We start from the raw sequence: 72,089 nt of genomic DNA, 5'->3' as shown, positions 1-72,089 counted from the left end.
GTTGTTGCAAACTTTTAGGAGGGCAGTTGTAGTGGAGTGATTTGGGTGAAAAACTTATTGATCAGGGGTCAGATAGTTAGATTGTTGGTAGTACTCACATAATTGCGTATGGACGCATTTTTCTAAGATTTTTGACAATACTGGGAGCAAAGATATAGGGCGATAATTAGAAACCAAGGTTAACTCCCGACTTTTATGGATAGGCACTACTCTTGCAGTTTTACAAAGTTTGGGTATGTATCCAGACACCAAGGATTCATTAATTAGGGTTGTGACCAGTTTAGAAATGGCCAGTGCACTGAGTTTCAACAGCATTGCTGGGATTTGATCAGGTCCAGACTGGTTTTTCATTTTTAGATTATTAAGGTGTTTCTTAACGACATTGATGGGTACAGGTCTAAAATTGAACTTCTCTATATTGGGTCTTTGGTGATTTAGTGGGGCTTGATCCACATTTGTAGTTTCAGGATGCGTGTCATTTATTAGTTTGTCAATCAGGGTGGTGGAGCATCTGACAAAATAACTATTAAAGGCATTTGCTACTTCTAGGGGAAGTTGCAGGGTATGGTTGTCCACATTGACAGTGGGGGTTGGGAGTGGATTGGAGGATGTTGTAAGTTATTTATGAGTTTCCAAAACTTTCTAGGGTTTGATATGTTATTGTTCAGATTTTCACAGAAATATTGGGCCTTGGCCAATTTTGTTTGTTTAGTGCATATATTTTGCCATTGTCTATATACACAGTGATCGTTCATAGAGCCTGTATGCTTGAACTTTGACCACAATGAATCCCAAAACTGGTACATTTGAATGAGGTCAGCTGTGATCCAATTGAAGTGTGCCCCTTTTACTTTCACCTTACGCAGCGGGGCATGTAAATTCCAGACTTGAAGGAGTTCAGACTGAAAGAATTCAACTGCAGAGTCTAGATCAGGGATTAAGTTTAATCTGTGCCAGGGCAGGTTCTGGATGTTAATTAGAAAAGATTGAAGATTCAATTTTTTGAAGGATCTGGAGATTTTAACCTTGGGAGAGGATTTAGTTGCCTTTATTTTGCGCACGCAGTACACTAAGCAGTGGTCACTGAAATTGTTAGGGAGAACACCTGCCTCCTGGATTCGGTCGGGAGAAGTGGAGAGAATCCAGTTGAGCAGGATGTGATTTTGGCTTTTGATGTTTATTCTAGTTGGGAAGGAGATTAATTGCGTTAGCTGCAAAGATTTAAACAGTGAGCGTCAACTATTATTTTTTGGATTCAGCCAATCAACATTAAAATCTCCATAAACCAAAATTTCACTTTTTAGGTTTTGAGCTATGGTTTCACTAAGGAGATGTGCTATGTCAGAAATTTAATGCACAGGGGAGCTAGGTGGGCGGTAGATTCCTGCAACAATGATTGATTTACTGCACGGGATCTCAATTTTGCCAGAAAAGAAATCAAAGGTGGCAGGAGAGCTATATTTTTGTAAGGGAGTGTACTTTGTGAAATGTCAGCATAAATTACAATGCCGTCTCCTCTCTTTGCTCTATCATTTCTATGGCATGACTATCCATGTATTGCAGTGGCAGAGTCAGGTATTTTTGCAGTTAGCCATGATTCAGAGATCACAATGATTGTGGCCTTGTAATGTGAACACCAAGCTTGCAGTTCATCGATTTTTGGTAGTAAGCTGCGGATATTACAGTGCACAAAGGAAAGGCCTTTTTTAGCTGGAAGGCTAGGAATGGGATTTGTTGCTGGACCAGGGTTTGTTGCTGCAAGGGCAAGTAACATAAGGAATAGGAATTTGGAAATCATTTTTGTTTGGCCATATAGTGAATATGATACTTTATAATTTTGTGAGGTGGGGGTAGGAGGGTTATTTTTAATAACCCTCCACCAGCACTCAGCAGATAAGTTACAGCAACAGAGCAGGCCATGGTGTATGATAATGTGTTTTCTAGCTTGAGGTGTGTGTTTATGGTGGTAATGATAGGAACAAAATTGGAGTCAGAAAAGAGTTATAATGAATAACAGTATGGTCATATTTGGATTCATGTTAGTGGTATGAGGTGTGTAGATGGGAATTAAAAATAATAATAAAAAAGTAAATACTATTGTTGTGTGATATGTAGCTATTTGTAGGAAGAGAGGGTATGTATTCTGTAGGGTTAAGTAAAAGTAAAGATGAGTTGATCAGTGTTTGCACCTGTCATTTAAGGAGAATGAAAGTAGTGTGGGAGACTATCTATAAATGAAGAAATGAGCCTGGGGTGGGTGGGTTGAGGGGCAGGGTGGGAGGAAATCTATCTTACATAGGCTACCTGTTGTTTGCATAGCAGTGGAACAGCTGAGATGAATGTCTATTTTCTTTTAAAACTGTGGTAGATATGCTTTAAAATCAGGCTGAAGGAGAGAGATATAGTAGTGTCAGATTGGCCTGCAAAAGTTTTAAAGGAATGGGGAAGGTATGTCTATGGACATTTGAGCTAAGGTTAATTTAAGCAAACACAGGGAAAGTTGAAAATCACAGAGATAAGACAGAGGTATTCATGTGGGGGAACAAACCATTAAACAAAGTACAAAAAAGATATATGGGCCTTAACTGGCTAAACTAACTTGTTTTAACTATATTGTTGTACTTGTTTTTCTTTTCCTTATGTTCTCAAGATTACTGTTTATCCACCTTGTTTTATTACCTAATGTATTGAAGGATGTGTGTTATATATCACTCTTATTACACTTATCTTTATGATAGGGATGGGAGAATGTGCTAACAGTGTAATTTGTTTGGTAGAACGAATAGTCCTGTGGATATTCGTTTTGGACAATCGAATGTTGATAAGAATGAAAATCCATTAAAATTCAGTAATCAAATGTTATTTCTGTTTTTCAAATGTTATTTTTATTTTTGAATGTTCATAATTAGATCAAATATCCCCATTTGAAATTTCAAATGTAACATTTGATTTAACAAATATGATTGAGAAGTTCAATAGTTCATGTGGTAGTGAATTTAGTACATAATAGATATAAATGTATGAAATGAAATGTTTCTATTTTGGATGTTGCATAATTTGAATATTACATTTAAAAAGAGCATTAGAAATACTATCACAAATATATAGATTCTAATTTTTCAAATTTAATTATATTGCATAATTGGAATTGGATTATTAGAAACATTTTACATTTTTATAAATGATTATACATACTGTAAAAAAAATAATTGTAAGTTACGCAAATGTTACTTTCCTATGTTCTTCACATAGAAAATAATGTACATTTCATTAATAAATATATATTTCTATATATATCTGATACTGTTCAAGTACAATACATATCTATACCTGTATATTTATTGGTCTGTAGAAGGGACATTTTGGCTCCGAAAACGTCACAGCATTAAATATCACAATTAACACAAGTCCAGTGAGTGCGGATCTTTACTATATTGGATACAATTTGTTTTTCCTGACAACCTTGCAGTTGGTATTTCTTATGAGGTGTGAGTGCAAATCCACTCTGACTGTTCCTTATACCATATATATATATATATATATATATATATATATATATATATATATACAGTCATAGATAGGATTGCACAATCTTACCACTTCCAAATATGCCACGGTGCACTGCTAACAAATGTCTATTTCCTCCAAAAAGCAGGCACTCACTGGGCTTTGTAAAAAATATGTTTTATTAGTCCATATTAAAAGACAAACTTTTCGGCACCAATTTGTGATTTTGGGTGCTTAGTTGCACCTTTTTTGCTGATCTTTGTGACATTGACAAAGGCACAAATTTGTGCCGAAACGTTTGTCTTTTAATATGGACTAATAAAATATTTTTTTTACAAAGACCAGTGAAAAAAATATAAAATGAAAGAAAGTGGTAAGGTGAAAATATCTTTGAAACACATCAGGATACACCTATTAATACTGCTAACACTTTTTAGAGACTAGGAGTTTCCTTGGCTTTTATAGTAGGAAGTTTTATGGAGTTTATGTGCACTTTTTAATACCTCATATATTGTTGAGGTTAATGAATGTGAGTACCTTTTTGAGGGGGAAATAAAGTGTGTGTTTGTTATACATATACAGTTTTGCACTATTGGTGTTTTTATTTTCCTTGCATGTTACACATCCGGGAATGGATCTCCAAGTCTGTGTGACTCACAACCATTGTTTGGTGCAAAGCTTCCTTGTGTCTAAAATTGATACACAACACGCGGCCCTTACCTCATACTGAATGAGGTTGTGGAGTGTAAATTGATACCCTATAGGGTCCAGGACCATTGCATTATTCTGATTTTTAATATATATATTTTATCTGTTGTGATACAAACTTTACCTATTTTCTAGAATTTTTCTACTTTTTATTAATCTATGAAGTACATTTTTGCTGCATGACTGTCCCACAGTATGATTTAGGACTTACATCTGTGATATTATTTTATGAATATTTTTTCATGAATATTATGAACTGTATGCTTTATATATCTATCTGATCTTTTGCATATATCAGTTGCTATAGTGAGACGCATTGTGTGCAAAAAGTAAAAAAAATACAATATTGCTTATGTGCATCATTTACTGCACCAGTCGTAATCTAGCCCATTATGTAGAAACAGACTAGATTCCACATGATAGCCTGATTCAAAGGCATTCCTTACATTTTTGCTTACAATTTCATAGGTACTTCTGAGTCATTAAAGGGAAATCTTGTACCTTGTCCTTGTGGGAAAAGAGGCGGAGGGTAGCAGACCACTCTTTTCTCACTACCAGTGTTTGTTGAACTGTCTGGTCCTAAAAAAGAACCATAATGTGCGAGTGTGGGAGAGTGATCTGAGTAAGGAAATTGCCATCAAAATTTGTCCATAACCACTAGATCTTCTATACACTGTGTAACGCTCTATGAACTATATTTTTAGATCCTAGTTCACTGGCATCTTTTTCCTTTTAGGGTACAACAAAAGTTCCCTCACAATCCCCTTGTGTTAGCTTTGGTACACTCCCTCTTAGGTCTGCCGGACAGGCCCAAAGATCTGACTGTTACATTTAGAGAGTGCATCATGCTAGTATATATATATATATATATATATATATATATATATATATATATATATATATATATATATATATACATAAAGTCAATGTAAGGATTGCACAATCATACTGTTAATCAGAGCCACGGTGCACTGCAAATATTTCTCCAAAATGTATCCAAACAGCAGGCACTCACTGGACTTTATAATAAAATGTAAATAATTTTATTGCATCAGGTTAAAAAGGACAAACGTTTCGGGACTGCATTGTGCCTTTGTCAATGTCAAAAATACAAAATAACACACAACCAGAGTGCAGCTCCACACCCCAGAAAAAATCAATATATACATGTTTAAAAACATCCTATTATATACTTATCCAAACTCTCTCTATTTTGCCGCCAAACCTCCGTATCACCCTCCTGGAGGTCCACTACTAACGTCACACTGACACGCTAATCATGCCTAGCGTGATGATGCATGGCACGGCGTTGCCATAGCAACGTATAAGCGTCCGACGGCAAAGGAATACATATATATATATATATATGTGCGTGTGTAAATAGCTGTGAAGCTCTCAATCGCTAAAAGCTTGAACAATGAGCAGCTCCAACATGAAGAAAAGTAATATACATTATTGATTGTATATAAACTATGGAGGTGCATATTTAATAATTTATCAAATGCGTTGACTTTCTGTCCTACACTGCTAGATTTGGGAACCATGATGCACAATAGATTATAAAACCAAAAATAATCCAAAGCAATCTAGTCAGTTATTGGTGGCTTTGCCAAGGTAGTATAGCTGGGCAGTCCTTTTTGTTGATTGGGGGTCCGTTGAGGATGTTTATTTTCCAAACTTACACAACTACTTTATACCACAGCTATCATATCATCTCCATTAGCTAGATATATTTCATTGTTAGTTCAGTAGGTTTGCCAAATAATTTATATATACTGCCTATAACTTCAAAAGTCACATTGATATTTACCATGTAAAGAAAAAAAGAGCAGTGCTAGCAATAAATGTACTGAATACTGAGATAAAAAAATGTTTCTAATACACTTAAAGTGATAAATATCACACAACTAATTGAATCTTACACTTGAACAGTGTCCTTTTGGTGAGATGACTCATGTTAGGGTTGCCACCTCAGCCATGTTTTCCTGGACACTTATGAGTTACACATGCAGCAGGGTGTGCAGGGAGGAATATGAACAGAGCTGTCCAGAAACACAATACATGTTCCTTCCTGCAAACCCTGCAGCATGTTAGTCATAAGTGTCCAGGAAAACATGGCTGAAGTGTAAACCCTAACTAATGTCCTCTTTGGCTCTTGCTCAGCTTGCTGTTAATAAATACAAGTATCACAGTTCATTGTGGTAGCTGAGGCTTGGAATAAGTGTAAACTTTCTCTTTTGATGTTAATGTAATACATTTCTGGCAATTTGCCTCTGGTGAACTGAAGGTGCAACTGTGTCTGTGGATTTTCTTGGACTCCAACAAATGTTAGATTGAAGATAAAACATGTTAGTTAGACCTGTCCATTTCCCGGTGTGTCACCAATAAAGGCTTCCAAGTTCCTGGTCACCGACTGTTGCAGTTCCGGGAATTCACAGCATGAACGCCTATCTCAGTCAATGGGAAGCGGAGTGTAGACACGTCTGGGAAATCGTATTTATCATACAGATATACTGATATCTTATATCATTTGTTGAATTGCAACTCAATCTGTACTAAACAGCATTCTGTTTTTGTTATGTATTTAAATAAAAATAAAATGTATGTATATCAGTTCTCACTTGTAAAACAAATTTACAACTTATTTCATATCACTTTCAAAGAGTTTAAACTGTGACAAATTAAAAAAATTATATAGTGTGGAATTTGCAAAATGTGACTTTTGTTAGTGTAGGTGGTTTATATTTCCCCCTCAAATTAATAGCAGCTTGTTTGTGCTGTTTTTAGATTAGATTCAATTTAACAAAAATGAAAAACAAATGAATACCTACATAATCATCTTTTAAAGGCAAAGTGGTATAAATATTTTCCATGCATTAATATTAGATTACCTTTTTTATGTAGCACAATCAAAACTTATTTTCTTTTGTTAGCATTTATTTATTCTTTAATAACTTGTAAAATAAAGTTACTTTCACAAATATACTAAAAGTATGTAATTCATTAATGTACTTTTAGACAAATTATTAGCTTGGATATATTTAAAACTAGATGTCTGACATATTTTTAGAAAGCAATTATCATTATAAAATGTAACAGTGCATAAAAGAAAAAAAAAATTCAAGGTGACACAGAAATGTTGCCAGAAGCATTTCCCTCCCCAAAAATTAATGAAAACCTCAGTCTTTGAGGCATTGCAAGTCAAAATGTTGACCTGAAGAGATAGGTACAATAGAGATCTGTAGCACAAAATAGTGTGACTGTGTGCTGATCACAATACATAAGACTTAACAACGACCTTGTATAGCTTTCAAATGAAAATATCCATTGTGTAACAGCTGGGGTAGATTGAATGAATATAGTTGCAATAACTTTTGTTCATGGATAATTCAGAATAATGGAGTTCTTCAGCACACATGATTCAGATTTCTCTTATTGTTTCCTCTAATTATATGTATACAAGCCTTAAAAGAAAAGTCTTGATTTGTCTTTCTCTAAGATATATTTTACCCATGTCATAATGTTGCCAGCTTTGTGTACATTTACCTAGACATTTATAGAGAGAACAGTTAAAGAAGTTCCTAATATTAGAGTTTAGGAAGCCGCAGTCTTACAGCAGAACCTAGACAATTCAATTTTATGGTTATTTTAAATATTTATTAAATGAATACAATTTTATAAATGTTTTTATTAAAAAACAGATATATTATATGTTATAAGAAGAAACATTTATGGTTATGTATGCATGCTCAAATAAACTTGAGCAAGACAAATATGAGCAAGACAACATATGTTATTTACATAAATGACAATTTTAGGCTTACTTTTCGGAGCCACTCCAATTGCTGTTGTTTTTATTGGAAAATTGAGAACATTTTCTTTTTGAGTAACTAATATTTACTTACAATCAGATAAACACAGGGATATGTGCGCATTAAAGGGGACGTCACTGTATTTATGTTGACCATCATGGCATTTTACTGATTTTTTGCAGGAAGACTTTATAACCAACCAATAGCCATTTTTCCCTATTTCTAAATATTGAAAATTATTAGCTTAACCTACAGGCAAAACTGTTGCACCTATTTTTATGAAATTTGGCACACAGATAAATGTTATTTTCTACTTTTATTTATATCCATTTCTACCTGGCTGTTAGTCCCAGTAGTGATACTACTCTTGGTTGTATGAGAAACACAAATTCAGTGGCACAAAACACATATGTTAATGTAAGAGTTTATGTGTGCATGAGGTGCAGGTGTAGTGTGTCCATAAAAAAATCAGGCCATTTGAAAAAGAGAGATCTTACTTAAAGTGGTAACTACCAAACAGCTGGATTATGAGTTTTGAGCGCTATAGGGATTTTAACGTCTGCCACAAAAGCGGCGTTATTTTACCTCCCTATAGCGCTGCTATTTCAGGTTTAAAAAAAGTAGGCTTGTGCGGGTGATATGGTGGAGTTGAGCTCCATAGCGCACCGAAATCAAGCGCTGCTATTACGTGCTCATGCACAATTTCCCCATAGACATCAATGGAAAGAGCCGGCAAAAAAAAAGCCTAACACCTGCAATCACGGAAGGAAAAGCTCTGTAACACAGCCCCATTGATGGCTGAAATTGATGGGGAAATAAAAAGTTACGTTTAAACCTAACACCCTAACATAAACCCCCAGTCTAAACACCTCTAATCTGCTGCCCCTGACATCGCTGCCACCTTCATACAGTTATTAACCCCTAATCTGCCACCCCCGATATCGCCGCCACCTACATACAAATATTAACCCCTAATCTGCACCTCCAACATCGCTGCCACCTACATAAAACTATTAACCCCTAATCTGCCACTCCAGATATCGCCGCCACTATACAAAAGTTATTAAGCCCTAAACCTCTGGCCTTCCACATCACTACCACTAAATAAATCCATTGACCCCCTGACCCTCAAACTAAACCTAATGTAACCCTAACCCTAACACCCCCTAACTTTAACATAATTAAAATAGAGCTAAACTAAAGTTACAATTAGTGATGTCCCGAACTGTTCGCCCGCGAACGGTTCACAGCGAACATAGCTTGTTCGCATTCGCATTTGTGAGCGAACACATGGCGATGTTCGATCCGCCCCTATGTGTCATCATTGTGGAAACTTTGACCCTTTATGTCACAGCCGCCTGACACATTAGAGCCAATCAACATCAGACACTCCCTCACAGACACTCCCAGCTACTCGAAATCTGCCATTTTAGACTCATAACGACCTTGCTTTTTTAATGAGAGGACGTGTTGTGTTTTTGCTCCTGACATTAATAGGAAAAACATAGCTAGGCTAGTGTATTTACAGTCCAGAAGGACTCCACTCATCTCTGCTGCAAGCACAGCACCCCAAAAATCCCTTTTTATGGCTATATTTTGTGCCGTTTTTTTTTTTTTTTTCCCGTTTTTTTTTATTAGCATTTGCCTGGCTTTCAGCTGTGTGTTTAAGGCTCACAGCATATGCTGTTGCTGTGACTACTGCCACCACTGATATCTCCCTAACAACATTAGTTTAAATTTAACTAACCCAAAAATATAATTATTTTTCTAGTGTAATTTTTTTTCATTTTCTATTAGGCCAGTGTCACACAGCATATACTCTGGTTCATTGCTCTGTGCCAGCCAGCAGCCACCAGTGTTAATATCCGTTTATAACATTATTTTAAATTAAAAAAAAAAAAAAAAAAATTTTGCTAGTGTAATCTAATTACATTTACTATCATGCCTGTGTCTGTCAGGCTCACTCAGCATTAATATACCTCTTTTTTTCAGTCTTTTGGTTAATTGGTCTGTGCCAGGCAGCCACCCAGCACTCATATCTATTTTTCTTTCACCTTAATTTTAATATAAAAAAAAAAAAGTTTAAATTTGTTTGCTAGTGTAATCTAATATAATTTTCTATCCGGCCTGTGTGTTTTGCTGACATAGAGAGCCTACTGTGTTTACTTGCTGCCCTCCCTAGTCTATGAGCCACGACTCATATGTGTTTAACCTTTTTTTAATTCCCCCCCCCAAAAAATAATTTCAATCATTTTTCTAGTGTAATCTAATAGTATTTTCTATCAGGCTTGTGTGTATCCGACATACAGAGCCTACTGTTTTTAATAGCTGCCCTTCCAAGGCTATCAGCCACGACTCATATGTATGTGCTTAACCTTTTTCTTAAAATTTCCAAAAAAAAGTCTTTAAATCATTATGCTAGTGTAATCTAATTGTATTTTCTATCAGGCCTGTGTCTAACTGTATATCTGACTTACACAGCATACTGTTGTTATAATTGCTGCCCTACATAGCAGCCAGCCAGTGCGACCACTCATAGAGTCATATGTGCATTGCACTTCTTAACATAATTTTAATATTAAAATCTAAAAAAAATTTGGGGGCGGAGCCGGCAGCCAAACTGGTAGGAAGTGTGGAGACAGAGCTCTGGCCACAAAAGTGTTATTTTAGCTCATATAACCTGCTAAATACAGCGAAATTGCCCAAAACATATCTAGGGCAGCTACTACAACCACCCGGCACTGTTTCTTGCTCGTTTTTGCAAAAATTTACAATCGCAAATAACACCCGCTTGGGAGCTCCAGACCATTTTACAGGAAAGGCCGCGGTCGCGGCCTACACCGGCACACGCAGTTAAGCCTTCACTGGCGGAATTACACCTGATTACTGCAGGACCATCTCCTTGAACTACCGGACTACCAAGCACACTGGGAAAGGTGAATATACTGGTTAACAACCAGTTTTTTATGGTACTAGAAACTCAACACTCCTAACGGCATCCCACGTGGCAGTTTGTAAGTAACCAACAACTTGCTTTTTTTTCTTTCTTTCACTAAGAGACATTCAATTCAGGTTCCTTAGATTTGGCTTTATAGCCATCATTCTACCTTCTGTTGAAGCATTGTATACAACTGTTACCTCACTGCGATTTTATTTGAATAAGCCTTACAACTCTGTGGGTGGCAAATGGAAACCATTACTTTAAATCTTTACACACTCTACTGCCGCTCTTTATAATGTGAAATCCTCTAATTACCAGTGTGTAGACTGCAATATACCTCATTTATTTTGCCTTCCTATTTGGACACTTTGCTCTATACTGATCCTCCACACGCCTAAATCAGATAACATTAGCCTCTGTGCAGCAAAAGCTCTCTTACTGACATTAAGAACTGTGGCCTTTTTTTTTTACAAGTTACTGTACAGCTGTGTATTTTTCTCTTTTTGGATAAGACCCTCAGTGCCAAAATTGATGGTGAACATTATTCTAAAGTACTGCTGTAATACCAGACTTCATTGATTCCCAGGGCCAGATTTGACACCCTCCTCCCTTTCCCGCTATCCTCAGTGGTGACGGGTCATACCCCATCTCCTTTTTCCTGCTTCGCCCAAAAGGGGGCACTCCCTCAGGAGGGTGCCATACATGATACCTGACCCTGAGTGACAACTACCCCAGCGGAGGTCTGGAAATCCTATATTACACCAACAGCAACATAGGTGAAACACAAGAAACGCCTTAAGAGAATCAACAGCACTCCTCTACCTTAAAATGTGCTGCTAATTGTATTGCCTAAGGGGAGGGGAGGCCCCTCAGGCTCCGGATCCTACTACATATACACATTACTCTGGCTCACTCTGCAACATCAGTTTATAAAATTTTGATCTTCTAGCTGTGTCCTGTGCTCTTAATTGTCAGGTGTGCCATTTGAAGTCCTGAAGATGGCACAATCCAACAAACGGAAACCAAAGCCGGTAGGTGGCCCTAAAAGGACTGTGGTGGACCATTTCAATCCTATGATATTATCTACAAATGAAGATTCACAAGATAGCACTAATACCTCAACACATGGATCAGATTTAGTATCCAATACCCTCCAAGCCCTCCAAGATGCTGCTCCAACAACTGTGACACCTTCGTTTATTTTATCATCTTTGCAAACTTTGCTTGAGGCACATCACTCCTCTTTTCAGTCCCAAATAACTGCCTCGCTGGCTGAGATGCGGCGAGATTTGACATCTACTTCTGAAAGAGTGGACACAATTGAGAGGAAGCAGGAAGACATGATAGTTGAACAGGGTAATGTCCTAGCATATGCCCAGAGTTTGGCGGAATAGCTTATTATGCTAGAAAACAAAGTGGCGGATGCTGAAGACCGATCCCGCCGGAATAATCTACGCCTCAGGGGGATCCCTGAAAGCATATCTTCTAGTGACTTGGTCACCCACCTTTCTGAATTTTTCAATCATCTGGCACCACCGGCAAATCCAAATGAGGGACTCATTGATAGGGCACACAGGGCTCTACGCCCTAGAAGCCTAGCAACTGATAAACCAAGAGATGTCATTGTTCGGCTACACTTCTACACATACAAAGAGAGGTTAGTAAGAGCCTCTATGTCCAAACCCACCTTGCCTGAACAATTTCAGGACATTAACATCTTTACCGATCTCTCTCACCACACCCTCCAGCAGCGAAAGTCTTTTGGAAGTTTCACCAAGTTTCTTAGGACAAACAACATAAAGTACAGATGGGGTCATCCGACCAGACTTTTTGTTCTCAAGGACAACCAGCAGTATATTGTTACCACTCTTGAACAAAGTCACAACCTTCTGCAAAAATGGAGTGCCACATCTTCATCTTCACCTGACTCTCCACTACAAAGCTCTTTGAACCCTATGGTCCCACAATGGGGTCCTTTACCCCAAAGACCATCCAGTGACTTAGCTACAACTACTCAGGCACGAGCAGATGACGATGACTGCACATGAGGTATAGGGGTGGTGGAGCATCTCCACCTCCCCACTGCTCACTAACCATCTGTCAATATATTTTACAAGTGACTTTCCATTGCTCAATGTTTTCTCTTTTTTTTCCTCCTCCTTAGGTTTGATATATGCAAAGTATTTTATTTTAAAGTGTATATGTGTCTACTCTCTATACTACTCACTATCTTTTTGTCCTTTCTTTCCTTCTTTTTTCCACTTTTTTTTTTCTTTCTTCTCTCTCTTTTTCCTCTCTCTTCTCCTTCTCTTTTTCTTCTCTCTTCTCTCCAAGTCTCACCTCCTACTGGGGATAACTTTTCCTATTTGCTATGGGGGCCCGGGAAACACCTGAGCTTTTAAGAGCATATTTCTACCCTCTTATTGTTAGTATGCTTTGTTTATCTAGAGCGTGAGATGGCCGCATAATGGAGATGCAACACTGAATGCACCATTTTGTGGTGACCTCGCTTTCATATGCATTGTTCTCTCAGACTTGTCATTTACTTTCTAATCCACCTAAATTACAGATGATGTATGCTGTGTTGTATATGCCACTTGTGCTTCACGGTACCTCTTTCGGTGACATCCTCCCCCATCTATCTTACAATGGGATCGGGCATTGTCTTCCGCCCGCAACACTGGGAAGTACCGTGCTTTCCAACTGGCATAATAGTTCTCTAGTATTTAATTGATAGTGCTTGAAGATGCCGTGAACTTACTGCAATGTACAGATTATATGTTGTTTTTACCATAGCGGTTATTATATTGTTGGGTACTACAAAAGTTTACTCGGTTGGCGGGGCGGATACATTCCGCCAGCTGATGGCCTAATATATCAATACTGTTGATGTTTTCTTACATTGTACTACCCTTTATATGTTGTATGGTTATGTGGAGCCACATCTTGGCTGATATATTTTGCAATACCTGGGCCATCCTGTGCTGCATGCTTCCTCCACCATTAGCATATTATCAGTCCCATCTTCTACTAGATGGGTTGACGAACTACCTGCGATTTTCGGGATGTGGAGGTGGGGTGCTGAACAGGGGGCTGGTTTACCCTTTTGCTTTAGATTCTCACTGTTATGTTGATGTTTAACATTCACTATTATTGCATTAATAGATTTGGTCCGAAATTGATGCTATTTCCCCCCACTCTCCCCCTCTTCTCTTCCCCTTTTTTTTTTTTTTTTTTTTTTCTTCTCTCTCTTCCTTTTATCCCATCTTGACCCTCTCTCTTCTTTTCTACCCACTCTGTCAATCTTTCCCCCCTGGATCCGGGGCCTGTGTGTGTACTTATCCCTCCCTCCTCTCTTCCATTCACACTTTACTCTTTCTTTCCCCTGTCAAGCTCTCCCAATGATGCGGATTTAATAACTAAATTGCCAGCTGGCACTGGCTACCACTCCCCCCACTTAAAGTACTCTAGAAACGTATTCTAGAGACTGCATACGCGGTTTACCTTGTTTATATACCGCACCTTGTACTCTTATTTGACTGTTTGTACGTTTTAACTTGAATATTGTTTGTACCAGTATTATTTTCTTTTATTTATGAGACTGTGTTGAATTGTATTTATCCTAAGCAATCCTTCCTTTTTTTTTTTTTTTCTTTTTTTTTTTTTTTTCCTCCCCTTTTCCTCTCGTGTCCTCCGCCCTTTTTGTCCCTTCCCCAACTACCCATCACTGTCCTGACAATCCACCCGACCCCAGTCTATAGCGAGAGGACGCACATTTGTAACTATGCCATACTGTTGTGTCACTCACAATGTGAGAGGACTCAACTCTCCGACTAAGCGCAGTCTCTGCCTTAGATCTTTAGCCAAGGCTCGGGCCCACCTGGTTTTCCTTCAAGAGACCCACTGGGTAAAAGGTACAAAGACACCCATCCAGTCTAAATTGTATCCGATAGTTGAAACTGCCAGTTTCTCTCAGAAATCAAGAGGAACGGCTATCCTCATACATAAAGATGTCTCTTACGAGAAAATTTTTGTTGACTCTGACCCTCAGGGACGATACCTGATTCTAGTCTGTAAACTGGACGGTGCGCTGTATACGCTAGCCTCTTATTATGGACCTAATAAGCAACACATTCGGTCTCTACGCAAGTTTCTCCAGAAACTGGAGACTCTGCGTCAGGGCCTTTTGCTTCTCGCCGGGGATTTCAATCATATATGGGACCCCAATCTGGATAGACGATCGGACACCCCCCGCAAATTCCCTAAGCCAATGGCTGAATTATCGCACCAATTTCGACACTTAATCTACCGCTTCAACCTATTTGACATCTGGCGTGCCCTTAACTCGACTGCTCAGGATTATACTTATTTCTCTCCAGTACATCGCTCATATTCGCGGTTAGATTTTTTCTTCTGTGACCCGGGTCTTCTGGATGGTGTGACTCGTACTTGGATTCCTCAATGCCCATGGTCCGACCATGATCCTGTATATATTAATTTACGATCCTCCATAGAACTTCAATGAGCGGCAACATGGCGCTTGCATCCTCACTTGTTTTCCAATCCTGGAACGGAGGCTTCCCTTGCTGAAGACATTACCGAGTTTCTAGCTTCTAATGACAATGGTGAAGTTGACGACTTCACTTTATGGGCTGCACTGAAAGCATATATCCGAGGGTCGTTTATAAAAATAGCAGCAGCCGAGAAAAAATGCAAAGGAGAAACCCTTGCACAACTTACTATGAGCCTCCGAAAGATTTCTGGGGAACATAAAATGAACCCCACAGATACACTGTCCAAGCAACTAGTGGATCTTAAGGCCCGTATAGTAGAGTTGGAGTCCGAGAGGACAGCCGTGAGACTTCTACGGCTTAAAGAAATATACTACCATAAGGGTAATAAAGCTGATAGATTATTGGCCAATAGGTTACGCCAGAAAACGGCGGCAGCGCGCATCCCCATGCTGAAGATAGATGGACGGTGTGTTATAAAACCCACAGATATTGGCAATGCTTTTGCAGATTACTATGCCGCCCTCTATAATCTACAACAGGACGGCTCAATTAGCCCTCCAACATCTGAGAATATTGAGACATTTTTAGCCTCGCTGAACCTCCCTTCGGCCCCACAAGACTGCATTGACTCTTTGCAGAATCCCATTTCGCTAATAGAAATTAAAAAAGCTATCAAATCTTAAGGCCTTTAAATCACCAGGACCAGACGCTTCTCTGATCTATTTTATAAAAAGTTTCAAACCCAACTACTTCCCATTCTAGGACGTTTCTTTACGCTAGCAAGCGAACGGGGCACCTTTTCGGCCGAATTTTTACAGGCCACTATCATTACTCTCCCGAAGCAGGGAAAGGACTTGACCCTTTGTGGCAGCTATAGGCCGATTTCACTGTTGAACCTAGACGTTAAGTTGTACGCTAAGATTTTAGCCTCGCGCCTCAATTCTTTACTACCAGCGCTGGTCAGACCAGATCAGGTGGGCTTTGTCCTACATCGGCAAGGCCCAGACAATACAAGACGTCTCCTGAATGTCTACCTTGAAGCTCATGGTTCCCACTTGCCCTGTGTCACCCTGTCGTTGGACGCCGAGAAGGCCTTCGACAGGGTGAACTGGAAATATATGTTTGCTGTGCTGCGGCGCTTTGGTCTTCCGGAGCCCTTCATCACGGCAATCGCGGCTCTTTACTCTACCCCGTCAGCAGTAGTCAGGGGTCTGGGGTTTTGCTCCAGAACTTTCTCAATAACGAACGGCACGAGACAAGGATGTCCAATGTCCCCACTTATTTTTGCCCTCATGATGGAACCCTTAGCCGAAGCCATCCGGTCATGCCCCTTAATCCGAGGGGTATGTATCCATCACACGGAGCAGAAGACTGCTTTGTTTGCAGACGATCTAACAGTGCTTGTGTCGGATCCTATTACTTCTCTTCCCCATCTATTTTCCCTACTGAATAAATTCTCCTTAGTCAGTTACTACAAGCTAAATGTCCTCAAGACTGAGGCGTATGCTATTAACATTTCAGACGGGACTCTTAATGAACTGAAACACACTTATAAGTTCGTGTGGTCTACGACTCATATCAAACATCTCGGGGTTTATCTCTCACATAGTATTCCGAAGATGATAGAATTGAATTTCAATCCCTTATTGTCAACTATTGAAAAATCGACCGACACTTGGAATGTCCCGTCACTGTCATGGCTGGGTTGAATCGCGGCCTTCAAAATGAGCCTCCTACCAAAGCTTACCTACCTATTCCGTTCCCTACCCATCCCGATTCCTAGATCTACAATTTACAAATTCCAACAACTATGTAACAAATTCATTTGGCGCAATAAGGTTCCGAGACTTGCTACTAATATTCTACAACAACCTCTTCTGGCTGGTGGGGCGGCTGCCCCCAATATCCTAAAATACCATGAGGCTGCCAGACTCTCTCATGTAACCCAATGGAAGCTGCCGTTGGAGAGTCGATGGGCAGAGATTGAACAAGCATCCCTCCCGGCTGGATTCACCCTACAAGATCTAGTGTGGATCCCTAGACACTCTAGGACGCCAGCCCTTTTGACTAATCCTATTGTCAAATCAAATTTGCAGTTTTGGGATAAGGTTCGCAACCTTTCGACCGTAGCGCCGCATCCCTCGCCATCGCATTCCCTTAGGGGGCTGCTATTGTCATTGCCAGACTCCCATCCCAACTTATGGCTCGCTTTGGGGTTGACTAGAATAGCAGATTTCTATGCAGGGGATAAGCTACTAAACTACCAGGACTTTCTTCGGAAGTTTAATCCGCCTCCTCGATTGCACTTTGAATTCTGGAGACTACGTAGCCTTCTCCTCTCGTGGAGCTTTGGTGTGGGCCCACTAAGGTCTAAAACCGCTTGGGAAGTTCGCTGGGACTCTATGACATCCCCCGGTAAACTTCTGTCCATCTCGTATCTTACGCTCATGAAGCCTCCAGTTTTCTATAAATCCCCTCCAGTACGGCGATGGGAATCTTCCCTGATGGTTTCAAACGAGCCACAACAATGGCGGATGGCTGTCCAATTAACCAAGAAAGCTATACACTGCATAACCCTGTACGAGTTATTTCTCAAGGTTATGCTACAATGGCATATGACTCCTATCCGCTTGTTTAAAATCTCGGCAGTCAATTCACCCAAATGTTGGAGGGGCTGTGAGGAGTTGGGAACGCCCCAACATATTTGGTGGTCTTGCAGTCAGATTCAGCCGCTTTGGCAAAAATCAATCCGATACTGCTCTTCAGGGAATATCCACTTACCTCTGTCCCCTAGTTCATGCCTGTTCCACATCTTGCCTAGGAAATTGACTCTACCTCAGAAACTATTCTGTATTTACCTATTTCTAGCTGTTAAATTGGCTGTAGCGCGTATGTGGCTGCAACGCACTGTCCCTTCGTGGGAACAAGTGATGGACATACTGGATTTTGTTAAAAGAATGGAGTCCTATGTCTCCCATGTCCACGGGACCACAGACCTTCAGTCCCAAATTTGGGCACTTCGCCCAGAGTAATTCCCCCTACAAACACTTTGGGGACTTTAGGTTCCTCGGGTTAGTTGTAACCGGTGCTACTAGTGTCCTCCTGCCCATTCCCCCTTTCTTCCCCTTATCTGAACCCTCCCAATCTCCCCCGCTCCTATCCCTTGTCGGTGTATACCCCCCTCCTTTTTTTTTTTTTTTTTTTTTCCTTTTTGGATAGCTTGACACAGTTTCTTTTTTTTTTCTTTTTTCTATGTATAATCTGGTTAACATTTCTGATTGTCATATTCTATGTTTAAGCTATAATTTTGGTATGAACATTTATGATGATGAAACCTCTATACACTAAGGAGTTTGCTGACTTATATGGGTTATTAATAATATGGGTTTTTTTCCACAACAAATGGACTTTTGCACCCTCCCATGGAGAGGTGGGAATAAGATCATTGACCAACAGACACCGAACATGGACTTAAACATCCAGCATTCTCTCTCTTGTGCTCCTTATTTTATGTGATTGTTTTATATAATACTACCTCTGGTTAATCCTGTTATTCCTGTTGTATGTACTATTGATATGTATGTACATGCTTTTGATGCTCTTATGTTCATTTATCTTTTAAAACAATAAAAACTATTAAAAAAAAAAAAAAAATCTAAAATTTTCAAATATTTTGCTAGTGTAATGTAACTTAATTTTCTATCAGTCCTGTGTTTTTGTCACTTACACAGCATACTGTGTTAAATTGCTGCCCTACCTACCATCCACGACTCATATCTGCCAGCCTGTCTGGACATTACTTATTAACACAACATAGTTACCATGGGTCGCAGACCAAGAGCAGATGTCTTATTATTAATTTGCATGAAAGATGCTTTAACTGCAGGGCAACTTATGTTGTTTATATGCTCACGTGCACACAATGTGGTTTGCAATACATAGGTATGACCTCAAGAGAGGTCAGATCTAGAATTTGTGAGCATATAAATAACATAAAAATGGGTACACTCACTACACCCCTAATCACACATTTTTTCCAGGTCCATGACAAAGACCCCAGCCCACTCACCTGGACAATAGTCAAATATATCCCCCCCCCTGTAAGGGGAGGAAACAGAGATCTCATGTTAGCCAGAGAGGAGGTCTTCTGGATACTAAAAATGAAAACGAGAAGACCATCTGGCCTAAACAGTGAATATGACCTCATTAATTTTTGGCATTAAGTAACTGTAGCCTTCATAACATTGCATTATTTAAAGGAACTACACTTTATAACACCAAATCAATAAATGAATTATAGTGTAGCATATTTGAAATATCACCCATTGATATTAAACAATAGTCAATGGAGCCTTAAAACGATAACATTAAGAATTAAGAATTAAATCAAATTCAATTAAGTATAGCCAAGTTTAGTTTAATTCAACCTATAAGCTAGAACTAATATGATTACGGTTGAAAAAAGGAAAAAAAGAGTGACAAGGATATTGTATTAAGTCACATAAGGTAACCTGTCAGTTTAAGTTTAGACTAGGTTGATACCAGTATGTACTCATCTATAAGAGACAATATGGTAGTTAAGCAGCATAGGAGGTGTGTTTGGAATTAACCAATAGGGTTTGATGTAACTCTTTTTAAATTGAGGTTGATGGTCACTAAGGTATGCTATGACTACGGCGTGGGGAGCCGAAACGCGTCAGCATTAGTGACCACCAACCTACTGCTTATTCAAAGTGTGCTGTATATAGTATTTGGACAAAGGAGCTGACATCTGTCTTTTAAACTGGTCTTTATGAATAAAGAAAAAGATTTTACCACTGCACAAGATTGCAGAGTATCCTTCATTCACCTTGTATCTATATGTCTTATTATTATATTTTGTATGGGTAATCATCCAGGCCGTATAGACCTCACCAAATAGGGGGAGTTACAGAGATTAAAGTGCTAAGAATGGTAGTACTTAAAACACAACCTCGTTAAAATAGGTAGCAGACCACATGTCTTATTATTATAATTTTTCAGGGTAATCTGGCAGGCCATATAGAACTCCCCCGATAGAGGGGGGGGAACAGGGATTAAAGTGCTAAGAAAAGTACTAATTGACACAAGTTAGTTGGGTCCAAGAACGCATGTTTGATTATTAGAATTTATTAGGGTAATTATATATCTAACAAATCTACTGTATCTATTTCTCTTCTATCGATTCTATCTAACTTTCAATCTATGTATATCTATCTATCCTATCTATCACTATCAATATATCTTCTGTCCGGGATGTTTTGAGACAGCCACTTTGGGAATGTTAGTTGATTTAGACCCATTATGGCTTAAAAGCAGACTCTGCATCAACTATGTAATTTTCCATGGGAGTTTTGCCAGGGATCCCCCTCCAGCATGCAACAGTCCAGGTGTTAGTACCCTTGAAACAACTTTTCCATCACTATCGTGGCCAGAAAGAGTCCTTGTAGGTTTTAAAGTTCACCTGCCTATTGAATTCAATGGCTGATCGTGCGTTCGCGAACAATACCGGAAGTTCGAGTCCGCCGTTCGCGATCCGAAAATTTTAGTTTTGCGACATCACTAGTTACAATTATTACCTAAATAATAACTATTTAAAACGAAATACAAACTTACCTGTAAAATAAAACCTAAGCTAGCTACAATATAACTAATAGTTATATTGTAGCTAGCTTAGGTTTTTATTTTTATTTCACATGTAAGTTTGTATTTATTTTAACTAGGTAGACTATTAAAAAAAAGTTAAAATAAATACAAACTTACCTGTGAAATAAAACATAACCTGCCTTACACTAAAACCTAACATTACAAAAAAAACTAAACACTAAAATTACTAAAAATAAAAATAACTAAATTACATGAAAAAACAAACACTAAATTACAAAAAATAAGAAACAAATTATCAAAAATAAAAAAGAATTACACCTAATCTAATAGCCCTATCAAAATTAAAAAGCCCCCCAAAATAAAAAAACCCTAGCCTACAATAAAGTACCAATGGTCCTTAAAAGGGCCTTTTGTGGGGCATTGCCCCAAAGATATCAGCTCTTTTACCTGTAAAAAAAAAATACAAACACCCCCCAACAGTAAAACCCACCACCCTCGCAACCAACCCCCCCAAATAAAATAACTATCTAAAAAAACCCTAAGCTCCCCATTGCCCTGAAAAGGGCATTTGTATGGACATTGCCCTTAAAAGGGCATTTAGCTCTTTTACATGCTCGGACCCTAAACTAAAAATAAAACCCACCCAAAAAACCCTTAAAAAAACCTAACACTAACCCTGACGATCTCTTGAAGTCCCATTTGAAGGATCTATCCAGTCGGCGAAGTCCTCATCCATGCGGCAAGAAGTCTTCATCCAGGCACCTCTTCCATCTTCACCCAGCCAGTGAAGTCCTCATCCAGGCAACAAGAAGTCTTCATCCAGATGGCATCTTCTATCTTCCTCCATCCAGCGCGGAGCAGGTCCATCCTGAAGACATCCGGCATGGAGCATCCTCTTCATATGGTCGCCGCCGTAAACTGGAACTTCAATGCAAGTGACATCATCCAAGGTGGCATCCCTTGCATTCCTATAGGCTGAAAGATTTCAATCAGCCAATAGGATTAGAGCTGCTAAAATCCTATTGGCTGTTTAAATCAGCCAATAGGATTAGAGCTGCTAAAATCCTATTGGCTGTTCCAATCAGCCAATAGGATGAGAGCTCAATCCTATTGGCTGATTGGAACAGCCAATAGGATTTTAGCAGCTCTAATCCTATTGGCTGATTGAAATCTTTCAGCCAATAGGAATGCAAGGGGCGCCATCTTGGATGACGTCACTTGCATTGAAGTTCCAGTTTATGGCAGGCGACATGAAGAGGATGCTCCACGCCGTAAACTGGATGAAGTTTTCTTGCTCCATGGATGAGGACTTTGCTGGCTGGATTAAGGATGGAAGAGGCTGCCCGGATGAAGACTTCTTGCTGCATGGATGAGGACTTCGCCTGCTGGATGGATCCTTCAAGTGGGACTTCAAGAACTGTAAGTGGATCATCGGGGGTTAGTGTTTTTAGGGTTAGGGTTTTTTTAAGGTTTTTTTTTTGGGTGGGTTTTATTTTTATTTTAGGGTCTGGGCATGTAAAAAAGCTAAATGCCCTTTTAAGGACATTGCCCATACAAATGCCCTTTTCAGGGCAATGGGGAGCTTAGTTTTTTTTAGATAGTTATTTTATTTTTGGGGTTGATTGTGGTGGTGGTGGGTTTTACTGTTGGGGGGGTTGTATTTTTTTTACATGTAAAAGAGCTGATATCTTTGGGGCAATGCCCCACAAAAGGCCCTTTTAAGGGCCATTGGTATCTTATTGTAGGCTAGGGTTTTTTTATTTTGGGGGGACTTATTTATTTTGATAGGGCTATTAGATAAAGTGTAATTCTTTTTTATTTTTGATAATTTGTTTCTTATTTTTCGTAAATTAGTGTTTGTTTATTTTTTGTAATTTAGTTATTTTTTGTAATTAGATAATTTTAAGATACTTTTTTAATGTGTAGTTTAGTTTAATTTAATTGGCAGTTAGTTTAATTGTAGTTTAATAATTATCTTAGTTTAATTGTTAGTTTAAAATGAATTTATTTCATTTGACAGGTAAGTTTTAATTTAATTTAAGATAGAGAAGTTGTAATTTTAATATAAAGTTAGGAGGGCATTAGGTTTAGGGGTTAATAGTTTATTTTAGTATATTTCGTTGTGAGGGACTTTCGGTTTAGGGGTTACTAGTTTATTTAAGTATATTTCGTTGTGGGGGCTTGTGGTTTAGGGGTTAATAGGTTTATTATAGCGGCCATATGGGTGGACGGCATATTAGGGGTTAATTATATTTAAATAGTGTTTGCAATGCAGGAGGGCAGCGGTTTAGGGGTTAATTGGTTTATTATAATGGCGACGATGTCGGGGAGTGGCGGAATAGGGTTTAATACATTTTAATAGTGGCGGCGATGTCTGGAGCGGCAGATTAGGAGTTAATAACTTTATTATAGTGTTTGCGATGCGGGAGGGCCTCGGTTTAGGGGTTAATAGGTAGTTTATGGGTGTTAGTGTACTTTTTAACACTTTAGTTATGAGTTTTATGGTACAGCTTTGTAACGTAAAACTCATAACTACTGACTTTAGATTGCGTTATGGATCTTGTGGTTATAGAGTGTACCGCTCACTTTTTGGCCTCCCAGGCAAACTCGTAATACCGGCGCTATGGGAGTCCCATTGAAAAAGGACTTTTTTAAAGTGGGTTACTGACGTTGCGTGACTGGCTAAAAGGTGTGCAGTACACCTATACCGACAACACTTGTAATAGTAGCGTTAGGGAAAATTAAGTGTTATGGGCCATAACGATGCTATTTGACTCATAACGCAAAACTTGTAATCTAGCTGAAACGTTGTAGGAGGGTTTGAAGTTAGACAGATCCTTTAGCCATCTATGGAGTTAGTGCAACACCCTCATGGAAAAATTCCAAGTGTATACAAAATCAGAATGATCAATCACACATTTAGATACAAATACACACAGATACAATACTGTTCTACTGCTTCATCCCATAAACCACAAGGGGAAACAGGAATGAGAAGTATCTGACATTTTTACTTCTTTGTTTCCCAGACTGCCTGGTTTGCCAATAGATTATTCTGATTGTGGTGGCAAATTGAAGTGCCACTGAAAGAAAAAATAATTTCACCTAAGCAAGTAAAGCTAGCACCTATGCACTGATATAAAAAGTTCAGTAGATTTTAAAAACATTTAAAAAATGGAATTATGATATTTTTTAATAAGGTAGTAGTTGTTAATAAAGGAATCTCCTTGTTTCTTGCTATGTGCAGAACATTGGAATGTGAAATATTTACAGTAAATACATAGTTAAAACCTTTATTAAATATGAATATTGCATAAATATGCTTTTACATTTTTTTCCTCTACTTGACTGCAAAGGGTAGTCAAGTATGCACTTCTATATATGTCTCTATATGTGTACCTATGTATTTTTGCGTTTATATGTGTGTGTGTATATATATATATATATATATATATATATATATATACACACTTTTTAGTTTTGAGAAACAGCTAACCAGAGCTCTGAGGTGGTGGCAATTATTCTAGCATAAACTGCAATTGCGCTCAAGCGATAGCGTTAACTTTCAACTCATAATATGCCAGCGATAAACTCCTTATAGCTCGTGCGTAAAGTTTTGCAATCCACTCGTAATCTGGCGCACTATAATTTATACAAATGACGAAATGGCTGAATCCAAAAAATTAAAATCCCTTTATTGTTGATTAAGGGGACGGCCCTGAAACGTTGTGTTTTTATGATGATCCCCATACTTTAAACAATAAAGGGATTTTAATCTTTTGGGTACAGTCATTTTGTCATTTGTTACAGTATTTTGGAGTTTGGCAGTGGCTCACGACTGTTCCATACACTCCTGGTGTAAGTGCTGGTCTATCTTTGATTTCCACTATAATTTTTATACATCCTTAATTTCCAAACCATTTATTAATGAACTGTCTTAGAAATAATGAAATATTATGTCCTGTACTATTCAGATGCATTTTATAATAATTATACAGTAAATGTCAGTTTAAATAAAGATATTTTAGAAAGAAAGAAGAAATAATGTTAAATATATGAATATTATATTTATTTTTAGCAATAACACTGGGCACAAAGATTATTTTCCACCTAATTTGTGTATGTTTGCAAAACATGACTATAATTTTCTTTAGACTGTACATGCTGCTTATTTTTAATGACAAGCATCCACTGCTAATACAGAAAAATGCCTCAATAATAATATACATTTTTTTCCTGTAGCTTTGCCATAAATATAAATATGCCAAGTTTAAAACTGAGTACATTGACCCATTGGTTGCAGATATGGCCAAACTCCCCTAACAATTGCCTCCTTTGGAAGAATAAATCCAAACTTGTTAGTAGATTGGGGTAGATAAGACTGGCCACTGTCATTCTGTTAGTGTACACTACATTGTTTTGCAGCATCTTATTTTAAACCCTGATGATGAGATCAATTATGGAAACCAATATGCCAGGGTAAAGTACAGTAAACACATTTTAATTTTTTTTAAGTCTTGCAATAAACACACTGACTGCCTTTTGAAAATGTTTGGAATGAATGGTTATCTTGTTTGCTGCAATTCTTTTTAAATAGCCAACTCTATCCATCACATGAATTATTTGGATAAGCGAATCCAGATCCGTTAGACAAAGTTAGCAACTATCATTATGTTAGTAAACTGTGTATTCTTCTAAAGCCGGTCAGAGACAGATATTGTGCAATGTTATGCTTATGAAGCCTGATATGTGCACTATCAGTTATCAAAACTGGAAAACTCTAAATTTCCATATTTAAATTACAGATTTTGCGTGACTGGCTAAAAGGTGTGCGGTACACCTATACCGGCAACACTTGTAATAGCAGCGTTAGGGAAAATGAAGTGTTATTGGCCATAACGATGCTATTTGACTCATAACGCAAAACTCGTAATCTAGCTGAAACGTTGTAGGAGGGTTTAAAGTTAGACAGATCGTTTAGCCATCATTGGAGTTAATGCAACACCCTCATGGAAAAATTCCAAGTGTATACAAAATCAGAATGATCAATCACACATTTAGATACAAACACACACAGATACAATACTGTTCTACTGCTTCATCCCATAAACCACAAGGGGAAACAGGAATGAGAAGTATCTGACATTTCTACTTCTTTGTTTCCAAGACTGGCTGCTTTGCTAATAGATTATGCTGATTGTGGTGGCAAATTGAAGTGCCACTGAAATAAAAAATAATTTCACCCAAGCAAGTAAAGCTAGCACCTATGCACTGATATAAAAAAACGTTCATTTAAAAAATTGAATTATGATATTTTTTAATAAGGTAGTAGTTGTTAATAAAGGAATCTCCTTGTTTCTTGCTATGTGCAGAACATTGGAATGTGAAATATTTACAGTAAATACATAGTTCAAAAAAATGGGGCAAAAAATACAAACATACACTGAAATGTTTTTTTACACCACATTAAGGGCTAGATTATGAGTGGAGGCGGACAGCTATTTACCCCTTTCACTTGCGCACTAAGGCCTAGATTTGGAGTTTGGCGGTAGCCGTAAAAACCAGCGTTAGAGGCTCCTAACGCTGGTTTTAGGCTACCTCCGGTATTTGGAGTCAGTCAAAAAAGGGTCTAACGCTCACTTTTCAGCCGCGACTTTTCCATCCGCAGATCCCCTTACGTCAATTGCGTATCCTATCTTTTCAATGGGATTTTTCTAACTCCGGTATTTAGAGTCGTGTCTGAAGTGAGTGTTAGAATTCTAACGACAAAACTCCAGCCGCAGAAAAAAGTCAGTAGTTAAGAGCTTTCTGGGCTAACGCCGGTTCATAAAGCTCTTAACTACTGTACTCTAAAGTACACTAACACCCATAAACTACCTATGCACCCCTAAACCGAGGCCCCCCCACATCGCCGCCACTCGATTACATTTTTTTAACCCCTAATCTGCCGACTGCCACCTACGTTATCCTTATGTACCCCTTATCTGCTGCCCCTAACACCGCCGACCCCTATATTATATTTATTAACCCCTAATCTGCTCCCCTCAACGTCGCCTCCACCTGCCTACACTTATTAACCCCTAATCTGCCGAGCGGACCGCACCGCTACTATAATAAAGTTATTAACCCCTAATCCGCCTCACTAACCCTATAATAAATAGTATTAACCCCTAATCTGCCCTCCCTAACATCGCCGACACCTAACTTCAATTATTAACCCCTAATCTGCCGACCGGAGCTCACCACTATTCTAATAAATGTATTAACCACTAAAGCTAAGTCTAACCCTAACACTAACACCCCCCTAAATTAAATATAATTTTAATCTAACGAAAATAATTAACTCTTATTAAATAAATTATTCTTATTTAAAGCTAAATACTTACCTGTAAAATAAATCCTAATATAGCTACAATATAAATTATAATCATATTGTAGCTATTTTAGGATTAATATTTATTTTACAGGCAACTTTGTAATTATTTTAACCATGTACAATAGCTATTAAATAGTTAAGAACTATTTAATAGTTACCTAGTTAAAATAATAACAAAATTACCTGTAAAATAAATCCTAACCTAAGTTATAATCAAACCTAACACTACACTATCATTAAATTAATTAAATACAATATCTACGATTATCTACAATTAAACCTAACACTAAACTATCAATACATTAATTAAATACAATATCTACAAATAACTACAATTAAATAAACTAACTAAAGTACAAAAAATAAAAAAGAACTAAGTTACAAAAAATAAAAAAATATTTACAAACATAAGAAAAATCTTACAACAATTTTAAACTAATTACACCTACTCTAAGCCCCCTAATAAAATAACAAAGCCCCCCAAAATAAAAAAATGCCCTACCCTATTCTAAATTACTAAAGTTCAACGCTCTTTTACCTTACCAGCCCTGAACAGGGCCCTTTGCGGGGCATGCCCCAAGAAGTTCAGCTCTTTTGCCTGTAAAAAAACCCATACAATATCCCCCCCCCAACATTACAACCCACCACCAACATACCCTTAATCTAACCCAAATCCCCCTTAAATAAACCTAACACTAACACTAAGCCCCTGAAGATCATCCTACCTTGTCTTCACCATACCAGGTTCACCGATCGGTCCTGGCTCCAAAATCTTCATCCAACCCAAGCGTGGGCTGGCGATCCATCATCCATCATCAGATTGAGCTCGCATTCTATTGGCTGATCGGAACAGCCAATAGAATGCGAGCTCAATCTGATTGGCTGATTGGATCAGCCAATCGGATTGAACTTGATTCTGATTGGTTGATTCCATCAGCTAATCAGAATATTCCTACCTTAATTCCGATTGGCTGATAGAATCCTATCAGCCAATCGGAATTCGAGGGACGCCATCTTGGATGACGTCCCTTAAAGGAACTGTCATTCTTCAGTTGGACGTCGCCGGATGAAGATGGGTCTGCGGTGGAGGTCTTCAGGATGGAGCCGGTCCTCATCGGATGAAGATAGAAGATGCCGCTTGGAAGATGATGGTTGCCGGTCCGGATCTACTCTTCTTCCCGGATAGGATGAAGACTTTGGAGCCTCTTCTGGACCTCTTCAGCCACCGGATGATGGATCGCCAGCCCCCGCTTGGGTTGGATGAAGATTTTGGAGCCAGGACCGATCGGTGAACCTGGTATGGTGAAGACAAGGTAGGATGATCTTCAGGGGCTTAGTGTTAGGTTTATTTAAGGGGGATTTGGGTTAGATTAGGGGTATGTGGGTTGTAATGTTGGGGGGGGGTATTGTATGTTTTTTTTTACAGGCAAAAGAGCTGAACTTCTTGGGGCATGCCCCGCAAAGGGCCCTGTTCAGGGCTGGTAAGGTAAAAGAGCGTTGAACTTTAGTAATTTAGAATAGGGTAGGGCATTTTTTTATTTTGGGGGGCTTTGTTATTTTATTAGGGGGCTTAGAGTAGGTGTAATTAGTTTAAAATTGTTGTAAGATTTTTCTTATGTTTGTAAATATTTTTTTATTTTTTGTAACTTAGTTCTTTTTTATTTTTTGTACTTTAGTTAGTTTATTTCATTGTAGTTATTTGTAGGTATTGTATTTAATTAATGTATTGATAGTTTAGTGTTAGGTTTAATTGTAGGTAATTGTAGGTATTTTATTTAATTAATTTAATTATAGTATAGTGTTAGGTTTAATTGTAACTTAGGTTAGGATTTATTTTTATTACCTGTAAAATAAATATTAATCCTAAAATAGCTATAATATAATTATAATTTATATTGTAGCTATATTAGGATTTATTTTACAGGTAAGTATTTAGCTTTAAATAGGAATACTTTATTTAATAGGAGTTAATAAGAGTTAATTAATTTCGTTAGATTTAAATTATATTTAAGTTAGGGGGGTGTTAGTGTTAGGGTTAGACTTAGCTTTAGGGGTTAATACATTTATTAGAATAGCGGTGAGCTCCAGTCGGCAGATTAGGGGTTAATGTTTGAAGTTAGGTGTCAGCGATGTTAGGGAGGGCAGATTAGGGGTTAATACTATTTATTATAGGGTTAGTGAGGCGGATTAGGGGTTAATAACTTTATTATGATATCGGTGCGGTCCGCTCGGCAAATTAGGGGTTAATAAGTGTAGGCAGGTGGAGGCGACGTTGTGGGGGGCAGATTAGGGGTTAATAAGTATAATATAGTGGTCGGTGGTGTTAGGGGCAGCAGATTAGGGGTACATAAGGATAATGTAATTAGCGGCGGTTTACGGAGCGGCAGATTAGGGGTTAAAAATGATATGCAGGGGTCAGCGATAGCGGGGGCGGCAGATTAGGGGTTAATAAGTGTACGGTTAGGGGTGTTTAGACTCGGGTACATGTTAGGGTGTTAGGTGCAGACGTAGGAAGTGTTTCCCCATAGCAAACAATGGGGCTGCGTTAGGAGCTGAACGCGGCTTTTTTGCAGGTGTTAGGTTTTTTTTTTCAGCTCAAACAGCCCCATTGTTTTCTATGGGGGAATCGTGCACGAGCACGTTTTTGAGGCTGGCCGCGTCCGTAAGCAACTCTGGTATCGAGAGTTGAAGTTGCGTTAAATATGCTCTACGCTCCTTTTTTGGAGCCTAACGCTGACATTATATGGACTCTCAATACCAGAGTTATTTTAAAGGAGCGGCCAGAAAAAAGCCAGCGTTAGCTACGCGGGTCGTTACCGACAAAACTCTAAATCTAGCCGTAACTGCGGTAGAAGTAAACTTTTTGCACGCTTCGGGATGCTCTTATATTACAAATTGAAAGTAAACTGTTTTTGCTGGCGTGCTTACCTGACGCGTGCAAAAAGCTGAACTTAGAATATAGCACGCACAATAACGTTTTCCTGAGAGATGTCAATGGAGCAAAAAAAACTGGGGGGAAAACCACCCCACTTGCGCACTGACCTTATCACATATTCTCAAGTGTGCTAACCCAGCATGAAATTATGAATATTTCACATTCCAATGTTCTTCACATAGCAGATTTCATAAGTGTGAGAGATTTTCAGGTACAAGGAAATATCACAGTTTTGAGGCAGAATCGGAGAGTACTATCAGATGCTTCTTTGCATCTGCATTGCAAAAGTTTGAAGAACATGCAGTAAGGAAATGTGTCCACCTGATCCTACTGTGTTGCTTGTCTCTATGATGACCAGTGCTGGTTAGGCTTGATTGAGGACATCAGCAAGGGTCATCTAGTATATTTACAGTGTTGCACTATGATCCTGTATTCTCCTTTTTTCTTTTGTTATTATATTTGTAATTTTTGCACTGTGGGTAATATTTTAACACTTTTTTATATTAATACTGATACATAGAGGTAGTCACTCAAAAAATAAAAAGGAAAATTAAAAATGGTCAAGCAGGGGGGCGGAGCCAGCCATTGAAGAGATAGGACGCAAAAGCCTGGAGCTCCTGCCGATATATAGTTTCAGAGAAGATTACTAATTATACCTAGCTTTTATGGCAGAATTTTATTTATCATTTATGAATGGCAACTCCCATGGTTATATGTGATTGCAGTTTGGAGCCATCGCAGTGACTTTTTCTGAATATAAGCCCTTAAGACGGCCCACGTGGAGGCCTACAGCGACTACAGTGCTATTCATTACTCCTACTAAGGCACTGAGACTTGTCTCCGCACTCTGGTGGAGTCTCAGAACGCTACCATGAGGGAAATTACTACAACTCTGCTGACCCTTTTGTCGGACTTTGAGAGGGAAATGCTCAAGGTCTTCGACCCTACACATAGAAACACCGAGGGGTTTACTGCACAGAGGGTGGAGACGCATCAGCCTCAAGATACAGAAATGGATGCGCACTCTAGATCTCCTGAAGCATACTATCCAGGCGACACAGATTTCCTCTGTAAGTGGGACAATTGTCCATCTCAGGCACAGCCACTAAGTCCTCGGAGGGAGGTCAAGCAGACCTTAGGGGTCACTGGTTGGAAGGATCGCTTATGGCTGATAGTTAGGAAAGATATGACAGACCTGCCTGGCCGTGTTAAGTTCCGGGGGAGCGTAGATGCCGCATTTGGAAAATCTGTGAGACCTCTGGATGCTGAGACTCATGTATGGGGAGCAGACTTCAGTTCTGTTGGCCATTTAGATGATCCAAGGCACGGCTCCGTGAAGGGCCTACTGTCGGGTGAGAGACCAGTTAGTGTCACATGCAGGGGTCTGGAGAACGACAGTCCACTACAATTGTCTAGGGGCATAGGCTGAAGAACTGATAAAATGACAGTTCAACAAGCCCACAAACGTTGGCAACGCACTGAAGTGTGAGACTGTGCCATTTACTCATAATTTGATGTCCTTTTGTGACAGAGCTTGACAGTGCCTTTGCTGCTTATGTGGAGACTTTGGTCCTTTATAGGTGTACTTTTACACTTATCTCTGGACATTGATAGAGACTATAACAATATATACATATATGGTTTTGTGAGCCTCTTTCCCTGCGCCCCCCTCAGAGTTCAGACAGTGCAGCCAAGATCTGCTAGCTTATACAAATGTTTTTTTTTTTTTTTTTTTTTTTTTTAATTTTTTATTTTACAGGATTCTTAGCGTGACCACATCCAGGTCCTATGATATATGGTGGCTCGCCAGTCTAATCTGCCTACACATAATATTCGGTATTAGGATATTGTATTTATAATGTTCATATATATGCTGTTCTTATAACTGGTTAAATGTTTATGTTATATGAGATATGCCTGGGGGATTATAGATTACTTGTTCTATTTTTGACTGGGCAGTTCTGGGCCCCCCCTTTGTGGGGGTGGGGTCCTTGATATGCGGGTCTAGATGACTCCTAAGTTTATTATTATACCCTGAAAGTTTAGTTGCTAACTCTCTCCATATACCTGTGTCACCAATCAGCCAATACTGTGTGCAAAAATGTGTGGTTATGTGAGAGTGTAAATCAATGTTTAAGTTATTGCTAGGTCTGAGACATTCTAAATATTTGACTATTTATTTTGCTGGGTTGCCTGCGGCCGGGGTGACCTTGTAAAGTTAATACACAGGTACTGTCATAGCTGCACTTTAGGGGATATTACACACACAGCTCTACTAATGTCTCCTAGACCATTAACATTACGGTGAACAGTAGTAGGGTAGTGAGTGCTCCTTTTAAGTTAATTATTACCATAGCTATGGCTTTCCCAGTTGGGAAAGTATAAATTATGCCCTCTATACTACAATTTAAGAGTAATCTAACACTAGATATATCTATGCAATTATAATGTTAAACCATATTTTGTATGCTATCTTTATTTGTCTTACTATATTTTTCACCCTGAATTTACAATTGTTAATACTCATTTAACTACCTACATTTTCGCTGATCCCATAGTAAGAAGGGATAAAGCTCCTTATAGAAGTATTTCCTAACAGCTTGACCATATATTAGATTTGCAAATCTATCTGCATAGTTATAAATTTTGATGTGATCCACCATTCTACTATACACCTACTTGAGATTTGCTCCGTTTGGTATAATATCATCTTCTTAAGGTGACAGCTGAGACATAGGTCTTCTTCTCTATGATGTTAGATTTAAATTACTTAAGCCCCATGTATTGTCTGTACCACTTTGATGTAACAAAATTTTTCTACCCTGGCAGATATTTCATCACTTGCTATGACATTAGGTATAGGCGTATGTAGGTATTTTAATACACACCCTAGTTTTAATTGCGTTACTGAGCTGGTGGTCCTGGTTCAATGTATATTTACAGACCTACACACCCACATATGAATGTTGATGGGATCCGCCAATCTACTGTACTCCTGTTTATGAGTAGTGACACAGGCCTCATATGTAAAAGCCCTTGGCTGCTTATATTTGACTAGTTATTATCCATGTTACAGAGTATAGGTATATGTGGTTTACCTTCATGGACTCAACTGTCTAGTTATATATTATAAACTGGTTGGCTCCGATTCCCCCCCTAGGGCTTTCGCCTTAGTACACGTTTACTTAGTAAACCAAGGAACGTAGATTCCCTTGAATTTCACTTTTATCAAACACAAAACTGGTACAATGTAGCGGCTAGCGATATACTTATTCAAGTATCACATAATAATAGTCTTGCTAATCTCCTTCCTTATTGTATTTTTTCTAAGGGTTTAACTAGTCTACGGAGATTTCTATTTGTATGGGCTTAAATATGGCCCCATAGGCAATATTTTTGAATTCTTTACATAAATCTTTGCAATTACAGCCATAAGGGCTCCAAAAGGGTTCCATATTTTTATTTGAAATCTATCAAACACAAGACTGGTACAATGTAGCGGCCATTTGAATTTTTCATAACTTTTGACACTTATAGCAATAAGGGCTCCAAAAGGGCCCCACAGTCTTATTTGAAAACCTGAGGTTAGTTCTTATTATTTTTATTAACCACATAGGTAGAACTTCTTTAATAGTGTTTGGTTCAGTTTTTAGTTTTTGTTCTCTCTGCATGTGAAAGTACAAGACTTTATGTATGTTTATAAGATTGTGGTGATATATGCTATATGTACGGTACTGTATACCTTATTATATACCCTCACGGGCTGAGGATTCTTCTAAATGATTGCTATGTACTGTTATATTCTTTACCTCAATAAAAAAATATTTAAAAAAAAAAAAAAAATGGTCAAGCAACTAAATTTACAATTATTAGAAAACTTAAGAATGAATTACCCATGTGTCATAGGAGAGTAAAAAAAGTTGAACTTGATGGACTTTTTCTTTAACCTTACCTGTTTTATTATGTGCTGAACAGTTTTTAGTGGTGGTTGGTCTTTTGTAAAATAAGTGCATACCAATTAACAATAGTTTGGACTATTGGTGCATTTATTCTTATATTGTAGTTGCCATTGCAATTTTGTAATATGAGTCTTTATTTAAAATAAAAAGAGTTCCTTAAAAAATTCTCTAGACCGGACTTCCGGTAGGCGGGCAAACAAGGCAGTCGCAGAAACTTCGAGCTCCGTGCACCGGAGATATAATATAACCCCTAAAGACTACTTATTCTGCCGAGCCCCACACTCAAAGGCACTGTCGGGTAGCGCAAAGCTCCGCCGACCATTACAGCAGTGTGTGGATTCCTACATCTGGTCCAGCGACCGGGAGCACCATCGAGGAGAGGCGCCAAGCTGCAGCGCTCCGCCATCTTGACTCGCGCCGCAGCCAGGCGCAGAGCAGACAAGCACCGCAATCAAGTAAGCGATAGAGACACCCTGATACCTAGCTAAAGTAAGACCCCTGTAACGACATTTATCTGACATTTGCTCTCGCCTTGCTGAGGGTGGTCTGAGTGTCCTAAGGGATATCAGAAGAGCAGGCCAGACAGCCGGAGCCAGAGTTCTGAACTTTATGTGGATATCCACGCGGCTGCCACAATCACTTTATCTAGGGGAACATATTGCAACACACGGCACTTTAAATCAAAGAGGCATATGCCCCCCGCTTGACAGCATAGTCTACCCGGCATAAAGAGCGTTACAGAGTGGTGACGATCATACAACCGGGGCCTTCGCTAAGTAGGCACACAGCACCGACTAGGTGTAAAATACTTCAAGCATACCGGTCAGCCTATATCCACAACGGATCACAGCGGTCTAAACCTTCTTGGGATGGCCTAACTCCTGATTAGTTATCCTACATATAACATCTTGAGACTCGAGAGCTGGAAAGTCTTTATTTGTGGGATTCATTGACTACAAATACAAGAGAGCACATCACACAATATGTTCCCCGGGGGCTTATAGAAAGATACAGATAAAAATAACAGAGTATTGATCACAATAAGCTTCGATGAAAGTTGATAAATTCTTTTTCAAGATTCCACCCACTACACCTGCAGACATGTCGCACAGAGCGAAACACACCGACAACAAGAGACAGCAGAAATTTATGGCAGAAAATCAAGCAGATGATACCGCCTTGATGTCTCAGGATACCTCCCCGAGATTAGACCACAGTGCTCTACTGCAAGAATTAAAATCTTTTTTCCTTCCAAAGATGGATTCATTACAAACAGGTGTGGACACCCTTACATGTGAAGTACGCCAGTTTGCAACTAGAATAACTGCTGCTGAGACTAGGATCTCAGACGTAGAGGACAGACAGGTCTCACATGACGCAACTATCAAACAACTGGTAAGGAAAACACAAATACTCCAAGACCGAGTAGACGACCTGGAAAACAGAAGTCGGCGCAACAACCTTCGGTTGGTGTGGGTGCCAGAATCTATCAAAGGCAAAACCTTGCTGGAGTTTGTGGCTCTGACCTTTCCGAAACTTCTGGGTATTCATCCAGACATTCTACCAATCGATGTAGAAAGAGCGCACCGCATAGGCCCGGAGAGAGGCCTGGAGCAGGAAAAAAACAAGCCACGCCAAATTATCTTCAAATGCTTGAACTTTCAAGAAAAACTTAAAATCCTCAGAGCCTATCGGGCCCGCAAAGACACCATATATGAAGGATCAAAGCTTCTCCTTTTCCAGGACTATTCCATGGACGTAACTAAGCAAAGAAAAGAGTTCGCTCCTCTGTGTTCCATGCTACACGAGCAGGGAAGACAAGTAGCCTTATTGTTTCCAGCAAAGCTTCGACTACATACACCGCATGGGATCAAGCTCTTTCATTCACCACAAGCCCTGAAAAGTTTTTTGGCCACTGAAGAAAGTCAACACCATCCAGTATGAACTTAATTCCTCATCCTAATTGGGATATATCTAGTTCAAGAAGAGTTGATCTTCCTTACATTCTCACCATAAACTTTCAAGTTTCAAATTTCAAATTCAAATTTAATTTTAAAAATAAAATGGCTGTACAGGCAATACTGCCATATTACACTGGGAGACTTGGTGGCCCTTGGGTCACGAAGAAGGACTGTTGCAGTGGGGGGTCATCCCAGCCCCCATGGGTAATGTTGTACCAACTTTATTTTGTATATCATGGTTATATTTTATTATGGTTTTTAAGTTTTATTGGTTATACAAGTCTCAGCAGCTGTTGTGTTCCAAGACAGCTATTTTTGTCAGCAGATGTAAAGATTGATTTGCAAGCAACAGGTTGGGTTAAGATGTTAAGTTATAAGTCCTTATCACATACTGGTGCAAAACATTCGGCAACTGGCAGACAAGCAACCACAACACCTCACTCATTAAGGGGGATGGGGGGGGGGAACGGGGTGAGCAGAGTCAGACACACACTATTAGATCTTACTGTTACAATAGCCATACTGGGGGGGGAGATGACCGGGTTTGTGGGGGTCATAGAGGCTATTCACTTTACAGGATACTAGATCAACCATGAATCATATACACACACACACACACACACAATTTGGACAGATCCAGACCACACTTACAGCACTCCATGACACGGTTAAGTAGTGAGGCACTAAAAATAACCTTACACAGTTGGTCAGTAAATCCTCAGATAAAGAAGAGTCAAACCACGAACCCTAGAGAAGTATTTGTAAAAGATGTTGGTCTATTGTTTTAGACGCTCTGTGAAATGTTATATCTACTTGTGGAATTTCTTGAATATACTTTGTCCTGCAATGAGTTATCAACTTCTGAACCTTACCTCCCTCTACCTTGACTCTCTTGGTCCAATCCCCCTCTTCTCTTTTCGTTTCTTTTCCTTTCATTTCTCCAGTTCTTGTCCTCTCCCCGTCCCCCCCTTTCCTTTCCCCCTTTTTTTTTTTTTTTTTTTTTTTTTTGTCTCCACACACACCAGACTACACAAAACTTATATAGATGCCACTTAAAGTTATAACCTGGAATGTGGGGGGCCTCAATACACCTATCAAACGAAAGGCGGTCCTTAATCACCTCAGAAAACTGGGCGCAGACATTGCTATGCTTCAAGAGACGCACCTCACAGACCTAGAACACCAAAAATTAAAGAGGGAGTGGGTGAATCAAGTAATCTTTTTGTCTCACACGAAAGCCAGTAGGGGTTTAGCAGTAATGTTCGGGAAAAAACTGAAGGTCAACATAAAATCTACATACCTTGACCCTAACTCTAGATACATGATCATTGAGGTAACCGTTGACTCAGTGGACTATGTCCTATGTAACCTATATGCCCCAAATCATAGAGATCAAAAATTTTGGGAAAATTTAATAGTACATCTAGCACCCCACTTGGGCTCCAAACTGATAATTGGTGGGGACTTTAACATGTCTCCTACTCACACTCTAGACAGACAATGGCTGGACCCCCTTAAAGCTAGAGATCCCAAAAAAAATTACAAAGCAAAATATGAAGCAAAGATATTCAAAATGTTTGAAACGGACATCAATACTAGTGATGTGTGGAGGTTGATCAACCCAGAGGGCAGAGATTACACGTGCCTTTCAAAGGCCAAGCATACACTGTCTAGGATAGATATCTTCCTTATAGATAATAAATTAACAGATAGGGTTCAGCACTGCAAAATACATGACATATTGATCTCAGACCGTGCACCAGTTACATTGACACTAGAGACCGACGGAGTGCACTTCAACAGAAATATTCTTCGCTTTCCCACCCACTTGACAAAATCTGAGTCCTTCATCAAATTCTTACAACATTCTTGGACAGATTATGCAACAGACAATGCCATACATACAGACAATATCTCACTCTTTTGGGAGACAGCCAAAACTGTGTTAGCAGGTAATATTATCTCCTATGCAGCTGAAGTTAAACAAAAGACCCAATATAAACATAGAACACTTCAAAAACAACTAGGCCAGGCTTACCATTTATACCTCCAGACCAACTCGAAAACCCTCTATGATAAATATTTAGCAGCGAAAGCCGAACTGGAGGCTTTTGCACACCAACAAGCAGCCTCTGGTCTACTAAGAACAGCAGGCAGATTCTACAGATTTGGGAGCCGTGCAGGTAAATTGCTGGCCAGGTTGACAAAAGCCCAAATGGCGAAGGTTAATGTGGCTGCTCTGCGTTGGAATGGTCGTACATTCACCAATCCCGCAGATATAGTAAACTGTTTTAAGCAATACTATACCCAGCTATATACCAAACAAACACCAGTCTCACGGGAAAAATTGACTCAGTTCTGGGAATCAATAAGCTTACCACAGGTTACCCCAGAACAATTAGACAAACTTAATGCCCCGATTTCCTCAGAGGAATTAGCCTCCACATTAAAGAATCTACCACAAGGCAAGACGCCAGGCCCAGACGGCCTGCCCTCCGAATTTTATAAAGTCCTGCAACCACAGCTCACCTCCACCCTTACTCGACTGTTTAACTCCTTCTTGGGGACAGACTTGCGTCCCTCAAAGGAATTCATGGCGGCACACATCACGCTCATCCCCAAACCAGGCAAGGACCATTCATTGCCGGAATCATATAGGCCCATTTCACTCCTTAATGTGGACTATAAGATGTTCACCAAACTTATAGCAAACAGACTCAAAACCATTCTCCCGGACCTGATCCACCCAGACCAGACCGGCTTTATATTCAAGCGCACATCTGTGGTAAATTTGCGTAGAGTCTTACAGGTTATAGACTTCTACTGGACAAAGGGAAATAGCGAGGAAGTAAAGGGGGATCGGGAGGCCTTCCTGTTGTCATTGGACGCTGAGAAGGCCTTCGATAGAGTGGAATGGCCCCACCTGATAGAATCCCTTCGTAGATTTGGTTTTAAAGGCCCCTTTTTGGACATACTAGGCAAAATCTACGACTCACCAGTGGCCAGAGTTCTCTCTAATGGCCTCTTCTCGGAAGACCTCTATTTGCAGAGGGGAACCAGACAAGGCTGCCCTCTCTCCCCGCTATTGTTCAACTTAGCATTGGAGCCACTGGCTATAAAGCTCAGACGGACATACCCAGGCATAGTAATAAAGGGGGTCCCCCTTCACTTGGCTTTATACGCGGATGATATGCTATTATTTATCGACTCTCCTCAATTGTATGTCCCCATTATACTGCAAGCAATTGAGGAATTCGGTAGTTTGTCAGGGTACAAGATAAACGCCTCCAAATCAGAGGTCTTGTGGCTGCTTAGACAGCCACATATTGTCCATAATTTCCCTTTTGTGGAGGCTACAGAAGGACTCACATACTTAGGCATCCAGCTGTACCGAGATCCTTCGCGTATTTACAAATCGAATTTATCTAATAAGTGCACACAACTATCTTCCCAACTAGCAAATTGGCTCAATCTCCCTCTGGGACTATCGGGCAGAATTAATCTGGTCAAGATGACCATTTTGCCGAAAATCCTCTACCCAATGCTCATGCTGCCATTTCTTCTAACCAAAGCTGACTTACAACGGCTAACCCGAGCAATCTCTCACTTTATCTGGAAACAGAACAAACCGAGAATAGCGATGGAAAAATTACACCTTCCATTACTCTGCTGGAGGCTTGGCCCTCCCGAATATAAAACTTTATAACTGGGCGGCGTTGGCTAGGTTGGTTTTAGACTGGCAGCTGGACACAGCGCACTTTGGAGACAATAGGTTGGAAAGAGCTGTAGTAGCCCCGGTCTCGTTGACATTCCTACCTTATGGAAATGGGAAATCACTCCCTGCTGACATCCTTAATAATGTAGCATACAGAGACCCATTGAGAGCCTGGCACATGATTCACAGATATCTCCAGATAGACTCTCCCTCCGTGAGACTCATCCCAGTGGTGGGAAATCCAGACTTTCCCGCAGGAATGGATCAGGAACCATTTCGTATTTGGGAGAGGCTAGGCCTCAAAGTTATAGGAGATGTGTTGGATCCGCTGCAACGCACAGTCCGCACATTTCAGGAGATAAAATCCAAATTCTCAATCCTAAATGGTCATTTTTATGCCTACTTACAGCTAAGGCACTATATAGGATCGATACAAGCGTCTAATGAGAACTTCTGGGAAATATCCCCATTCGTAATAGCTCAGAACATGTTCCGGATGGAATCATTCTCCCTATCCCACATTTATGCGCGGCTACTGCGACAAAAAGAACCTGCGATTTTGGCAAAAATGTTGCTAAAACTCAGTATCATATGCTCGACAGAACTGACTACACAAGACATTGAAGAGAGCCTGGAGAAGGCCAGACAAGCATCATTAGCGACCACACATAGAGAATCACAGGTCAGACTACTAAACTTGGATTATATCACCCCACACAGACTTTCTAAATGGGATAATCGAATCCCGGACCACTGTATTAAATTTAGAATGACCACCCCCTCGCTACAACATTATTTCTACACCTGTCCGATGATCAGGAGATTTTGGGCTCAATGTCAATACTGGCTAAAGTCTACTTTCCAAATAGACATCAAATTCACAGAACTAGAAATCTTCCTACTTAAATGGGAAGAGACACACAAGAGACTGCACAAATTCCTTTCTCTATACACCATACTGGCCAGACACTGCATCCTCACAAGATGGATCACTAGGCAACCACCAACAATAGCACAGTTAAACCACATGGTGCTTAAACAGCTCTTTGTGGAACAGCATGATGTCAAACTCGACACAGTAAATAGGCTTCGCCCCTTCCTTCGCAAATGGAGCTTATACATAGACAAGTTAGATCCTTCCATACAGACGCAAATAATGAAACCTTTTGCTCACCTAGAGGCAGTCTTACAAATGAATATCAGAGGGGAAAGACAGAACCTGCCGGATAGAGAGCACAACAACGCCTCCTTAGAGGTCATGTTATTCTGATATGAGTAAATTCCTTTTTCCTTTTTTTTTTTTTTTTTTCTCCTCCCCCTCCCTCTCTCCCTTTTTTTTTTCTCTCATGCTCTGCTTGCTCTTCTCTCCCCCCTCCCCCCTTTGTTTCCCCCCTACTCCCACACGTTTTCTGACTTGGTTGAGGATTGGAAAACAGAGGCACCAGATAGTTAACTATACTTGTGATAGACTTGGGTTAAGTTATAAGTTGTAAATTGTATTTTATTGTTTCATTGTTTAAAATATGAAAATTCCCAAAGGTACGGAGTGTAAAGCCAAGAGAACTCATCGGAACTGCACTTTCCAGTTCAGTGGACTCACGGTACTACATGGACATTATCCTTTAAAAACAGACACGAATATTTGTACATGTGACACTATCTGTATGTATATTGATTGCACGAATTGTCTGAGATTTCCACTGTACTTACTCCGTTTCCTTTAATAAAAGAGAATTTAAAAAAAAAAAAAAATTCTCTAGACCATTTACTTATATCGTATCCCTAGGATTTAAAAAAAAATATATAAAAAAATATATACAGGTATATATCCAGAAAAAGACTGCACTTACTGGGCTTTTAGGTAAAGACTAACCTTTAATATTCCATGTTAAAATGGGGAAATTAGCATGACGTTTCGGTGCTGTACTTTATCAAATGTTCCCTAAAAGAAAAGGAAAGTCTCAGTGCCGGTGCATCCTCAGTGTGATGCCCCAAAGGAAAATGTTCTTTTTGGAAACATTTGATAAAGATGCTAGTACAGAACCGAAACGTCATGCTAATTTCCCCATTTTAATATGAAATATTAAAAGTTATTTTTTTACCTAAAAGCCCAGTGAGTGCAGTCTTTTTCTGGATTCCTGCATAATATTTTAGACACATGTACCCTGGCTGATGCTATGGATTAAGAGTGCAATACCTTTGTGGGACTGGTATATATATATATATATATATATAGTAAACGATTTCCAGTTCAGCCCACCAATGGTCAACACGCCTGGGTGCAATGATATATTGTAAAATAGAAAACAAGAGAATGCACTCTCAGGACTTTTTGCAAAAAAAACCAATTTAATGGAACGTTTTCGGGGTTCACAACCCCTTCATCAGCATGCAAAACAAACAAAATTCAACTCATTTATAGTGTTACATATCAATTACATCACATCAACCTGAGTGTCTCCAAATGAAAAGTGCGCCAATTTTTTTGAATTTGGAACGCATCTTGCGTTCCACAGTGTTACCCGAAACCGGAAGTTGTATTGCCTCACTTCCGGTTTGCGTATTAGATCAACAAACATAAAATTAATATAAAATTATACACTCTACAATTTTAAACATATTAGGGTGACATACTAATGTAGAGACTTGTTATAACAAAAATGTGCCACATTATCGTAAGTGCCTATAAAATTTTGTGATGAATATACGGTGTCAAATGTTACTGCGTCCAGTCGGCATGGAGACAGTCACCATGGTGATCATATACAATCCGGTTTACCCGAAAATGTCACAACTTATGTGGAATTTATAATTACGTGCCAGCTGTATGGGACCACAATTTTCTTAGTGTCAGAAATAGCGTATTATCAAACTGTATACGATCATATCGCATATTGAAAATAATCATTAAAAACTTAAAAAATTAAAAAGTTGGACCATATAACAGTACGGGTGATTAGAGTGGCAAATTGTAAATGAGAAGCAAATACAATGTTGCAGATATGGGTGCTGTGTCTTACAATGTAACACCAGTATATTGAAGCAGGATGACGTTTAGCATGTATGCTGCTACAATGTATGTGCAAACAAATAGATATATCGAATGGGAACAGTATACAGAAAAAGGAATATATACAATATATGTAATATTGTAGGGCTGTGCTGTTATAACGCTGGGGCACCATTTTTATATGCATTCGATTTGGCCATTAAAGGATTGTAGCTTACATCGGCCACATGTAAATGTAAATGGCTATGCACAAGATCGTGTAAGGAAAAAAAACCTTATTTTTCAAATTCTATCCTCAAACATAATTGTAAAACAAACGAGGATCTGCAAGAAGAGGTAGTTATGGTAATGGTCAAAAGGACATATAGCTCATGTGGATACTGTCCACCTTTGGGATTTATCCAAGTGGGTGAAATAATTCTTTATGTCCATTTTTAAGACTAGTGGTGCATATTAAAGCAGTGGGTAATGGCTCCCAGCGGACCAGGCTTCCACGGAGAAGGTGGAGACAGATGTCCCCCCCCCCTAAACCATGCCGTTAGGCTCACAACACCTTCCCCTACATCTAGTGGAGAGTGGAATGTGTGCCAAAACGGAGCCACAATGTCCACCTGTCATACCCCAAGTATGTAGCACCCCAGTTGTTGATCACATAATGCTCTTAAAGTCCGGCATAGTGTTCAGGCCACCTGGCTGTATTGTGCCTAATCTGAACATCCACTGGGCCTCTCGTTTCAAGAGTTGCTTGTTCCGGTCGCCCCCCCCGATCCAGTGGGGGTATGTGGTCTATTAGGATATAGCGGATGGAGGACACTGAGTGTGCCTTCTTAGCGCAATGTCGCGCCACTGGCTGTTCAGAGTCACCGTTTTTAAGTGCTGTCCTTATGGCGTGGCGGTGATTGGCCATACGCTCACGAAGTGTGCCAGAGGTCTTCCCTATGTAGAAGCAGGAACATGGACAAAATAATAAGTATATAACGTGAGTGGTGGTACACGTTATGGAGTGTCGAATAGAAAATGTTCGATTGGTGTGTGGGTGATGGAAAACTTTAGTACCCACTAGGCCATTGCACGTTGTGCAGCCCAAACAGCGGTAGGAGCCTTTTATATTCCTTTTCTTTATACTCGAATAACTTTGTTTGGGATCCGTTTTTACCAGAAGATCTTTGAGATTGGTTCCCCTCTTAAACCCAACCATAGGTCGTAGATTCTGAGTAAATGTGAGTTTTGGGTCCGAAGACATAATTGGCCAGTGCTGTCGGAGAATCTGGCCAATATTTTTTGTCTCTGGAGTAAAAGTGGTAGACATAATGAGCTTGTCACTAGCATCCCTTTTGGGTTTGGGAATAATCAATTCCGTCTGTGTTAGCATTGAAACGGATTCCATGGCGTCCTGTATTATCGGGATCTTGTAGCCTCTGTTCTGGAACCTCTCGCCCACTCCTTTCAATTGGGAGACCCCAGCTTCAGGATTAGAATTGTTGCGCATTGTTCTTATGCATTGTGATTTTACTATGCCTTTTAATAGGGCTGGAGGATGGCAACTATCTGCCCTTAGTATGGAGTTGCGGTCGGTGGGTTTATGATATAATGTGGTTCCTAATTTGTTGGAATCCTTGAAAACTGTCAAGTCCAAGAAATGAATGGATACGGTATCCACTGTCATCTTGAACTTGACGTTGTTGGTAGTGTTATTAAACACATCAAACCATTTATGGAGTTCCTCCAGGCCCCCTCGCCACACCAAGAAAATGTCATCTATGTATCTGTAATAACAGATGATGGATACATTCGGCATGTTCCACAGATACATGTTTTCAAATTGTGACATGTAAATGTTGGCGTACGAGGGGGCCATGGAGGAACCCATGGCTGTGCCAGCAGTTTGCAAATAAAAACTATTTTCAAATCGAAAATAGTTTTTAAACAGGCAGAATTCAATGAGGGACAATAGAAATTCTACTGGCGGACCCTCATAAAGGGGGTTACCCATGAGATGCTCTTGTATGGCTTTAAGTCCATCAAGATGGGGTATGATGGTATACAGACTGTTGACATCCAGAGTGACGAGTAAATCGTCTGGCTGGATGTCAACAGTCCGTATTTTACGAATGAAATCATTCGTGTCCATCACATAAGACCGTGTTTCCTTCACCACTGGCTGTAAAAGTACGTCCACATATTGTGCTACAGGCTGGGTGAGTGACTCCCTAGCTGACACAATAGGACGGCCCGGTGGGTGGTCCAATGTTTTATGAATTTTGGGGTTTGAATATAAGATGGGTATCTTAGGGTATGTAGTAATACAAAAGTCACGAATGTGCTCAGTTATGTACCCCTGTTCAAATCCCAATTCAATCAATTTGTCAAGTTGTGTTTTAAATGATGTAGTAGGGTCAGAAGTCAACAATTTATATGTCTGAGTGTCTGACAATTGTTTCAGGATGTCCTCTCTATAATCACTATAGTCTGAAAGAACAATGGCCCCGCCTTTGTCGGCGGGCCTTATGACTATAGAGGAGTCATGCTGAAGGGTTTGAATGGCCTTTAATTCATCTCTTGAGAGATTATGTTTCCATAATGTGTCTTTTCTGGCTGTGTCCAAGTCCTGGGTGATCAACCTCAAGAATGTTTTAGTACTTGGACTGCTGTTACTGGGTTCAAAAGAACTGGGTACTTTGCATTTAAGTTCAATGTGTGATTTTTGTGAAGGCGAATCCTTGTTTTGAAAAAATTCTTTAATCTTAAGGGATCTATTCAGTTTGTAAAGGTCTAATTTGAGATCAAATTCAGAGACTGAAGTGCTCGGTACAAAAGATAAACCTTTATTGAGTACTTTGCGTTCAGTATCAGTCAAGACAGGACAGCACTTAAAAACGGTGACTCTGAACAGCCAGTGGCGCGACATTGCGCTAAGAAGGCACACTCAGTGTCCTCCATCCGCTATATCCTAATAGACCACATACCCCCACTGGATCGGGGGGGCGACCGGAACAAGCAACTCTTGAAACGAGAGGCCCAGTGGATGTTCAGATTAGGCACAATACAGCCAGGTGGCCTGAACACTATGCCGGACTTTAAGAGCATTATGTGATCAACAACTGGGGTGCTACATACTTGGGGTATGCCAGGTGGACATTGTGGCTCCGTTTTGGCACACATTCCACTCTCCCCTAGATGTAGGGGAAGGTGTTGTGAGCCTAACGGCATGGTTTAGGGGGGGACATCTGTCTCCACCTTCTCCGTGGAAGCCTGGTCCGCTGGGAGCCATTACCCACTGCTTTAATATGCACCACTAGTCTTAAAAATGGACATAAAGAATTATTTCACCCACTTGGATAAATCCCAAAGGTGGACAGTATCCACATGAGCTATATGTCCTTTTGACCATTACCATAACTACCTCTTCTTGCAGATCCTCGTTTGTTTTACAATTATGTTTGAGGATAGAATTTGAAAAATAAGGTTTTTTTTCCTTACACGATCTTGTGCATAGCCATTTACATTTACATGTGGCCGATGTAAGCTTCAATCCTTTAATGGCCAAATCGAATGCATATAAAAATGGTGCCCCAGCGTTATAACAGCACAGCCCTACAATATTACATATATTGTATATATTCCTTTTTCTGTATACTGTTCCCATTCGATATATCTATTTGTTTGCACATACATTGTAGCAGCATACATGCTAAACGTCATCCTGCTTCAATATACTGGTGTTACATTGTAAGACACAGCACCCATATCTGCAACATTGTATTTGCTTCTCATTTACAATTTGCCACTCTAATCACCCATACTGTTATATGGTCCAACTTTTTAATTTTTTAAGTTTTTAATGATTATTTTCAATATGCGATATGATCGTATACAGTTTGATAATACGCTATTTCTGACACTAAGAAAATTGTGGTCCCATACAGCTGGCACGTAATTATAAATTCCATATAAGTTGTGACATTTTCGGGTAAACCGGATTGTATATGATCACCATGGTGACTGTCTCCATGCCGACTGGACGCAGTAACATTTGACACCGTATATTCATCACAAAATTTTATAGGCACTTACGATAATGTGGCACATTTTTGTTATAACAAGTCTCTACATTAGTATGTCACCCTAATATGTTTAAAATTGTAGAGTGTATAATTTTATATTAATTTTATGTTTGTTGATCTAATCCGCAAACCGGAAGTGAGGCAATACAACTTCCGGTTTCGGGTAACACTGTGGAACGCAAGATGCGTTCCAAATTCAAAAAAATTGGCGCACTTTTCATTTGGAGACACTCAGGTTGATGTGATGTAATTGATATGTAACACTATAAATGAGTTGAATTTTGTTTGTTTTCCATGCTGATGAAGGGGTTGTGAACCCCGAAAACATTCCATTAAATTGGTTTCTTTTGCAAAAAGTCCTGAGAGTGCATTCTCTTGTTTTCTATTTTACAATATATCATTGCACCCAGGCGTGTTGACCATTGGTGGGCTGAACTGGAAATTGTTTACTACTTATTTTTTGACCAGTGAACCCCCTTGTTTAACCTCATTTATTTACATCTCCAGCGCTTTTATAATTGGACTGCTCAATTCCTTCTGAGCTGACAGTACTGTGTGCATTTGGATTTTGGCTGCAGTGAACTAACTCTTTCAACATCCTTTTCACCTATACACCACTTCATGCTCCCCTCCAGCATGACAACACAACTGAGAACAGAGGATACCAACATCCCAGATCCCAACACCCAGGTGGAAGACCTGACTTGCCAGGCCGTGGCAGCACAGACAGGCACTGTATCCTATACTACTGATGATGCTGATCGGATTCTATTCGCACCCATCTCCAAAACAATTGGTGAGACCCCAGTCAATTTGTATTATTCTTTACTCAAATTAAAAAAAAGAGAGGTTGATCTAGCGTTACATGGCAGCTATCTGTCTGACTATTATAGAACAGGACACATTCCCCGGGGTTTTAGAGTCCACAATATACCCACTATTGGATGTGATAACCCAGAATTTAGAAAAAATTGTGTTTTATTCTAAATAAGTGCTCTTTAGACCTAATACTTTTGGTTATAGAGGAGGTTACAGCAATCCTAAGTAAAGTTAGGACAGAAATACAAACATTTGAATCTCTACACAGCATCACGCTCACCAATGACACCCAAGAGAACTGGTTATCAAACATTAAATTACAAATTGACAAATACCAGAGTGATTTAATCACATTTAAAAACAAAAAACTGGATACTGTCAATAGTGATTACACGCAGGGAAAAGTGTACAAATGGCTGACCAACACACAGGGGAATCAGACCAGGAGGAGACACAGAACCAGACGGGTACACTTTGACACGGTAGATACAAGTGGGGAATACTCCACTGATACCGATAGGAACCCCTCTGGCACTGTGTTTACTCCACCTGGTCAACATAGGCACCAAGATCAATTCTCCTCACATGAACCAAGATCACACTCAACCCCCAGTCATTTTTTAGGGGTAACTACATGGTCTCGGGGAGGGGGAGGAAATATAGACCCCATATTAGGTGGGAGGGGTATCAGACACAGACCCCCCAGACGACCACGACAGAGGACATAATTGTCAATTTGAGTACACATATCTTGACTGATACTGAACGCAAAGTACTCAATAAAGGTTTATCTTTTGTACCGAGCACTTCAGTCTCTGAATTTGATCTCAAATTAGACCTTTACAAACTGAATAGATCCCTTAAGATTAAAGAATTTTTTCAAAACAAGGATTCGCCTTCACAAAAATCACACATTGAACTTAAATGCAAAGTACCCAGTTCTTTTGAACCCAGTAACAGCAGTCCAAGTACTAAAACATTCTTGAGGTTGATCACCCAGGATTTGGACACAGCCAGAAAAGACACATTATGGAAACATAATCTCTCAAGAGATGAATTAAAGGCCATTCAAACCCTTCAGCATGACTCCTCTATAGTCATAAGGCCCGCCGTCAAGGGCGGGGCCATTGTTCTTTCAGACTATAGTGATTATAGAGAGGACATCCTGAAACAATTGTCAGACACTCAGACAAATAAATTGTTGACTTCTGACGCTACTACATCATTTAAAACACAACTTGACAAATTGATTGAATTGGGATTTGAACAGGGGTACATAACTGAGCACATTCGTGACTTTTGTATTACTACATACCCTAAGATACTCATCTTATATTCAATCCCCAAAATTCATAAAACATTGGACCACCCACCGGGCCGTCCTATTGTGTCAGCTAGGGAGTCACTCACCCAGCCTGTAGCACAATATGTGGACGTACTTTTACAGCCAGTGGTGAAGGAAACACGGTCTTATGTGATGGACACGAATGATTTCATTCGTAAAATACGGACTGTTGACATCCAGCCAGACGATTTACTCGTCACTCTGGATGTCAACAGTCTGTATACCATCATACCCCATCTTGATGGACTTAAAGCCATACAAGAGCATCTCACGGGTAACCCCCTTTATGAGGGTCCGCCAGTAGAATTTCTATTGTCCCTCATTGAATTCTGCCTGTTTAAAAACTATTTTCGATTCGAAAATAGTTTTTATTTGCAAACTGCTGGCACAGCCATGGGTTTCTCCATGGCCCCCTCGTACGCCAACATTTACATGTCACAATTTGAAAACATGTATCTGTGGAACACGCCGAATGTATCCATCATCTGTTATTACAGATACATAGATGACATTTTCTTGGTGTGGCGAGGGGGCCTGGAGGAACTCCATAAATGGTTTGATGTGTTTAATAACACTACCAACAACGTCAAGTTCAAGATGACAGTGGATACCGTATCCATTCATTTCTTGGACTTGACAGTTTTCAAGGATTCCAACAAATTAGGAACCACATTATATCATAAACCCACCGACCGCAACTCCATACTAAGGGCAGATAGTTGCCATCCTCCAGCCCTATTAAAAGGCATAGTAAAATCACAATGCATAAGAACAATGCACAACAATTCTAATCCTGAAGCTGGGGTCTCCCAATTGAAAGGAGTGGGCGAGAGGTTCCAGAACAGGGGCTACAAGATCCCGATAATACAGGACGCCATGGAATCCGTTTCAATGCTAACACAGACGGAATTGATTATTCCCAAACCCAAAAGGGATGCTAGTGACAAGCTCATTATGTCTACCACTTTTACTCCAGAGACAAAAAATATTGGCCAGATTCTCCGACAGCACTGGCCAATTATGTCTTCGGACCCAAAACTCACATTTACTCAGAATCTACGACCTATGGTTGGGTTTAAGAGGGGAACCAATCTCAAAGATCTTCTGGTGAAAACGGATCCCAAACAAAGTTATTCGACTATAAAGAAAAGGAATATAAAAGGCTCCTACCGCTGTTTGGGCTGCACAACATGCAATGGCCTAGTGGGTACTAAAGTTTTCCATCACCCACACACCAATCGAACATTTTCTATTCGACACTCCATAACGTGTACCACCACTCACGTTATATACTTATTATTTTGTCCATGTTCCTGCTTCTACATAGGGAAGACCTCTGGCACACTTCGTGAGCGTATGGCCAATCACCGCCACGCCATAAGGACAGCACTTAAAAACGGTGACTCTGAACAGCCAGTGGCGCGACATTGCGCTAAGAAGGCACACTCAGTGTCCTCCATCCGCTATATCCTAATAGACCACATACCCCCACTGGATCGGGGGGGCGACCAGAACAAGCAACTCTTGAAACGAGAGGCCCAGTGGATGTTCAGATTAGGCACAATACAGCCAGGTGGCCTGAACACTATGCCGGACTTTAAGAGCATTATGTGATCAACAACTGGGGTGCTACATACTTGGGGTATGCCAGGTGGACATTGTGGCTCCGTTTTGGCACACATTCCACTCTCCCCTAGATGTAGGGGAAGGTGTTGTGAGCCTAACGGCATGGTTTAGGGGGGGGACATCTGTCTCCACCTTCTCTGTGGAAGCCTGGTCCGCTGGGAGCCATTACCCACTGCTTTAATATGCACCACTAGTCTTAAAAATGGACATAAAGAATTATTTCACCCACTTGGATAAATCCCAAAGGTGGACAGTATCCACATGAGCTATATGTCCTTTTAACCATTACCATAACTACCTCTTCTTGCAGATCCTCGTTTGTTTTACAATTATGTTTGAGGATAGAATTTGAAAAATAAGGTTTTTTTTCCTTACACGATCTTGTGCATAGCCATTTACATTTACATGTGGCCGATGTAAGCTACAATCCTTTAATGGCCAAATCGAATGCATATAAAAATGGTGCCCCAGCGTTATAACAGCACAGCCCTACAATATTACATATATTGTATATATTCCTTTTTCTGTATACTGTTCCCATTCGATATATCTATTTGTTTGCACATACATTGTAGCAGCATACATGCTAAACGTCATCCTGCTTCAATATACTGGTGTTACATTGTAAGACACAGCACCCATATCTGCAACATTGTATTTGCTTCTCATTTACAATTTGCCACTCTAATCACCCGTACTGTTACATGGTCCAACTTTTTAATTTTTTAATTTTTTAATGATTATTTTCAATATGCGATATGATCGTATACAGTTTGATAATACGCTATTTCTGACACTAAGAAAATTGTGGTCCCATACAGCTGGCACGTAATTATAAATTCCACATAAGTTGTGACATTTTCGGGTAAACCGGATTGTATATGATCACCATGGTGACTGTCTCCATGCCGACTGGACGCAGTAACATTTGACACCGTATATTCATCACAAAATTTTATAGGCACTTACGATAATGTGGCACATTTTTGTTATAACAAGTCTCTACATTAGTATGTCACCCTAATATGTTTAAAATTGTAGAGTGTATAATTTTATATTAATTTTATGTTTGTTGATCTAATACGCAAACCGGAAGTGAGGCAATACAACTTCCGGTTTCGGGTAACACTGTGGAACGCAAGATGCGTTCCAAATTCAAAAAAATTGGCGCACTTTTCATTTGGAGACACTCAGGTTGATGTGATGTAATTGATATGTAACACTATAAATGAGTTGAATTTTGTTTGTTTTGCATGCTGATGAAGGGGTTGTGAACCCCGAAAACGTTCCATTAAATTAGTTTCTTTTGCAAAAAGTCCTGAGAGTGCATTCTCTTGTTTTCTATTTTACAATATATCATTGCACCCAGGCGTGTTGACCATTGGTGGGCTGAACTGGAAATCGTTTACTATATATATATATATATATATATATATATATATATACCAGTTCCTGAGCACCAAAACACATAAATAGAAATAAGGAAGGGCAACAGGTCCCCTGCTTAGCTCTCTCTAAAGTAAAAAGGCAATACATTTATTTATCTTGCAAGGTCAAATGGTCATTCAGCAGGAGTGAGCAACACGACTAGGATATGCATGGTATAAGGCTACAAATACTATTCCATTTCTCCAGTATAACGTTCCAAAATGTATTAAATTCCCATGTCTCAAAGAGCCAGACAAAATCTTCAGGAAGTCTTAAAAAAAATCATGTTCAGTTTTAATTGATCTATAGCTTTGACTGGGCTAGTATACAATAGTGGATTTAGCTACATAACGGATATATAATTATTTTATAACACATAGTTGAATATATTTTTCAGTACTGTTTTAAGTTAGGTAGACAAATGTTATAGTCAATACTGATTAAAATATAGGGCATACGTTTTAAAGCAATTTAACAAATATGTTCTGGTTTTGTAAAAAGAAAGAAACAACATCAGACTGTCATTTAAAATGTCAAAACATAATAGTAATAATAATAAAAATAATTTTGAAAGGGACAGTCTAGTCAAAATTAAACTTCCATGATTCAGATAGGACATACAATATTAACAACTTACTGATTTACCTTTATCATCAAATTTGCTTTGTTCTCTTGGTATTCTTTGTTCAAAGCTAAACCTAGGTAAGCACATAAGCTAATTTATAAACCCTTGAAGGCCGCTTCTTATTTCTTGGCAATTTGACAGTTTTTTTTTTGTTATAGCTAGAAAGCGTTATTTCATGTGTGCCATATAGACAACATTGTGCTCACTCCTGTGGAGTTACCTAGGAGTTAGCACTGATTGGCTAAAATGCAAGTCTGCCAAAAGAGCTGAAATAAGGGGGCAGTCAGCAGAGGCTTAGATACAAGGTAATCACAGAGGTAAAAAGTATATTAATATAACTGTGTTGTTTGTGCAAATCTGGGGACTGGGTAATAAAGGGATTAACTTTCTTTTTAAACAAATAAAAAAAAATCTGGAGTAGACTGTCCCTTTCAGTTTATTCAGCAAATAAAATATGTGTATTATCCTTCATTTAAAACTGGATATCCTAAGACATTTTCCAGAGGCGTAACTGGAAACCACAGGGCCCAGGTGCAAGAATCTAAGAAGGGCCCCCACCCCACACACAAAAAAAGTGAATTTGATACATATCTTTTTTTTTTTTTTTTTACTTTTAACACAGAAAAAAAAATGTGAATCAGATTACATGTCTGCAAAAGGAGGTACCCTGTGCCCACAGTCTGTGAGATGGTCTGACCCCCTATTACTGTATATAGTGACACTGTTTAACCCACCAGTACTGTATATAGTTAGTCAGTGACACAGTCTGTAATCTGTCGGTGAGATGGCAGGCCTGACCCTACCCGCCCCAGTACTTTATACAGTGACCACAGTAGTCTGTGACATGGTCCAGCCCCCTTTACTGTATATAGTGGTACTGTATAGACTGACACTGTTTACCCCCTGCCCCCCATGCTGTAATAAAAAGGTCTGTAATTTGCTGGTTCCACAAACATACACAAACAGTCACATACATACATACACACACACACAGTCACATACAGACATATACACACCTAAACACCAATGGGTAAAACAGAAACATTAACCCCTGTAGTCAGAGACACTAGTGAAGCATCATGTCACACTCACATGATATCAGTGGAGGCAGTGGCAGGTCAACTTTTTTTATTGTAAAAAAAAAAAAAAAAAAAAAAACTTTTTTTTTTTCTTTTTTTTTTTTTAAACTGGGCCCCCACCCTTGGGGGCCCAGTCGCAATTGCGACCTCTGCACTACCTGAAGTTTCACCCCTGACATTTTCTAAACATAAACTATACATAATCTATCTGTACACCTGCCTGGTATATTTCCCATTTTTATTTAGTAACCTTAAATAATCTGTAACATGGTGGGAATTTACAATGTGTTCCAAAAATGATATGCATACATTTACATTTCCAAATGTTAATAAAATTATAAATCTGGGACTTGAGCAAATGCATTACTTTTCTTTCACCAGAAACTTTTTAGCATAAGAGTACCCCTGAGGTATTCACAATAATTTTCCTGTTTCAAATAGTAATTATCATCAGATTGATATTTCCTTTTTTCTAAGTAAATTGCATCTGTTATATTTAATGGCATCAAAAAGCATTTTTGTCAGCTGAAACAATTTAGTACAACACAAAGCATTTTTAAGATGTTTTTTTTCCAAGAGTGAACAAAAGTGAATGTCATCATTTAAAATGCTAATAGTCATTCAGATTAATTTATTTTGTCAGTAAAAATGATTTAATAATGTTTTTTATTATTATTTTTTTTCTTGATCTTTATTTCTTTATTTTTTTACATGTGTCATTGCACATGCAATGTAATAAAAAAAAGTTAATGTCTGCTTTCTTTATTGTTAAAAATACTACACCAATGCATAATCAGTTCCATTTGCCGGGTATGTACAAATGCATTTCATTCTGTGTTGTTTTGTCAGTAAAAAGAAATGTGTTTAAATTGTGGTATCACTTGGCAAGGAAGTTCCAAGTCAAATTTAGCTTAGCCTGAATGCAGCAATAGATTGAGACTTCTAATTAGCTGCAAAAAAAAATGTAAGCTTTTGCATATGGCCATATCTATGGGATTTGTTAAATGTAAATTCCTAATGATTATCTGTTTTTTTTAACCCCTTAATGACCACAGCACTTTTCCATTTTCTGTCCGTTTGGGACCAAGGCTATTTTTACATTTCTGCAGTGTTTGTGTTTAGCTGTAATTTTCCCCTTGCTCATTTAATGTACCCACACATATTATATACCGTTTTTCTCGCCATTAAATGGACTTTCAAAATATACCATTATTTTCCTCATATCTTATAATTTACTATAAAAAATTTTATAAAATATGAGGAAAAAATAGAAAAAAACACACTTTTTCTAACTTTGACCCCCAAAATCTGTTATACATCTACAACCACCAAACAAAAACCATGCTAAATAGTTTCTAAATTTTGTCCTGAGTTTAGAAATACCCAATGTTTACATGTTCTTTGCTTTTTTTGCAAGTTAATAGGCCATAAATACAAGTAGCACTTTGCTATTTCCAAACCACTTTTTTTCAAAATTAGCGCTAGTTACATTAGAACACTGATATCTTTCAGGAATCCCTGAATATCCCCTGACATGTATATATTTTTTTTTAGAAGACATCCCAAAGTATTGATCTAGGCTCATTTTGGTATATTTCATGCCACCATTTCACCGCCAAATGCGATCAAATAAAAAAAAAAGTTCACTTTTTCACAATTTTTTTCACAAACTTTAGGTTTCTCACTGAAATTATTTACAAAAAACTTATGCAATTATAGCATACATGGTTGTAAATGCTTCTCTGGGATCCCCTTTGTTCATAAATAGCAGACATATATGGCTTTGGTTTTGCTTTTTACTAATTAGAAGGCTGCTAAATGCGACTGCGCACCACACGTGTATTATGCCCAGCAGTGAAGGGGTTAATTAGGGAGCATGTAGGGAGCTTCTAGGGTTAATTTTAGCTTCAGTGTAGTGTAGTAGACAACCCCAAGTATTGATCTAGGCCCATTTGGTATATTTCATGCCACCATTTCACCGCCAAATGCAATCAAATTAAAAAAAACGCTAAATTTTTCACAATTTTAGGTTTCTCACTGAAATTATTTACAAACAGCATGTGCAATTATGGCACAAATAGTTGTAAATGCTTCTCTGGGATCCCCTTTGTTCAGAAATAGCAGACATATATGGCTTTGGCGTTGCTTTTTGGTAATTAGAAGGCCGCAAAGTGCTGCTGCGCATCACACATGTATTATGGCTAGCAGTCAAGGGGTTAATTAGGTAGTTTGTAGGGAGCTTGCGGGGTTAATTTTAGCTTTAGTGTAGAGATCAGCCTCCCACCTGACACATCAGACCCCCTGATATCTCCCAAACAGCTCCCTTCCCTCCCCCACCCCACAATTGTCCCCGCCATCTTAAGTACTGGCAGAAAGTCTGCCAGTACTAAAATAAAAGTTTTTTTTTTTTTTTTAAATACATCTTTAACATATTTACATATGCTACTTTGTAGGATCCCCCCTTAGCCCCCAACCTCCCTGATCCCCCCCAAAAACAGCTCTCTAACCCCCCCCTGCCTTATTGGGGGCCATCTTGGGTACTGGCAGCTTTCTGCCAGTACCCAGTGAACAATATTTTTTTCTCTTTTTTTATTTATTTTTTTTTACATTTTTCTGTAGTGTAGCTTCCCCACGACCAACCCCTACCCCCACCCCCTCCCAGATCCCTTAGATTACTTTTTGGGGGCATTTATTCCCCCTCTTCCTCCCACTTACTACATGATTATTTCTGTAGTGAAAGCGGTTCCCAACCGCTCCCTCCCGTGCACGCGCCCGCCCGCCGATCCCCCGTGCACGCGCGCGTGTCTGTTCGCGCCCCTGACTCTCCCGCCCCCGATCCCGCCCCCCTCTGTGTATCTGAAGCCATCGATGGCCGCCCACCCGCCTCCCACTGCAGCTCCCACCCACCAACGATTGCGGCCATCGATGTCCGGTGTAGAGAGGGCCACAGAGTGGCTCTCTCTGCACCGGAGGGGTACAAATTGTTATTGCATGATGCCTCGATATTGAGGCATCCTGCAATAACCGGAAAGCAGCTGGAAGCTATGAGGATCGCTTCCAGCTGCTTTCCAAACCGAGGACGTACGCCACACGTCCTCAGGCGTTAACTGCCTTTTTTTCTGAGGACGTGTGGCGCACGTCCTCGGTCATTAAGGGGTTAAAGTGATGGTAAATCCTAGTGTTTTTAAAATGCTAGGACTTACCATGTTGAAAGTACCTTTATTTGCAGCGAGTTTATGCCGAACTAAGAGCCTTCAGGGCTCCCACAACAAAATGCTATTTTTTTAAAGAGGTAACATTTTCACCTCTTCTTAGCCAATAGCTGTACGGGTCAATCGTCATTATGCTGTATGGCTAGATCGCTATTGGCTAAGAGGATGCTATTGACAAAAAGGAGTTTTGCGGGGGCTATGCACTGAGTCTGTACAGTACCTCTAAGTATGTCTTTAAATTTTAATTTGTTAATTTTGCATTGTAGGTTACTGATTTAAAGGGACATGATACCCAAACGTTGAAAAACTTGAAAGTGATGCAGCATAACTGTAGAAAGATAGTTTACCTCAAAATGTCCTAAGTATTCACACCCCACTGTAAAGGACTTTAAACAGCAAATCGGTATGACTGTCCCGGGACAGGCAAGTTAGTGAAACTCATGCACACTTATGTTATTTCCCTATTCAGTTTAAGCAATTTTACTATGAAATCTCATAAGAGTTAAGTGAAATCTCATGAGATCACAGTAAAAGAGTTCATGACCTCAGCACTGTTAATGCTGATTGGCTCCAGTTCATTTCTTCCTTCTTTTTTTTTTTTAACACAGAACTTACTCTAGTGAGCTGAGAAAATTGTGAGGTAATTATCTTCCTTTTTAACATAGAGATGTGCAGGTGATATGTTCCAGTCAGCTTTTTGCAGTTACACTGCATCAGTTTCAAGTGATTTAGCATATGAGTATTATGTCCCTTTAAGCAATTTTGAGAGACAGAGTTCAGTTTCCAAGTTTGGTCATATCACTCTCTTACCCTTGTCTTCTAGTTTGCTACTGTGTGTTTTAAACATGCAGATATTATGGTAAGAGAATTTTGTAAGTGGGGCCTCCCCGCTATTTATCCCGTCTCCCTGACAATAATGAAATAACAGCATTTCCATCTGATGTTGGTAAAGTCTTGTGCCCAGCAAAAAAAGGAAAGCAGTTTGCTCAACAACAATTGCCATATACAGATACGTTCAGCTACACATGATAAAAGCATTTATGTGTAATTAAACAAAGAGGGCATTTCACCAATAAATTAACTAATTAGCTAATTTTCCTAATGATTTTCTATTGGATTTTGAATAGACTGCTTGAAAATTTACTGCAGCTGAGGTTATTGATTATAAACCTGTCATGGTTCCATTTCATTAAGTGTATTGGCTTTTTAACATCCTTTTTATATACTGAAATATAAAATTGAAAATATGCTTTATCATATAATTTAAATATTAACAAATATTCTAATAACATAACAGACTTTTAGAGTTGTTTTTAAGTAAAGCAGTTTATAAGTGTACTATCAAAAAATTGTGTTTCCTGCCATTTATAGAAAAACAACTATTACAACAGAAGAATGCTCTAAGCTACGGCTAGATTACGAGTTTTGCGTTATGAGGGGTGCGGTGCTAACTTGCATGTTATTCTCACCGCTCACTTACCTACAGCGCTGGTTTTACAGGTTTTTATAATCCCGGCGTTAAAAGATAAGAAGTGAGCGTAGAGCAAACTTGTGCTCCATACTGCACTCCAATACCAGCGCTGCTTAGTCAGCGGTGAGCTGGTTGTACGTGCTCGTGCAGACATCAATGGGGAGAGCCGGCTGAAAAAAAGCCTAACACCTGCAATAAAGCAGCGTAAAGCTCATTAACGCAGCCCCATTGATTCCTATGGGGAAACAAAATGTATGTTTACACCTAACATGAGCCCAGAGTCTAAACACCCCAAATCTTACACGTATTAACCCCTAATCTGCCGCCCCGACATCGCCGACACCTACATTATGCTTATTAACCCCTAATCTGCCACTCCAGACATTGTTGCCACTATAATAAACATATTAACCCCTAAACCGCCACACTACCGCATCACAAACATTAATTAAATATTATTAACCCCTAATCTGCTGCCTCTAACATCGCCGCCACCTACCTACATTTATTAACTCCTAATCTGCCGCCCCCAACATTGCCGCCACTATACTAAAGTTATTAACCCCTAAACCTAAGTCTAACCCTAACACCCACTAACTTAAATATAATTAAAATAAATCTTAAAGGGCCATAATACCCAAATGTTTAAACACTTGAAAGTGATGCAGCATAGCTGTAAAAAGCTGATTAGAAAATATCACCTGAACCTCTCTATGTAAAAAAGAAAGATATTTTACCTCAAAAGTTCCTCAGTAGCCACCTCCCATTGTAAAGGATTTCTAAGCAGCATTTTAGTGTGTCTGTCCTGGGACATCTGAAGGGATGAGCATCGTGCACTCTCATCTTATTTCACCAATCAGGTAAAGGAAGCTTACTATGAAATCTCATGAGAGTTAAGTCAAATCTCATGAGATCACAGTAAGAGTTCATGACCTCAGCACTGCTGATGCTGATTGGCTGCTGTTCATTTCTTTATTTTTTTTAATTTTTTTACCTGCAGCTGGGAGCAGCTGAGTATAACTTTTTACACAGAACTTACTCTGCTGAGCTGAGGATATTGTGAGGTAAAATATCTTCCTTTTTTACATAGAGATGCTCAGCTGATATTTTCCTGTCAGCTTTTTACAGTTATACTGCAACAGTTTCAAGTGATTTAGCATATGAGTATTATGTCCCTTTAATAAAACCTACTATTAATAACTAAATAATTCCTATTTAAAACTAAATACTTACCTGTAAAATAAACCCTAAGTTAGCTACAATATAACTAATAGTTACATTGTATCTAGCTTAGGGTTTATTTTTATTTTACTGGCAAATTTGTATTTATTTTAACTAGGTAGAATAGTTATTAAATAGTTATTAACTATTTAATAACTACCTAGCTAAAATAATACAAATTTACCTGTAAAATAAAACCTAACCTGTCTTACACTAACACCTAACCTTACACTACAATTAAATAAATTACCTAAATTAAATACATTTAACTAAATTAAATACAATTACCTAAATTACAAAAAAACAAAACAATAAATTACACAAAATAAAAAAACAAATTACAAGATATTTAAACTAATTACACCTAATCTAATTTCTTTCATGTAATTGGCAAGAGTCCATGAGCTAGTGACATATGGGATATACAATTCTACCAGGAGGGGCAAAGTTTCCCAGACCTCAAAATGCCTATAAATACACCCCTCACCACACCCACAATTCAGTTTTTACAAACTTTGCCTCCTATGGAGGTGGTGAAGTAAGTTTGTGCTAAGATTTCTATGTTGATATGCGCTTCTCAGCATTGTTGAAGCCCGATTCCTCTCATAGTACAGCGAATGTCAGAGGGACGTGAAGGGAGTATCACTTATTGAATACGATGATTTCCCTAACGGGGGTCTATTTCATGAGTTCTCTGTTATCGGTCGTAGAGATTCATCTCCTACCTCCCTTTTCAGATCGACGATATACTCTCAAATTACCATTACCTCTACTGTACTGGTTTGGCTATCTGCTATATGTGGATGGGTGTCTTTTGGTAAGTATGTTTTTTATTACTTAAGGCACCCCAGCTATGGTTTGGCTCTTTATGCATTTATATAAAGTTCTAAATATATGTATTGTACTTATATTTGCCATGAGTCAGGTTCATGTATTTCCTTCTGCAGACTGTCAGTTTCATATTTGGGGAATATAAACATCTTTTAAAAATGAAATTTATTCTTACCTGGGGTTTAGTCTTTTTTTCAATTGACTACTTCTTACAAATTGCGGGCGGTATTAGGCCCGCGGGTGCGACAAATGCTAAACTTTATTGCGTCATTTTTTGGCACGGAAATTTTTTTGCCGCGAAAAGGTACGTCTATGACACAGGTTCGTCATTTCCGGCGTCATACTTGACTCTGAGACCTTTCACACGGTTGCGTCGTTAGTGACGCAGGTGTGTCATTTCCGGTTATTTTTTGGCGCCAAAAAAGTTTAGTTACGTTGTGTGTCATTTTTTGGCGCCAAACTTTTTCATTATTTCAATACCCCATTGATGTTTGCCTCTTGATTTTTTTCTCTATCAGAGGGCTATGCTATTTGCATTTTTTCCCATTCCTGAAACTGTCATATAAGGAAATAGATATTTTTGCTTTATATGTTGTTTTTTGTCTTACATTTTGCAAGATGTCTCAATCTGATCCTGCCTCAGAAGCTTCTGCTGGAACATTGCTACTTGACATCGGTTCTACAAAAGCTAAGTGCATTTGTTGTAAAGTTGTAGAAATTATGTCACTGAATGTCATTTGATAAACTTTTACATTCAGATAATGTGTCCATCAGTAATAGTACATTGCCAGTTGCAGTTTCTTCAACTTCTAATGTGCATGATATACCTGTAAATTTTTAAAGAATTTGTTTCTGATTCTATTCTGAAGGCTTTGTCTGCATTTCCACCTTCAAATAAATGTAATAGGTCTTTTAAAACTTCTCATTTAGTTGATGAAATTTCAAATGACCAACAATATGATAATTTATCCTTTTCTGATGAGGATCTATATGATTCAGAAGATCCTCCTCAGACATTGACACTGACAAATCTACTTTTAAAATTGAGTATATGCGTTCTTTATTAAGAAGAGTTAATTACTTTGGATATTGAGGTAACCAGTCCTCTTGACGTTCAGTTTAATAAACATTTAAATGCTGTTTTTAAACCTCCTGTGGTTTCTCCAGGAGTTTTTTTTTCCTATTTCTGATATGATTCTAAGGAATGGAATAAGCCAGGTACTTCTTTTATTCCTTTTTTAAGGTTTAAAATATTGTATCCTTTTGCCAGCAAAATTTATAGAGTTTTGGGAAAAGATCCCCAAAATTGATGGGGCTATTTCTACTCTTGCTAAACGTACTACTATTCCTTATCTAAGGAAGGCTTATTTATATTCAGGTCATCTTTTCAGACCTGCAATTTCTTTGGCTGATGTTGCGACTGCATCAACTTTCTGGTTGGAGAATTTAGCGCAACAAGAATTGGATTCTGACGTATCTAGCATTATTTGCTTACTGCAACATGCTAATCATTTTATTTGTGATGTTAGATCCATGTCTTTAGCTATATTAGCTAGAAGAGCTTTGTGGTTTAAATCTTGGAATGCTGATATGTCATCTAATCTAGATTACTATCTCTTCTTTCCAAGGTAATGATTTATTTCGTTCTTAGTTGGATTCTATTATTTCAACTGTTACTGGGGGTAAAGGAGTTTTTCTGCCTCAGGATAAAAAAACCTAAGGGTAAATCTAAGGCTACCCCCAAGGAATCTGCCTCCAATTGGAAACCTTCCTCAAATTGGAATAAATCCAAGCCTTTTAGGAAACCAAAGTCAGCCCCTAAGTCCGTATTAAGGTGCGGCCCTCATTCCAGAGGGGCAGATTAAGGTTTTTCAAGGATATTTGGATAAAATCTGTTCAAAATTAATGGATTCAGAGCATTGTCTCTCAAGGGTATCGGATAGGATTCAGAGTAAGACCTCCTGTGAGAAGATTTTTTCTCTCACATATCCCAGTAAAATCCAGTAACAGCTCAAGCTTTCCTGAAGTGTGTATCAGACCTGGAGTCTTCAGGTGTAATCATGCCAGTTCCTCTTCTGGAACAAGGTTTGGGGTTTTATTCAAATCTATTCATTGTCCCAAAGAAGGAAAATTTATTTAGACCAGTTCTGGATCTGAAAATTTTGAATCGTTATGTTAGAGTACCAATTTTCAAGATGGTGACTATAAGGACTATTCTGCCTTTTGTTCAGTGAGGACATTATATGTCTACAATAGACTTGCAGGATGCATACCTTCATATTCTGATTCATCCAGAACATTTTCAGTTTCTGAGATTCTTTTTTCTAGACAAGCATTACCAATTTGTTGCTCTTCCATTTGGCTTAGCAACCACTCCAATAATCTTTTTCAAAGGTTCTAGGTGTCCTACTCTCTGTATTCAGAGAACAGGGTATTGCGGTGTTTCCTTATTTGGAAGATATCTTGGTACTAGCTCCTCTTTACGTACTGCAGAAACTCACACAAATCAACTAGAATAGTTTCTTCTGAAACATGGTTGGAGGATCAATTTACCAAAAAGTTTCTTGATTCCAAAGACAAAGGTCACCTTTTTAGGCTTCCAGATAGATTCAGTGTCCATGACTCTGTCTCTAACAGACAAGAGACATTTAAAATTGGTTGCAGCCTGCCGGCACCTTCAGTCTCAGTCATTCCCTTCAGTGGCTATGTGCATGGAAGTTTTAGGTCTCATGACTACAGCATTGGACGCGATTCCCTTTGCTCATTTTCACATGAGACCTCTTCAGCTTTGTATTCTGAATCAATGGTGCAGGGATTATTCAAAGATATCTCAATTTAATATCCTTAAATCCCAATGTACGACACTCTCTGACATGGTGGATAGATCACCATCATTTAGTTCAAGGGGCTTCTTTTGTTTGGCCAACCTGGACTGTGATCACAACAGATGCAAGTTTTTCAGTTTGGGGAGCTGTTTGAGGATCTCTGACAACACAAGGGGTTTGGAAATCTCAAGAGCCGAGATTTCCAATACATATTTTAGAACTCTGTGCAATTCTCAGAGCTCTTCAGTTTTGGCCTCTGATAAAGAGAGAACTGTTCATTTGTTTTCAGACAGACATTATCACAACAGTGGCATATGTCAATCATCAGGGTGGGACTCACAGTCCCCAAGCTATGAAAGAAGTATCTCGAATACTTGTTTGGGCGGAATCCAGCTCCTGTCTAATCTCTGCGGTGCATATCCCAGGTGTAGACTATTGGGAAGCGGATTATCTCAACCGCTAGACTTTACATCCAGGGGAGTGGTTTTCCATCCAGATTTTTTTTTCTCAGATTGTTCGGATGTGGGGTCCTCCAGAGGTAGATCTCATGGCCTCTCATCTAAACAAGAAAACTTCCCAGATACCTGTCCAGGTCAAGAGATGTTCAGGTGGAAGCAGTGGATGCACTGACACTTCCTTGGTGTTATCATCCTGCTTATATCTTATCGCCTTTAGATCTCCTTCCATGAGTGTTTTCCAAAATTGTCATGGAACAATCATTTGTGTTGCTGGTAGTGCCAGCATGGCCACACAGGGTTTGGTATGCGGATCTGGTTCGGATGTCCAGTTGCCCGTCTTGGCCACTTCCGTTACGGCCAGACCTACTATCTCAAGGTCTATTTTTCCATCAGGATCTCAAATCATTACATTTGAAGGTATGGAAATTGAATGCTTAGTACTAAGTCATAGAGGTTTCTCTGACTTGGTGATTGATACTATGTTACAAGCTCATAAATCAGTCTCTAGGAAGATTTATTATAGAGTTTGAAGACTTACATTTCATGGTGTTCTTCTCATGAATTCTCCTGGCATTCTTTTAGAATTTCTAGAATTTTTACAGTTTTTTCAGGATGGTGTGGATAAGGGTTTGTCTGCAAGTTCCTTGAAAGGACAAATCTCCGCTCTTTCTGTTTTATTTCACAGAAAGATTGCTATACTTCCTGATATACACTGTTTTGTACAGGCTTTAGTTTGTATTAAGCCTGTAATTAAATCAATTTCTCCTCCTTGGAGTCTTAATTTGGTTCTGAAGGCTTTACAGGCTCCTCCATTTGAGCCTATGCATTCTTTGGACATTAAACTACTTTCTTGGAAAGTGTTGTTCCTTTTGGCTATCTCTTCTGCTAGAAGAGTTTCTGAGCTATCTGCTCTTTCTTGTGAATCTCCTTTTCTGACTTTTCATCAGGATAAGGCGGTTTTGCGGACTTCATTTGAATTTTTCCTTAAGGTTGTGAATTCTAACAACATTAGTAGAGAACTTGTTGTCCCTTCCTTGTGTCCTAATCCTAAGAATCCTTTGGAAAGATCCTTACATTCTTTGGATGTGGTGAGAGCTTTGAAATATTATGTTGAAACTACTTAAGATTTAAGGAAGACTTCTAGTCTATTTGTTATATTTTCTGGTCCTAGGAAAGGTCAGAAGGCCTATGCTATTTCCTTGGCCTCTTGGTTAAAGCTTTTGATTCTTCAAGCTTATTTGGAGTCGGGTCAAGCCCCGCCTCAGAGAATTATAGCTCATTCTACTAGTTCAGTCTCCACTTCGTGGGTTTTTAAGAATGAAGCTTCAGTTGATTAGATTGGCAAAGCAGCGACTTGGTCCTCTTTGCATACATTTACTAAATTCTACCGTTTTTATCTATTTGCTTCTTCAGCAGCAGTTTTTGGTAGAAAAGTTCTTCAGGCAGCTGTTTCAGTTTGATTCTTCTGCTTTTGATTTAAGTTTTTTTTCTTTCAAAAATGAAAATAAACTTATTATTTGGGGTTGTGGATTAATTTTTTTCAGCGGTATATGGCTGTTTTTATTTTATTCCCTCCTTCTCTAGTGACTCTTGAGTGGAAGACTCCACATCTTGGGTTTTGATATCCCATATGTCACTAGCTCATGGACTAATTAGATGAAAGAAAACATAATTTATGTAAGAACTTACCTGATAAATTCATTTCTTTCATATTGGCAAGAGTCCATGAGGCCCACCCTTTTTATGGTGGTTATGATTTTTTTGTATAAAGCACAATTATTTCCAAATTTCCTTTGTTGATGCTTTCTACTCCTTTCTTTATCACCCCACTGCTTGGCTATTCGTTAAACTGAATTGTGGGTGTGGTGAGGGGTGTATTTATAGGCATTTTGAGGTTTGGGAAACTTTGCCCCTCCTGGTATGATTGTATATCCCATATGTCACTAGCTCATGGACTCTTGCCAATATGAAAGAAATGAATTTATCAGGTAAGTTCTTACATAAATTATGTTATCCCTATCAAAATAAAAAAGCCCCTTCAAAATAAAAAAAAAAACCCTAGCCTAACTTAAACTACCAATAGCCCTTAAAAGGGTCTTTTGAGGGACATTGCCCTAAAGAAATCAGCTCTTTTACCTGTAAAAAAAATAAACAACCCCCCAACAGTAAAAACCCACCACACACACAACCAACCCTGAAAAGGGCATTTGGATGGGCATTGTCCTTAAAAGAGCATTTAGCTCTATTGCAGCCCAAACCCTAATCTAAAACTAAAACCCACCCAAAAAAACCTTAAAAAAAACCTAACACTAACCCCCGAAGATCCACTTACAGTTATGAAGACCAGAATCCATTGTCAATGAAGACGGGAGAAGTCCTCAACGAAGCGTCAATAAGTCCTCAACGAAGCCGGGAGAAGTCTTCACCCAAGCTGGGAGAAGTGGTCCTCCAGACGGGCAGAAGTCTTCATCCAGATGGCATCTTCTATCTTCATCCATCCAGCGCGGAGCGGGTCCATCTTCAAGACATCCAGCGTGGAGCATCCTCTTCTTATGATGACTCCCGATGAATGAAGGTTCCTTTAAGTGATGTCATCCAAGATTGCATCCCTTAGATTCCAATTGGCTGATAGAATCAGCCGATCAGCCAATCGGAATTAAGGTTGAAAAAATCCTATTGGCTGATGCATCACAACTTTCAGATAACTCCTTAGCGTTCTTAAGCTGGACAAAAAGATGGAACCCAATTTCCTGATCAATAGTATCCTTAGATACTACCTAAGCAAGAAAGGAATAAATAGCTCAAAGAGAAGCCTTATCCTGTTGCATAATCAGAAATAGAGGTTTGCAAGAAAAAGCTAAAAGCTCCAAAACTCTTCTGGAAGAAGAAATAGCCAAAAGAAAAAGATCCTTACAGGATAAAAGCTAAAGATCTAAACTATGCATAGTCTCAAATAGGAGAACCAGGTTAAGATTTCAAGAAGGAGAAAATGGACAATTAACTTGTTTAATTCTGATTAGAATTTGAACATTTAAAATTTAGAATTTTAGCAAATCTCTTATGGGACAATACTGAAAGAACTGAAATCTGACCCTTCAGAGAACTGGCTGACAAACCCTTATCCAAACCCTCATGCAGGAACTCAACAACTATAGGAATTCTATAAGAATTCCAGGATTAAACTTTGCAAGCACACCAAGCAAAAAAGGTTTTCAAGAACATATAATAAATATGCCTGGTAGTAGGTTTCCTAGCTTGAATAAAAGTGTCAATAATCTTGTCAGAAAAACTTTCCAAGACAGCACTTAGGGTTCAATCACTATGCCATCAAATTCAGAGTTTTGATAAAAGCAAGAACCTTGAGAAAGAAGATACCTTCTTATAGTAAGCTTCCAAGATGGCTAGAATATTTGAATTAGAGCCACAAACCAAATCATACATGGCAACGCTGGAGCATGTTCCTGCTTGATTCTGTCAATTATTCTGGATAACAACAAAAATGGAGGAAAGATGTAAACCAGGTTGAATGACCAGGGAACCACTAGGGTGTTATTAAACATGACTGATGGTCCAGAGATCTGGGACAATACTGGGATTATGATTCTAGTGAGAGGCCATGAGATCTATCTCTGGCAGATCCCAGTATCTCACAATCTGATCAAAAACCTGCTGATTTAGAAACCTGGTAATTGAAGTAAGGAACTACAGAGATTCCTCAAGCTCGAAACAGAGACAACAGTGCTCGAAGCACCATTGTAATAACTCTGGGTGCTGATAATGTCTGTCTAGAAAAGTAAATCTCAGGAACTTGACATGACCTTTGTAAATAGGGATATATAAATAAGCATCTTTTAAGTCTATGGTAGACATAAACTGTCTCTCTTGCACTACAGGGAGTGCAGAATTATTAGGCAAGTTGTATTTTTGAGGATTAATTTTATTATTGAACAATAACCATGTTCTCAATGAACCCAAAAAACTCATTAAAATCAAAGCTGAATAGTTTTGGAAGTAGTTTTTAGTTTGTTTTTAGTTATAGCTATTTTAGGGGGATATCTGTGTGTGCAGGTGACTATTACTGTGCATAATTATTAGGCAACTTAAAAACAAATATATACCCATTTCAATTATTTATTTTTACCAGTGAAACCAATATAACATCTCAACATTCACAAATATACATTTCTGACATTCAAAAACAAAACAAAAACAACTCAGTGACCAATATAGCCACCTTTCTTTGCAAGGACACTCAAAAGCCTGCCATCCATGGATTCTGTCAGTGTTTTGATCTGTTCACCATCAACATTGCGTGCAGCAGCAACCACAGCCTCCCAGACACTGTTCAGAGAGGTGTACTGTTTTCCCTCCTTGTAAATCTCACATTTGATGATGGACCACAGGTTCTCAATGGGGTTCAGATCAGGTGAACAAAGAGGCCATGTCATTAGATTTTCTTCTTTTATACCCTTTCTTGCCAGCCACGCTGTGGAGTACTTGGACGCGTGTGATGGAGCATTGTCCTGCATGAAAATCATGTTTTTCTTGAAGAATGCAGACTTCTTCCTGTACCACTGCTTGAAGAAGGTGTCTTCCAGAAACTGGCAGTAGGACTGGGAGTTGAGCTTGACTCCATCCTCAACCCGGAAAGGCCCCACAAGCTCATCTTTGATGATACCAGTCCAAACCAGTACTCCACCTCCACCTTGCTGGCGTCTGAGTCGGACTGGAGCTCTCTTCCCTTTACCAATCCAGCCATGGGCCCATCCATCTGGACCATCAAGACTCACTCTCATTTCATCAGTCCATAAAACCTTAGAAAAATCAGTCTTGAGATATTTCTTGGCCCAGTCTTGACGTTTCAGCTTGTGTGTCTTGTTCAGTGGTGGTCGTTTTTCAGCCTTTCTAACCTTGGCCATGTCTCTGAGTATTGCACACCTTGTGCTTTTGGGCACTCCAGTGATGTTGCAGCTCTGAAATATGGCCAAACTGGTGGCAAGTGGCATCTTGGCAGCTGCACGCTTGACTTTCCTCAGTTCATGGGCAGTTATTTTGCGCCTTGGTTTTTCCACACACTTCTTGCGACCCTGTTGACTATTTTGAATGAAACGCTTGATTGTTCGATGATCACGCTTCAGAAGCTTTGCAATTTTAAGAGTGCTGCATCCCTCTGCAAGATATCTCACTATTTTTTACTTTTCTGAGCCTGTCAAGTCCTTCTTTTGACCCATTTTGCCAAAGGAAAGGAAGTTGCCTAATAATTATGCACACGTGATATAGGGTGTTGATGTCATTAGACCACACCCCTTCTCATTACAGAGATGCACATCACCTAATATGCTTAATTGGTAGTAGGCTTTCGAGCCTATACAGCTAGGAGTAAGACAACATGCATAAAGAGGATGATGTGGCCAAAATACTCATTTGCCTAATAATTCTGCACTCCCTGTAAAGGAAGTAAAGTTTAAATTGTCTCCGTCTTGAAAGTAGGCACTTCTTTAGAATTTTGAGATCCAAAGCAGGCCAAAAAGTAACCTCTTTTGTACTATAAAGAGAATTGAATTATAAAGCTGGACCTGGAGTAATATATTGCATTGATTAAATAACTTTTACACAAGCCAAAAAATCATGAGCCTTTAAAGGATCTTGAGGCACTTGAGACAGGAAGAATCTTCATTGAGAAGTCTTTGTAAATAAAAGCTTATTCAATACCCCAGAGAAACAATTTCCAACACACAGGGATCCTGAACAGATCTCTCCTAAGCCTCCCAAAAGATGCCCCCACTGGAGACTGGTATGGCATTGGGTCACAACTTCATGCGGACTTGGAAGCTGAGATAGATTTTTTGGTCTGTTTGTTTTTAGACTAAGAAGGACTGGACTAACCCCAAAGGGAAGAAATAAAAGTAATGACAAACTAATATGAAACTGGTTAACCTCAGAGAGAGAAACAGTGACAAAGTAACATCAAAGAAAAGCTGACATGACAGAAAAAGAAAGTAAATGTAATATAGCAATAACATAGCAAATAGATAAAATGTATAACCCTATTTGAAATAAAAGCTCTGATGATCCAAGTACCTAACCACCTCCATTGGTCCTGAGAGCTTCTCTCCACATGCTGAGGAACAGGAAGGCACGCTAAAAAAAACCCTTATAAAATGGTTTACATTTAGTGTGCCTGCTAAAGCACAAAAACTTAACGGAAATATCCAAATTTAGTGCAGGTATAGGAAAAATACTTTGAACAGCTATTTAGAAACTGAGAGCTCTAAAAACTAAATTTCAACTCAATAAAACAGTAATTTAAAAACATTTTAAACAAAATTTAGAATAAAGTATTAGAGGGATATAAAACCCAAAGTTTTTCTTTTTTAGGATTTAGATAGAGCATGCAATTTCGAATTTGCTTCTATTATTAATTTTTCTTAATTCTTTTGGTACCTTTTGCTGAAAAGAAGTGACGTATGCTTAGGAGTTTGCCCATTTCTGGAGCACTATATGGCAGCAGTTTTGCAAGAATATTATCTATATGTGAGCACTAGATGCCTACCTAGATATCTCCTCAACGAAGAATATCATGTAAACTAGGCAAATTTGAAAATAGAAGTAAATTGGAAACATTTTAAAAATGGCATTGTGAAAGGGTTAGGGTGTGTGGAGCACAGATTACAGGAACAGCTACACAGAACAAATGAAAGTCTTTTTGAAAGCTTTACTGATTGATAAGTAAAAGAACAGTGGGTAGTTAAAATTGAAGATCACAGAAAAAGGCCTTATGCAAATCACTAAAGTCTTTTTGCAGTAACAAAGTCCAATAGACACTGGTGTTTGAAATGAGCAGTAAAAGGTGAGATTGACTCAGAATACCTGATAGGTACAGCATGCACAGCTGGTTTAACAAAGGCGCAGGATACCCAGCGGGTACTGTAGGTGAGATTGTCACAAGATACCACATAGGTACAGCAGGCACAGCTTCGGGAACAATTTGAACATACACTGGTATTAGGTCCTTCCTCTTGGCTTTTGGGAACCAGGTGAGGATACATAGGTGCTAGGTAAGTAAACTTGGTCTCAGGAGCATGGTGAGCATATGCAGCTATCAGGTAAGTATGCTAGGTCTCAGGAGCAAGGTGAGCATTCACTGGTATCTGGTAAGTAAGCTTTGGTCTCAGGAGCAAGGTGAGCACACACAGGTATCTGGTAAGTATAATTTGGACTCAGGAGCAAGGTGAGCAAGGTAGGTATGTAATAACTCAGTCCAGACTGATGAGCTGAACTCCTACATCTGAGTCCTCCAGATGGAGTCTTGACATACATCCATGTGGGATGCTGAGAAGGTGAGCAGTAAACACAAATGATGAACAAAACTGTGATGTGGAAAGTAGCAAAGGCAACAGTGCCTTTGGTTATAAGCAAAAGAACATGAAGGTTAAAAGTATGGGTGAGATAATTTCACATACCAAAAACCACAAAGCTTCACCACAGAACTGCTAAGAATGCAGGGACAATTCCAGGTGGATCAGCCCCATTGCCGATGACGTCAGGACTAGGAGTTGTACTGTAAGCTGACTGGCCCTCAATCGGTCACTCTATATGGATAGTGCATTAGTGAGAGCTGAGCTGTTTGGGAGCTGTGCGACTCAAAGCAGCTCTTCTGAATTGCCTTACAGTTCCATTTTTATGAGTACCGCTAAGGAGAGGGCACTGAAGGAACATGATCTGGAGGTATGGATGAGTGACTTTTGCTTTCCTTTGGGCCTCATTGACAGCCACAATAGAAGGAGATTAGTGCCCAATGTGCTAACTGTCACGCTGATACCACGAGAGTGAGCAGGCAGTAATGGTCACAGCACATCTCTCAGCCTCTCCCCAGTGTTCTTTACTCTTAGCAGTGGTTGTGGTTGTTGGTATGTGGAATTATCTAAATCAAAGTTTAAAGGGGCCTCTTGATGGTACTGTGCCTATACACGCTGCAGTCTACACATTATTTTTATGTTGTGTTTTAATATACTGGAGTAT

The sequence above is a fragment of the Bombina bombina genome, chromosome 1, assembly GCF_027579735.1.
Source record: "Bombina bombina isolate aBomBom1 chromosome 1, aBomBom1.pri, whole genome shotgun sequence".
Lineage (NCBI taxonomy): Eukaryota > Metazoa > Chordata > Amphibia > Anura > Bombinatoridae > Bombina > Bombina bombina.
This window is presented reverse-complemented; position numbering follows the sequence as displayed.